The 69053-nt window shown below is 38.8% G+C and overlaps 4 protein-coding genes across 4 annotated transcripts; all 4 read right to left on the bottom strand.

Moving 5' to 3' along the window:
• Positions 1-8341: 8341 nt before the first annotated feature.
• Positions 8342-12956, bottom strand: LOC100438019 (olfactory receptor 2A1/2A42). Its single transcript, XM_054559948.1, has one exon. The coding sequence runs from the start codon at positions 12950-12952 to the stop codon at positions 12020-12022; it is 933 nt and encodes a 310-aa protein (XP_054415923.1). The 5' UTR covers positions 12953-12956; the 3' UTR covers positions 8342-12019.
• Positions 12957-30619: 17663 nt separating this feature from the next.
• LOC100437401 (olfactory receptor 2A1/2A42-like) lies at positions 30620-31798 on the bottom strand. The gene has a single exon (XM_024249807.2). It carries the CDS (start codon positions 31796-31798, stop codon positions 30866-30868), a length of 933 nt encoding a protein of 310 aa, XP_024105575.2. The 3' UTR covers positions 30620-30865.
• Positions 31799-38723: 6925 nt separating this feature from the next.
• LOC100440466 (olfactory receptor 2A7) lies at positions 38724-40674 on the bottom strand. Its single transcript, XM_002818621.3, is given in 2 exon segments — positions 38724-39660; positions 40589-40674. Coding segments are annotated over 2 exon segments (1023 nt in total).
• Positions 40675-47824: 7150 nt separating this feature from the next.
• On the bottom strand, positions 47825-50470 carry LOC100440099 (cTAGE family member 9). Its single transcript, XM_024249804.3, is given in 2 exon segments — positions 47825-48083; positions 48085-50470. Coding segments are annotated over 2 exon segments (2412 nt in total). The 5' UTR covers positions 50400-50470; the 3' UTR covers positions 47825-47986.
• Between the last annotated feature and the right edge of the window lie 18583 nt (positions 50471-69053).

Here is a 69053-nt window from a genome sequence, read left to right as displayed (position 1 = left end):
AGTTCCTGGAAAAGGTTTTATTTAGAATCACGAAATCATTGAATCATTTAATAAATAATGAGTCTTTTTAATGTAAGTAGTACACCCTCCAGTGGAGGGGAAAAAATGCCCACTGTTCTCAACCTTTCTTATCCCTAGTTTGTTCTGCATCAAACGTGGAATTGATGTGAAGCTTTGGGGCGTCACTAGGCTCCCCTCTGAACAGTCTCAGGCTTGATTAGAATTTAAGGCTGGTGTGAATTTTGCAAATTTTAAAGATCTGTGTTTATCTTCAAGACATATTTTGAAAAAGTTACACATTGACATCCTTCAAAACAGCTAAAAGCACAGGAGTAAATGTCTGCCTCCACATGTTTCCCAGCTATCCAATTATCTTCTCTCAAGGCACCAATATTACAAGTTGTTTGTGAAATGCTTCCAAAAATATTTTGCACTTACAGGAAATATATTACATCAATGATAGTCCACAAAATATTTCAAAACTTGCATTTTTCATTTAAAAATATAGGTTGAAGATTGTTCTATATTAGCACATAGTTTCCTTATTTATTTTTCAGCTGTGCAAGATTTTATTGAATGGGTGTAGTCTCCTGTTGAGGTTTTTCCCAGTAGTTTGGCAGTACAAACAATGCTGCAGCGAATAACCTTTACGTCTGTTGCGTAGCACACATGCTAGTCTACCTATGGGATATATTCCTGGCAGTAGAATTGCTGTGTCAAATGGTGCATTTGTTATTGTGGGAGACTTTGGCAAACTTTTCTCCATGGAGGTCATTTATACCAAATTACAGCAATGTATGACACTCCATGCCTCACTAACTTTTTAAAACTTCTTTTTTTTTTTTTCTGAGACAGGGTCTCACTCTGTTGCCCAGGCTGGAGTGCAATGGCATGATTACAGCTCACTGCAGCCTCGACTTCCCAGGCTCAAATAATCCTCCCACCTCAGCCTCCCACAGGAATGCACCACTATGCATGGCTAATTTTTTACTTTTTGTAGACAGAGTCTCCCTATGTTGCCCAAGGTAGTCTTGAACTCCTGGGCTCAAGTGATCCTCCCACCTCAGCCTCCCAAAGTGCTGAGATTACAGGCATGAGCCACCACACCCAGCCTTTAAAACTTTTTGACTTTGCTAATGTAATAGGTGAAATATTATATTTCAGTGGTTACTGTTGTCATTTTTGCAATGTTCCTTTTATGAATTTGGTTATAGGAACCCAAATTTTTCATGAGGCCTGGTCACCTGCTCAGTTCTCTTTCTCCAGAGCTATTTTGGCAAATACATTGATTTTTTTAAAATTAAATTTTGTGAATAGATATAAATGACTCAGATTTCGATCAGCTTTCAAAAATTTTTTTTATATATTCTCCCTTTCCTACTTGTCCCCAGTAGTGGATTTACCATGAAGCTAGCAAAGCTTAAGCTTAGAACCCCTTCCAAGAGTCCCTTCCAAGAGTCCCTTCCAAAGCTCTGAACTAATTTTGTATTCATACATTCACATTCTTTTTCTTAAAGAAGCTGCCCCAAATTGTATAAGCTTCAGGCCTAGATATGCCCCTGCTTGTCACTGTCTTCCCTGTTTTCAACCTGTCTCTTCTTAGTTTCTTCTGTATTCCTCTAGAATGACTTTATGCATATGTAAGCACATCCAGATAGGGTTTATCCACCCCCTTCCTTTTTTCCTGCTTTTCTGAATGGGTCTTGGAGATTTTTCAATGTAAGATCTAGAGACCATCCATATTGTTTACTGTTTGTTGATAATTTTATGGTATTCCATTGTATGAAGATACTGGTCTTTACTTAATCAGTCCTGTATTGGTGGAACTTAGTGGGCATTTGTTTTGTTTGTTTTTTGCATTAAGAAAAGCTCCTGGCAGGTTTCAGAGACTTAAATGGCAGCTAAAAATCTGGTATGATTACAGGTTTCAGAAATGATAAGGTTTAAAATAGATGAAATTGTTGGGGGACCCTAGCCTCCCTTCCTCCACACCCTCTTCAGGTATCTAGGACTCGAAGTCTTATCAAAACAGGACACTTATTACCTGCTAGTCACAACCTATCTATATGAACATATACGTCGGCGTGGGAAGTTTATCTGTGATTGTGAAACAAGATTGTCTTGCTAAAGACATTCTGAATATCTGAAGGCAGGAGGGAGAGATGATTGTAAGACTTTGAGTGCCTCTAAAATCCTACTGGATAGTTGTTGGTTTCAAAAAAGGGCAAATAGCTTCTGAGGTCATAGTATTCTATCAGTGGCATTGCTACAGCCTGCTAACTGACTTTTCACTGCCCACATGCTAACATTTTGTTCTGCTGTATCTGATGGGGAAGGGTTGAGCCACCCAGGCATGGAGTGCTAGATGTCTTCTGCATGCCAGAAGAGTTCATTACTTCGTATTTTAACCCTTCATTTACCTAATTTTATTTATTTATTTATTTTTGAGACGGAGTCTCCCTCTGCCACCCAGGAGTGCAGTGCAGTGCAATGGTGCAATCTCGGCTCACTGCAAACTCGGCTCACATGCCTCCCGGGTTCAAGCGATAATTCTGCCTCAGCCTCCCGAGTAGCTGGTATTACAGGCATGTGCCACGATGCCCAGCTAATTTTTATATTTTTAGTAGAGATGGGGTTTCACCATGTTGGCAAGGCTGGTCTCGAAGTCCTGCCCTCAAGTGATCCACCCGCCTCGTCCTCTCAAAGTGCTGGGATTGCAGGCATGAGCCACAGCACCTGGCCTTTCATCCACCTTAGTCATCACTTCCTTTTGTCTCTTCCAGTTCAATGCAAACACCATGGGAACCACATTTTGGATAGCTGGAAATTCAGCCTTTTTATTCTCTCTGCCCCCTTAAAGCATGGAATGGCTGATCTCCTATCACAACCCACTTTTTGAGAAGAAAGGATCATACACCCGTCTGATTTGGTTACCTCAAATCCAGTCCTATTGCCCAGTATTACCTTTTGTTCATACTTCAAATCCAGTCCTATTGCCCATTATTACCTTTTGTTCAAATCCAGTCCTATTGCCCAGTATTACCTTTTGAGAAGAAAGGATCATACACCTGTCTGATTTGGTTACCTCAAATCCAGTCCTATTGCCCAGTATTACCTTTTGTTCATATGTCCTTGTTTGGCTCTTCCCTAGAACTGTCTTCCCTGGGACTAAATTGTAGTGGGTTTTAGTTTAAGATACCACATTAAGTTTTTTAAAACATTTTTAATATTTGTGGGTACATAGTAGGTGTATATCCTTTACCTCTTTTATAAGGGATCAGGTAAATAATACATGGAAAAAGTAAGGAAGGAGAAAACAAAGGTGAGAGAAGAGAATAGATGGATCTCAATGCTTCATGATTAAGAATAATGTTTAGTACTTCTTTTCAGCTTGAAAAGTGCTGTGTATATTACCTTTTGTGAAGCTCACATTTCCTTGAAATAGATGGGGTGGTGTCTTATCACCATTTTATAGACAGGGAAGCAAAATAAGGATAAGGCTGATCATGGCACACCTGAATCCAGGTTTATAAGATTTCCCAACATCTTGAGACTTGATGGTTCAGGGTTGACTTTGTCTGGGTCCCTCAGAAGGTAATCAGGGCAGTAGCAGTTTCAGAATTTTTGTACCGAAATGGGGGCTATGGGATTTGTCTTGAAGCTCTATTTGGATTGTATTTCAGATAAAATTGAAAAAAAATCTGTTGTCTGACAAAATTGAAAAAAATTCAGATAAAATTGAATTCAGGTAAAATTGAAATATTCAAGTAAAATTGAAATATTCAGATAAAATTGAAAAAAAATTCTAGGGAGGTGCTGATGATGGAGATCTGTGGAGGAGGCTCAAGTCTCTTGGTCTCTCCACTTCTTTTGAGTTTTACTATTGTCCTGAAGAGGCAGAGAGCTAGAAACTCAGAACCTCTGATTCCCTGTGGGACAGGCTGCTAGATGTTTATCAAAATTGTTCCTCTTATGCCTGGGTACATGGACCACATTTCTCAGAATCACTTGCATTTTTTATCGCCATGGTGACCAAATTTTAGCCAATGAGATGTGAGCAGAAATGAAGAGTCCACTTTTGGGCCAGGTCACTGAAACTTTCGTGCTTTTTCTTCCTCCAACACACATAACGATCATGGGAACCATGTGGAAATGATGGCAGATCCATGAGGTATAAGGACCCTGGGTCCCTGAATCACCAATTGATAGCGTGATGTCTGCTGTCAGGAAAACCTCCTCTGAACAAGGAATGAACATTGGTTTACTGTAAAATTTTCAAATAATGCAATATTCTTTCCCATGGTTCAGTCTACATTTTGAGAGGTCTCTTCTTTAAGTCTTCAATGTGTATTATTTTAAACATTTTCCCATGCTTTAGTATATGTCTCTCTCTATATATATTCTCACACATACTCATATCTATAGGTTTTTAAGTGAATGAGAAAGCACAGTATCAATATACTTTGTTTCCTCACTTCACATTTTATGAAAATTTTGCTTATGGTAATATTAGTTTATATGTTAACTGTACATTAATATCTAATTAGATGTTAATTAATATACTAATAAAACTTATTTATATTAAGAGTTGCATAATATTTCATTGTATATATTTGCAATGTTTTATTTAATAACCTCACTATTGATATTAGGTTATCAATTTACAAATATTGCTTCTGCTTAAAATATATTTACATGTATATATTTATACATATGGGAATATTTCTGTAGGATATGTTCTTAGAATTGAAATTGCTGCATCAAAAGGTATGCACATTTTATTTTTTGAGGCCGAGCACAGTGGCTCATGCCTGTAATCCCAGCACTTTGGGAGACTGAGGAGGGAGGATCGCTTGAGCCCAGGAATTCAATACCAGCCTGAGCAATATACTGAGACCCCATCTCTACCAAACAACAACAACAAAATTAGCCAGGCATGGTGGCTTGCACTTGTAGTTCTAGCTACTCGGGAGGCTGAGGTCGGAGGCTGTTTTCAGCTCAGGAGTCCGAGGCTGCAGTGAGCTATGATTGTGTCACTGTACTCCAGCCTGGGCAACAGAGTGAAACCCTGTCTCTGAAAAATCAAAACTAACAATTTAGTTTTTGAAGAGACATGACCAAATTTCCCCCAAATCTATTAAGACTGTGGGGAAGTATCCACTTGCCTACCTGCTTAGTGATGCTAGAAAGTATCCATCTTTTAATTTTTGTCCATCTAATGGGTGAAAAATGGTAGCTTGTGCTTTAAAATTTGTTGCTTACTAGAGGAACTATACATCTTTCATTATATTTATTATTGTCTGTCACTTGTTCTACTGTAAATAGTTTATCTGTCTCTACTTGTATCTATGTGTTTTTTCCCAATAAAAAACTGGTTTGTATATTACTATTTTGCTTGTTATATATATTGGGGACTACGTTAGCTATATTTTAATCGTTTTCTTCAAGCTGATTTTCTTTTCTTTGTGTGTGGTAAAGATGGTGGACTTTTTAAACGTTTTATTTTTTTCTGCCGGGTGCAGTGGCTCATGCCTATAATCCCAGCACTTTGGGAGGCTAAGGCGGGTGGATCACCTGAGGTCAGGCATTCAAGACCAGCCTGGACAACATGGTGAAACCCTGTCTCTATTAAAAATGCAAAAAATTAGCCGGGCATGGTGGTGGCCGCCTGTAATTTCAGCTACTCAGGAGCCTGAGGCAGGAGAAGCGCTTGAATCGGGAGGTGGAGGTTGCAGTGAGCCGAGATTGTGCCGTTGCACTCCAGCCTGGGCGACAAGAGCAAAACTCCATCTCAAAAATAAATAAATAAATAAAATTAAGTAAAATAAGTGTTTTTTTTTTAATTGACAAAATTGTATAGATTTACCATGTATAAAATGATATTTTGAAATGTATGTACATTGTGGAATGACTAAATTGGGCAAATTACCATATGAATTATCTAACATACTTGTCATTTTTATGGTGAGAACACTTAAAATCTACTCTCTCAACATTTTTCACAATAAATATATTGTTATTAGCTATCATCACCAAGTTGTACAACAGATCTCAAGGCTGATTTTCTTGATCCTTACGTAACTGTTCACAGAAAAAGATTCCGTAAGTCCAGGATAGAGGGAGGCCATATGGCCCAGTGGTTATGGAGTCAGGCTCACCTGGATTAGAGTCCAGGTTATGTCAGATACTTGCTGTGTGACCATAGAAAAGTTTCTTACTATCTCTGTACCTCTATCTCTTCTTTTGTAATAATAATAATAAAAGTACTAACTCATAGAATTGTTATGAAGTTGAGACATGATAATGATGCATGTACCTTAGCACAATGCCTATCATTTCATAAGCTCTCAGCAAATACTAGCTCTTAAAAGTATATCTACAATGTGGGTAATATGGGTACAAAACTAGATATTTATGTTTTAGTCTAGTTCCTAGAACCATTCCCAATAAAAGTTATTCCTAGTAATATTCTTTCCTTAAGGTGGGCATTTTGTGTTAACTTTTAGCTAGTCTTGTGAAATTTCTATTCCCAGAGCACTAAAATAGTCAACTAATTAATTACTTAAGTATGTACTTTTTTTTTTTCCTTTTTTGAAACAGGGTCTCCCTCTGTCACCCAGGCTGGAGTGCAGTGGCATGATCCCGGCTCACTGCAACCTCTGCCCTCCAGGATCAAGCGATTCTCATGCCCCAGCCTCCCAAGTAGCTGGAATTACAGGCGCATGCCACCATGCCTGGCTGGTTTTTGTATTTTTAGTAGAGAAAAGGCTCATCATATTCGCCAGGCTGGTCTCAAACTCCTGGCCTTAAGTGATACTCCCGCCTCGGCCTCCCAAAGTGCTTGGATTACAGGCATGAGCCATTGTGCCTGGCCAGTACATATTTTTGGGGTTCTACTGTATTTAAGGTCTGAGAGATTCAGTTAGCCTCAGAAGTCCATTTCATTTTCTCTGTATGGAATTTATTTTATACTCCTTTGACAAAAATGAAAATCCAAATTAATATGAAATGTGAAGAAACTAATAAAGACAGGGAATTAGAAAACAAGAGGGGACCTTAAAGTTTTTCTAGTTCAATTCTTTATTTTATATGTGTGGAAATGGAAGTCCAGAGGAGTTAAGCAACTTTTCTAAGGTCACACAGTGAGTAAGTGGGGCAATTGTCGTGAGAGCCCAGACATTCTCATGCTGAGCCAGTATTCTGTTGACTAAATCATACTGTGTTCAAGGATTCACTTCTTCTTTTGGCACAACATGATTTCAAAAATTAAAAACAGAGAAACACAGCTTTGAAAAACACAGATAAAAATGAGCCAATGCTATTTAAAATTTATGAAGAAAGCAAGGGATTTAAGACACTTCTCTGCTGGCTGCGAAAACATGAGAGCTGTGAAGTCCAGTGAGACGGCATTCCAAATGTCTTTCCTTTTCGTCTGTTCTCAAGAACCTGTGTTTAACAGTGATACTATACACTCACAGCAAACAGTAAACACCAGTCCTGCAGGTCGGCAGTTGGCAATCCCTGATCCACATGCCAAAGATGCCGCAGGTGCCAATCTCAGGCAGCAAGGAAACTGGCTAAAACACACAAATTCCCATCCCTTTCATTCTCAGTAGTTATTGCCTACAATTGTCTCCACCCTCTTGCCAGAGTTTTCAAGATCAACACCCTGACATGACTTCCTGTGTAGCACCAGTACCATCCTGGCCTTCTGGAATCACAGTTTCAGTCATTTGGCACACTTCTGTGAGAAGACAATGGCCATGGACTCCTATGATAAAACATAAATAAGTATTCCCAGAATTTTTAATAGTAAGTGCTAAATTTCAACCCTAAATTGTTTCTTTTCTTCTCTGTGATCCTAGAGCAATAGGATATTCTTGATTATTAATATCTACTGCATAAGAATATGCTAAAAGGATGAATTGGACAAATCAAATGCACAAGATATCCAACCTTAAAAGAATAGGCCAGGCGCAGTGGCTCGCGCGTGTAATCCCAGCACTTTGGGAGGCCGAGGCGGGTGGATCACCTGAGGTCAGGAGTTTGAAACCATCCTGGCCAACACGGTGAAACCCCCTCTCTACTAAAAATACAAAATTAGCCAGGCATGGTGGCCCACGCCTGTAGTCCCAGCTACTCGGGAGGCTGAGGCAGGGGAATCACTTAAACCTGGGAGACAGAAGTTGCAGAGAGCCGAGATCGTGCCACTGCACTCCAAATTGGGCAACAGAGGAAGACTCCATCTCACATAAATAAATAAATAAATAAAAAGAATAAAGGGTAACACATCCCTAGGCCTATATGATGTGAGTAGAAATTTGAACACAATGACCACTCATTTGTTCATTTAGTCAAAGTTTATTGAGTGTCTACTACGAACAGGCCTGTTGCCAACCGTTCAGGAGTTGAATATCAGGAGGTCCTCTACAAGAGAGTGGCTCAGAGTTTATTTACAGTCAGACTGCCTGGTCTTGAGTCATGTTTCTACCACTGAATGATTTGGTGACCTTGAATCAATTAATTAATTTCACTAAACTTTATTTTCCCCCCTTTAATGTTAGGATAGTATTAGTACCTACTCCACATATTTGATGTAAGAATTTTTCTAAAGCATTTTATGTAGTGCCGACCACATAGTAAGTGCTCAATAATTATCAGCTACGGTTAAATTTCTACTGTAGTATAACCTAAAATTAGAGGGATTTAAAGAAGTTTAGAAATCAGAAGATGGCTCAACACTGAAAACTTGGAAATGGGGTCAACAGATAGTTAAAGTGTCCTCTATGTATTCCACATGTTTTTTGTGAGTACTCACTCTGTGCTAGGAATGTATAGGTGTAAAGAGATGAACCAATTCTTGTCCTTCCCTTTGTGAAGAGATGAATGAAACATAATTGAGACATGTACTGTAAATCCCAGGTTGAGGATTACAAAAAGTTGGAAACCAAAACCAAAATCTGAATTCCTTGACCTTGGGAGAAGTCTCCTGTTTTTTTCCAAGTGAACGGGCTAGGACCAGATTCAAAGAGAGAGAGGCTCCCCGGGAGCCTTTGCCAGCTGACTCACAGAGATTCCCTGAGTCTGGGCCGCAGCTGGTGCTCCTGGTCTGGCTGTGCCCTCCAAGAGTGAGTGGCCTCCTGTGCCTCTAGGGGGGACATGGGGAAGCCATGAGGGCAAAGGCATAGGTGACCTACCAGCACCAATGCTCTTCCTGTTTGAAGAGCAATTTTGGTTCCAGATCAGAAAGTTTAGCAATCCTGACAGAATTAAAATAACTTCTGACAGCATGGTAATAATAACAGTTTATCTTATGTTCACATAGCACTTTTAAGTCTTCAAAAAAAAGATGTGTCCATTTGCATCTTGCTTTTGGTTTTCAGTGGCACTCTGGGGTGTCCTAAACAGCTTCCATATGCATAATTTTCAGATGAAGGACTGAAGCTTAAGCAGTTTAAGGACTTCTCTGCAAAAAACACAGCTAGCAAATGGTACACCTGGAACTAGAACCAGGGCCTCTGGTACGCACTTTGTGTATTTAAGGGGTAGGCAGCATCGTGGGCTTCCTGGATGCCTGGGCCAAGCCTAAGAGAGGACTGCACACACAGAATTTAGTGTCCACACAAGCAACTGCCTGAGCATGGTTTCTGCACACCATGATTTCCTGCTGCTCCTCTGGTACCAGGGGAGCATTCATCCCTTGAAACCTACCCCTGGTATTAGAGTTCCTCACCTTTGTCCTGCCACTTGAATGTATCCCTTCCCAGTGTTAGTTGCAATGCAGTATGCAGTATCTGCCATGAAACTAAACAACCATTTAAAAACTGTTCGGCAGCAATGGAATTACAAATTGTATATCCAATTTGTAATTTGGGTAATTTTAAAAAATTTAATTAATTATTTTATTATTATTATTATTGGAGACAAGGTCTCACTCTCACCCAGGCTGGAATGCAGTGGTGCGATCATGGCTCACTGCAGCCTCAAAATCCCGGGCTCAAGTGATCCTCTTACCACAGTCTCCCAAACAGCTTGGACTATAGGTACATGTTGCCATGCCCGGCTAGATAATTTACAAAAACACTATCTAATGTTTTTCAATTGATGAGCCATCAACTTAAAACTTTTATCCATTGCTTTTGGTTTCACCATCCTGCCCGTCAAGAGGCTCCTCCTCCATCTCTGACCCGTGGGGTCACAGTCCCTTCTTGCTACCACCTCATCTCATTTCATGCACCAGTATAAAAAAAACTGGGTTTTTGTTTTTTTTCCCCCCAGCTTTAAGTACTTTTCTGTCTGGATCCCAATGCCTGTCTTTGGCTAGAGATTGAAAATTGCTTTTCATCTCTCCTCCTCTTCATCTTTGGAACTTTCATGATCTCTTTGATTTTTATATAATGGTTACGATTATGGTTTCAGTAGTCATATTGCCTAAGTTTGATTCTGGACTAGGTACTTATTAGCTGGGAACATTGGTTAAATTATACAATCTGTCTATAGTTCTGTTTTCTCACCTAAAAATAGTAGTAATAGTCTCTACCTCATAGGGTTTTTATGAGGACTTAAAGAGCTCTTACTTGTAAGGTTCTTGGAATAGTGCTTCACCAAGCTCTGTGTATATGTGTGTGTGTGTGTGTGTGCGCGCGCACATGTACATGAGCATGTGAGTGTTGTATGTGAACTAGAGATGTCTTTGTTCTGGATCTTACCACCCAGAACCAAGTACAGTTCTAAACTTACTCTCTAATCTCATTGAGAACAGCCTCCACTCCCACTCTCTCTGTGTTCTGTGTTCCTCTGAATCTCTTAACCTCCTTTGCAGCCATGCCCATAGAACTCGTCAAACAGGATAAGAAGCCTTCCATAAATAATCTCTGACTCTCCTGGCCTCATCATGGCGCATTCTAGATGGTGAAGAAACCCACATTCACTTAACATATCTTACATTAGGATTGGTTAGACTTATTCTTAATTTGAAATGTTGCTAATAAAGTCCCACATTGTCCTGGTTAAGTAAAGAAGGCTTGGGGGCCAGATTGTTTGGGTATGAGTCTAACATTTTCCATCTGCTTAAAGTTTGCATCTATAAAATGGGATAATAATGGGAAATGAATTGACTATAATGATAAACTGAGGTTATCTCTATAAAGTACCTGTCAATGTGCAGTGGATGGCACAGAGTAATTTATAATATTGCTAACTATTAACATTATTATTAAAACCCTTTTTTCCATTGAATTGTCTCTGTGTGGGGCTTTCCATTCATCCCCAGCAGTAAAAAGTTGTGTGGTGGTACTTACTAACTTCCTCTAAGTGAAGAGCATGTGCTTATTCAGAGAGAATCATAGACAGTCCCCTGGAGGAGGTGAGAAGAGTAGAAACAAATGACCATCACAATCTCAGGGCAGGTTGGAAAGTGGATTTTGTTGTGTAATTTCTTCGGATTGCCAGCTGAATGTTTATGGATTTACTCTCTCTGACAACAGAAATTGTCAGACAGTTTGTAGGATTTTATAAAAATCAATTTCCCTCCAAGCTGAAGTAGGCACTTAGGTACATTAACTGCTTATAAGGGAGGAAGTACAATTGAGGGGAAACATCCAAATGAGGATGAAAATGGATAGAGGTATCAATGGGTTCTGGAGTCTCTGCCTGTGGCTGTATTTTTAAAAACTTTTTATAGATATGACTCTATCTGGTAATAACTGCTGTTCCTCTACTACTGAGCATACCTGACTAAGACACAGGTGGAGTGTCTGTTTTAAACTTCTGGACTCACAGCAGCATACAAAATAAATCTTTCCCCGACATTCTCAACTCAATAAGTGGTTAAATTAAAAAATGTTAAGTATAACAAATGCACCAAAAACTAAATTCTTCCCAGGCAGGAAAAAGGAATGCTTTGCAGAGTCTCTTGGTTCATTCAGTCTCAGATAGAAAGAGGGTAGTGAACTTAGGTGGTATTTAGTACCAAGATTCCAGGAGATGACTGAGGAGGGAGAGTCAAATGTCACACCAGTTAGGAATGAGTTTCCTTGCATAGTGCTCTCCTCAGGGCACCCTTGACCTCTGCGTTCCTCAGGCTGTAAATCAGGGGGTTCAGTGTTGGGTTGAAAAAACTGTAAAATAGAAAAAAGACCTTCTGCTGCGCCTCAGGATGGTGGGACTTGGGGGCCATGTACATGATGATGGCACTGCCAAAGAAAAGCCCCACCACGCAAAGGTGGGAGGAGCAGGTGGAGAAGGCCTTTCTGCGGCCCTCCCCAGACTGGATCCTCAAGATGGCCTCCAGGATGCGCGAATAGGAGACCAGCACCAGACTGGGCGGCCCCACCAGGAAGAACACGCAGCCTGCAAAGATGACCACCTGGTTAAGCCAGGTGTCAGCACAGGCCAGCCTGAGGACAGACAGGATTTCACAGAAGAAGTGGTTGATTTCATGAGGCCCACAGAAGGGCAGTCTTAGGATGAGAACCACATGGACCAGAGCCAGGAGGGAGCCACACGTCCAGGAAGTGACGGCCAGGGTGATGCAGACTCTCCAGGTCATGATGACGGAATATCGGAGAGGGTGGCAGATGGCCACGTACCGATCGTAGGACATCACCACCAGCAGGAGACATTCACTATGTCCAAAACTCAAACAGAGAAAGGTCTGCATCATGCAGCCTGCAAAGGAGATGGGCTTGGCTGGATGCAGGAGGTTCACCAGCATCTGGGGCACCGTGTTGCAAGCATAGGCAATGTCGACGACGGCCAGGTGTGAGAGGAAGAAGTACATGGGGGTGTGCAGTCTAAAGTCCAGTGAGATGAGCCCCAGGATGGTCCCGTTCCCCAGCAGGGTGAAGGCATAGAACAGGGAGAAGAGCCCAAAGAGGAGCATCTGAATCCTTGGGCCCAGGAGAAATCCCAGTAGGAGGAACTCTGTGACCATTGTCTGATTTTCCCCCATTTCTCTGTGAAAAAGAAAAAGATCACTTAGGGCCAGATTGTCAAAAAACACCTAGACATTATTTTATGAATTTAGTCATTTTTAAAAGATAAACTTTTAACATTAGTGATTGAGCTACACATTAAGTTAATTACTGATTTTAAGTATCCAGTGTTATAGAAGGGATTGTGTCACCAACGATAGGATACATAGAGCCATTGACACATATGGGAAGAAAGAATGTCGTACCAAAAGTGGAAGTAAAATGACCATCTAATAAGGATTGTCTTGCAGCTGCACATATAAAAATTACTAAGAGAATTCCTGAAGTGTAGAAATAATCAGTAATGGAAGAACTCCAAATATGGGAATTAGAGTAGTCCTAGAAGAAAAGATGATGTAATCCCAATTTCTCAGTAGAAATATCAACTATTTTGCTTTCAACATCTGAAATCAACCTTTGCACTGTGGAGCAGTTCATATAATAATAGAAGAAGTAGAAAGACAAAAAGCAACTTTAATGACATTGTGATTGTTTGGGTTCCTAAGAAGGAACTAATGGGTGTGCTACAAATGGGTTCTAATTGCAATCTGTATTTTACAATGGGTCATAAATAGGAACCAATAATTGTTGATTTGGCAGTTAATCTACTGATTGATGCACAGTTACTGATTTACCAAAAACTGGTTTTGAATAACAACTCATACAATTTGTAGAAATTAGATTTTTCTGGGCTAGTTTGTACATACATATCATTTAAAACATTCACAATGCCTGAATGTTATGTTTACCACTGGGTTATATATCATTTCTTTTCTAGTCTCTCCTTTCACTTTTGCCAACCCTTTGGTAAATTTAATCCCTTTGAGTTTAAGTAAGATGTTCTTTTTACATGTAGAATGAAAGAAACTATGGAGAAAAAATTTAAATGAAGTATCTTTCAAAAACACCAGAAATGACCATTCATAAAAAATTAGTTGTGCTTCAGCAACATAAGAATTGCTAAACACTTTACAGGTGGCTAATTAAAACATTGTTTTGCAAAGAGCTAGTTTAGTGACTTCCTTATTTTGCAGATTATTATAGCAATAAATTGTCAGTCAGGTAATTGGTATTTGTGAATTGGTGATGTGCCAAATAATATTTGGGTTTTTGTCCTTAAGTCCTAGATAACATTTTCCTCAATATACCATGTAGAAATCCAGTATTTTGCCAGTGCAAATGTTTTTGTTAGTGCCTTTGCTAGGCAAAAATAACCTGAGGCTGAGCCATTGAACCTGCTTATCTCTGAAGAAAAAGCTTCTGTGGATTAAGGAGAACTTCTCTGGATTAAGGAAATGTGCTGCTTTTGATAAGTCCCTGGTCCAGCTGTCATTGGAGCAAAGACATGGAATCAACCTAAATGTCCACCAAAGATAGACTGGATAAAGAAAATGTGGTACATATACACCATGGAATACTATGCAGCCATAAAAAAGAATGAGATCTTGTCCTTTGATGGACATGGATGGAGCTGGAGACCATTATCCTTAGCAAACTAATGCAGGAACAGAGAACTAAATACCTAATGTTCTCACATATAAGCAGGAGCTAAATGATGAGAACACATGGACACATAGAGGGGAGCAACACAGTACTGGGGCCTATCAGAGGGTAAAGGGTGGGGGGAGGAAGAGGATCACAAAAAATAACTAATGGGTACTAGGCTTAATATCTGGGTGATAAGATAATTTGTACAACAAACCCCCAAGACACAAGTTTACCTATGTAACAAACCTGCATTTGTACCCCTGAACTTAAAAGTTAGAAAAGAAAAAGTTAAAACACTAATCTAATTGGAACCCTAAAGAACATTCCCACTGGATCCTTTTCCAGTGGTAACAAATGATTGTATACTTATAAGCATAATCAATAAATTGTTGATCATTATCAGCAAGACACAAATAAATTCTAGTGAATATTGTAACTTCATAACACATGACCAAGGCTTATATTTTTTTTTTCAGGATTCTATTAAAAAAATACTCTGCTAGGCCAATCTTCTACATTTAATTGGAAAACACACAAAGCATATGAAATATTTGGTTGTGAAATGCATTTGAATTTACACCTTATAAAAATCTTTATTTATTTATTTATTTATTTTTTTGAGACAGGGTCTCCCTGTGAAACCTGCTCTGGAACGCAGTGGTGTGATTACGGCTCACTGTAGTTTTGACATATCAGGTTCAAGCGATCCTCCCCCTTCAGCCTCCCAAATAGCTGGGATTACAGGTGCATGCCACCATACCTAGCTAATTTTTTAAAAATAAATATTTTTTGTACAGACAATGTATTATTATGTCACCCAGGCTGGTTTCAAACTCTTGGGTTCAAGTGCTCCTCCCACCTCAGCCTCCCAAAGTGCTGGGATTGTAGGCATGAACCATGTACCCAGTCTACATCTCATAAAAAACTTCATTTCTGTATTTAGTCCTTCATTATTTCCTTTTGTAACTTCCCAAATGATTATACAAAGAAAAAAAATCCACTATGCACAAGTATGAATTTCTTTGAAAGCTAGATAGAGAGTCAAGAAGAAAGGAGAGCTTAGTGAAGACACTCAGATTCTTTAAGGACAATTGCCACGTGGGTTGAAACCCTGATTTCTTTTACAGGACTGGGTTGTTAACACACTCCTTGTGAACAAGGAAAAGGTGCTCTCACTTTTGTATCCTGACAGTAAATACTACTGTGTGAACAAATTAATCAATAAATACAAATGAATAAATGAATGAATGCATAGGTTTTTTTTTAACCGTCCTTGGACTGAATCTGGAATGTCTGCTATAATCTGAATACTTGAAAGACACTTTAATTTTCTTTTTCTCCCCCGTAGTTTCTTTCATTCTACATGATACAAGGAACATCTTACTTAACTCAATGGATTAAATTTACCAAAGGGTTGGCAAAAGTGATAGGAGAGACAAAAAAAAAAAAATTAAATATAACCCAGTTGCAAATATAACATTCAGGCATTGTGTATACTTTCAGGGGTGCCCAATCTTTTGGCTTCCCTGGACCATGTTGAAAGAAGAAGAATTGTCTCGAGCCACACATAAAATCCACTAACACTAACGATCGCTGACGAACTTAAAAAAAAAAAAATCACATTTATAAATTTACAAATTTGTGTTGGTCCACATTCAAAGCTGTCCTGGGCCACCTGCAATTTGGACAAACTTGCTTTAAATGATATATATGTACAAGTTAGCCATTTAAAAATGTGGCAAATTATTTGATGACTAATAAATTAACCAGTGTCTCCATGGCTTCTAAGTAAATATGTAAGACTGAAATCATTTCTTTACACATGACCAAACCTGTCTGCTTCAAAAGGTAAAACTTAAGATCTGATGAGCTGACAGACTCCTTTCTAATGAGTCACACAACATTCTTAAAATGAAAGCTATTTTTAAATCCTCAGGTCAAGTAAAGTATTAGATGATTTATTTCCAAGAATCAGAAATATTTGAGGCTGGGTGTGGTGGCTTATGCCTGTAATCCCAGCACTTTGGGAGGCTGAGGCAGGAGGATTGCTTGATGCCAGTAGTTTAATACCAGCCTGGGCAACATAGTGAAACCCTGTCTCTAAAAAAAAAAGTAAAACAGAAACAAAAAAAGTAGCTGGGCATGGTGGCACATGCCTGTAGTTCTAGCCGCTTGGGAGGCTGAGTCAGGAGGGTTGCTTGAGCCCAGGAGTTTGAGGTTGTGGTGAGCTATGATAGAGCCATTGCACTTCAGCCTGGGCAATAGAGTGAGACCCTGACTCAACAAAAAGAAAAAGAAAAAAAGAATATTTGTTACAACTAATACAGTCATAACACTCCTTTGTCTTTTTTTTTTTTTTTTTCGAGACAGGGTCTCATTCCTTCACTTAGGCTGGAGTGCAATCATGGTTCATTGCAACGTCAACCTCCCTAGGCTCAGGTGATCCTCCCACCTAGCCTCCCCAGTAGCTGGGATTACACGTGTGCTCTACCATGTCTGGCTACCTTTTTTTAAAAAACTTTTTTTTAGAGATAGGGTCTCACTGTGTTGTCCAGGCTGGTCTCAAACTACTGGCCTCAAGCAATCCTTCTGCCTCAGCCTCCCAAAGTGCTGAGATTACAGACATGAGCCACTGCACCTGGCCTCCAATATTCTTATTACTTGGAAGTAAACCATCTAATACTTTATTTGACCTGATGATTTAAAAATAGCTTTTATTTAGAGAATATGATGTGACTCATTAGGACTTTGTTGGCTCATCAGATCTTAAGTTTTACTTTTTGAAGTAGACAGGTTTGGTCATGTGCAAAGAAATGATTTCAGTCTTACATATTTACTTAGAAATCATGGAGATGTTGGATAATTTATTAGTCATAAAATAATTTGCCAAATTTTTAAATGGCTAACTTGTACATATATATCATTTAAAACATACACAATGCCTGAACATTATGTTTGCAACTGGGTTATATTTAATTTTATTTTTAGTATCTTCTTTCAGGTTTTCCAATCCTTTGATGAATTTAATCCATTTGCGTTTAAATGAGATTTTCTTTGTATCACATAGAATGAAAGAAACTATGGGGTGGGGGTGGGTGGAGAAATAGTAGTGTCTTTCAAGTATACCGATTATAGTAGGCAAGATTTAAGCAAGCCAGAAATTCCAGATTCAGTCCAAGGATGGTAAAAAACAAACAAACAAACAAACAACAAGAAGAAAAAAGATATTTAGGCATTCATTCATTCATTTGATTTATTGATCTAGTAAGTGACTAAAAAGGTGAAATACATTTGACTATATATTGTGCCTGGAATATGGTAGGTGTTCAATAATTATTTATTGACGAACTCGATATCAATTTGATTAAATATGAGAAAGCAAAACATTAATGTGCTCTCCACATTCTACTATGAATCAGGTTCTCAGGCAGAGTAAACACTGAAAGAAACAAAAAAGTAGCAATTAAAGAGCCATGGGCTTAGCGGTCAGATGCACATTTATTAGTTATATGACCTTGAGTGTATATCTTAGCCTCTCCAAGCTCATTTCCTCTTTTTTAAAAAGGAGAAAAGTGATAGTACCTATTTTATGAGGTAGTTGTGAAGATTAATTGAGATGATCTGTGTTACACATTGAACACATTCCCGGTATGCAGTGAACACTTAATAGCTGAGATCAGTTATTATCAGTCTTTAACAATTTCTTGAGTAGCCCTGAAGATTGTATGAACCTGACAAGCATTGCCTCTTCAAGGTTCACAATAGTCCCTTAAAACCATGATCCTCTAAAGCTGATTTTGTAGTCTTGATTATAGCAGTGGAAGTCAACATGTTAATTTTATGGATGATGTATTCTTTATTTATTTAAATCTGGCATTGATGTTTATAGCTTTGTTGCTTTCATGCAGTTACTTCTCCATCATATAAAAAAAATTAGCTTAATTCTCTACGTACTTACATTATTTGTGGTAATATGTTCAAAGAAGTTAGCATGAACTTTCCCTCAAACTATCCCCATTGCAGAAAAATAATCAGCACATATTTAGAGAGGAGTGAATTTCCTTACCAATGTTTGTAGTGGATGTGAAAGTTAACGAAGACCAGGAGCTACAACATGTCTAGGAGGAATTCATGGTAAAGTAAAAAAAGCAACCTGGTTAGCTCCCACATTTGGACTCAAGGATCTCAGAAGAGTGAAGCACCTGAAGATTTCTGGGAGTTTCTGTGGGAGCTGCAGAATCTTTGCTTCTGTTTCTGATTGAAAATGTATCAGAATCCTCAGAAAAGGAGGTGTTATTCTCTGATGCGCTCAGCCTGGTTGACAGCTGAGGGATCACTGGAGGAGCTGGGCCATGAAACCTCCTGCATGCTCATCTCCTTGGGGAAGGAGAGACAAGACAATTGGCTTTTTCTATTTCTGTTCTTAACCCCAGCAGGATGCACAATTAAGAAACACAGACAGCTACAGAGCACACCTCTGAGACAACATCTTTCATTACAGTCCTGGAATGCTTGGAATTCCTGAATCCCAGCACTGCCCTTGTTCTCCAATCTCCAGATGGTTCAAGTGAACCTGTCAGGAAGCAGGACCAGTGTGACAATGAATAAGCTCCTGGCAGGAACCTCTGTAGCTCAGCCTCTCCCTGATGTAATCTGGGTTACTTGTGTTGCAGCAGAACTGGGAAGAAAGGACCCTGAAAAGTTAGCTGGTTCCAAGTGACCCTCCAAGGTATGGAGATGCTTTGGGGAGCTGGTGAGGGAGGCATGGAGCAGACTGGGGAGTCCACGGAGGGGCCAAGGTGTCCCGGTGGGGCTTATTAGAACCTGCCTGAAGGGAGGGTCTCCTAAGACACAAACCACCACTGTAGATCATGTATTAGAATTATTCTCTAATCTTTACTCTGAAAGGGGAAGAGTGCTGGATTCAGAGCCCACCTCTGGGGAAGACAGGACCCTCTCCAAGGTGGCTTCCCTAGAAGCTACTACTTCTCCCTGGAGGGTGGAGATATTTGCTGGTCAAAGGTATTCTCATGTTTATTTCTAGTTCTTTCTTCTACTGGACATAGGAGGATTATGAATTTTATATTAAGCAATTATGCAATTTACAAACTAATGAGTTTATTACAATGTGGTCTTTCACCTGCTGGGGTTATGGTATAAACCCAAGGAAAATCTTGCCCAGGTAATCAGGGTGTGAGAACACGCTCACCTGTGTTTCAGCTGTATATGTCCACAGTGAATTGCTTTGGGGACACACAAAAATGCTCCTGATCATATGAAAAGTCTAGTGCCTAATAGGCCATCCATAAACATTAGAATCTTTTCTTTATTTTTCTTTCCACATCCTGGTGAAGTGCAACAGATATAAATGACAACAAGCCTGTGAAAACAACAATTTTAGAACTTTTTTCCATATTCCTCATCATATGAACATCAGTTAGAAAAAGTCATTTTAAGGTAGAAAACAGAAAATGTGAGCTAAAGCAAGTTAAATATAAGGTTTTTATGACGCCAAACAAACTAATTTAGGAAATGCAACACCTCAAATTACATGTTTTATCACACATCAAGTTGAAGAAGCTTAAGCTTCTAAAGTGGTCAGAATAAACACATACAAAACGTAAAAGTATATGAAGGAAAATAACACAGACAGAACAGTCCGATCTTAGTAGAAATGGATATGCTTACAGATGTTTGCATGATACGCCAGTATGCAGAAATCAGGAAACTGTCTTTTGGGAGCAGGTAGTCAACTGAAAGATCTGTGAATAATGGATTTAGAGAATTCATTTCTATATAACCAACACCTTAGGGATATTGGTTATAAACACACATTTGAGGGTATAAAAATTAAAAAGATAGAAAATAATTAGTAAGGAAGTATAACATTTGGGAATGTCACACAAGCAAAAACTTAGCAAAAACCCTTTAGGAACATGAATATCAATAGCTATAACTCAAAATTGTCAATATTCTGTTAAAATTAAATTGAAATAACTTATGTTGATGAGAGTAAAAATGACACAAAAGTATATGAAAGAACTCAGCACACAAATGACACAGCCAATATTAATTGAAATGAGAAATATTTACATGATCTGCGAGCACTGGGCATTTGATTTCATTGAACATTTATAACTTCTATGCTTAAAGTACTTGTAGAATTTGACCACAGAGTTCATTTGAGCGTAACACAGACAAAAGCTAACATAAGATGGGTGGATTTAGCCACCTTACAGAGTAAATTATCATAAGAGATATTTTATAAAAAAGCAGCTAATAATGTTGGGAGAAACAGCCAAGACATAGGTAAATATATCTTCAGGATGGCATGACAGAAATGAAATGAGAAAAGAGTGAAAATACTAATGTTCTTAATTATATTTCATGAATAATTATGAGTTAAAAGGGGAGAAGTTCATCTGAAACCCTTTGAAACAGAGAACAAAAGAGAAATAATTGTAAGGTCTTACTTTTAGGGTTTATTTGTTTCAGCTGCTAGTGTTACCTTAACTAAGACAAATTCCTTAAAAGATGTGGGGTCATCTTCCCTTGCACAATTGTCTCTGGACTTAACTGCCAGTATGGGATTGCATTTCTCAGCCCTTTTATATTTAGGTGGGGTCATGTTCTTACAAAAAGTATACAAGCAGAAGAGACTTGTGCAGCTTCCAGCGCTGCAGTGGAAGGAGGGCATGCGTGGAGGAGGAGGGTATGCCTCCTCCATGTTTGGCCTTCCCATCACTGGCTGGAAGTGAAGGCCTACAGGGCTCTAGGATGGTGGGACCATGTGATGGAAGGTGCCTGGGTCCCTGCATCACCACGTGGAAGGCTGTCTGTCATACCTGCCTAGGACTTTACATGAGCAAGATGTAAACTTTTATTTTGTTAAATCACTGCGATTTGGGAGTTTACCTGTTGCTGTTTATTCTACCTAATACATTATTTAACATTATTATGGTGATGAGAGGAATGAGGAAGGGCTAGTAACTCTAAAGCTAAAGTATTAGGAGCTCTCGAGATCAATTCATACTATAAAAAGCATCAACATATGGCATGAGATATTGACTTTTTGCTTATGTCATGCAGTTATCTTAGAGTCTGAGGAATCATGGTTTATTTTGTGTGCTATTTGGTTTCTCATGCAAATTATTTTAATTAATAATATAGGTTAACTTACTTAAACATAGCCTAATATTGAATAATAATGTAAGTGATACAAAATGGTATTTTTGAGGAAACAATTTGATACAATTTAGCACAATCCAACAACATTCTAAACTGCCTTTAATAATTGCTTAATTTTGGCTTTTACTAAAATATATGAGAAATGTGTACTGTTTTGAGAACTTAAGGGGCCAGAAGTTTTTTGAGAAAAGGCTTTTTAAAAATTCTAACATTAATACATGTTTCCTGTAATATTATTGAAAAACATAGAAGTGTTTATTTCTCTTAGCTCATTCCTCTGCCTAAAGTAACTTCTGTTGACTACTTAATATGCATCATTCCAGATCATGAAATTAAATACAGATATATGTAAACACACATGTGCATACATGTGTACTCACATACACATATACAGGTGTATGAATTTACGTATAGCTAGGAGATTTCCCTGCACAAATGAGAAAGTCTTATAAAAATGTTACTTGCTTTCTTCATTTAGCTATATTTGATGAGCTATTTTCATTGCAGCTCATTTTAGATAATACTTGTCCTATTTAATAGCTGTGTAACATATTTTTCATAATTTAGTAATTTCAAAATTAATTAACACTTGATCTTTTGAATTTTTGAAATCAATTTAATACCAAATCCATGTACACATTTCTTTGTGCAGTTACATATGTAAGTATTTCTGTAGAATGGGAGGCGGAGCTTGCAGTGAGCCAAGATTGAGCCACTGCACTCCAGCCTGGGCGACAGAGCGAAACTCCGTCTCAAAAAAAAAAAAAAAAAAAAAAAGAATGGATTCTTAGAATTAATATGCGTGTTTTAAATGTTGGGTAAATAATTTCAGTTTTTAAAATCCAAAATGTGTGCCAATTTATACCTCCACCAACAATGTGTGAGTGTCATCAACATCACATGTAACACCATTTTCCCCTCACAATCTACTGAGTAAAAATATGGTATCTCATTTTAAAGTAGATTTCCTGATTGAGATAGATGACATTGTCATATTTATTGGTATGTTGTGTTTATTCTGTTGTCTGTATCTACATATTTTTGTCCATTTTTCTCATGGATTTGTGTATTACCCTTTTGGTTTTTTCATATATGTTAAAATATATTAGCTGCATTACTATCCTCTTTCTTAAGGTGAAATTTCAGGCCAGTCAAAAATTCAGGCTCATTTTTCTCAAGCTTTTAATCATGGGTAGAAAAGACTCCATACGTCCAGGCTGGAGGAGATTGGTATAACTTAGTATAATAGTTACAGACATAGTCTCTGGCCTTTGGAACACCTAGAGAAAAGTCCTCCTGTGCCACCTACTAGCTGTCTGAGGTGTACTTAACATCTCTGTGCCTTGATTTTTTTCATGTATAAATTGCATATAATAGTAGTACTTCCCTCTGGCAATTGTTATGAAGATTAGATTAGACATAAATGCATATGTGTAAAACACTGTTTGATATGAAACAAGTACTCAATAAATGCCAGGAATTAATATTATTATATCACTTGTGCAATGTCAGCACAAATGTACAGATCTGGGAAACTCTGTGAATGAAAGTTATTCTTAATCTTTTTCAAATAGGGTAATGAAACTGTTTTTACTTCCTTAGAGAGGACAGTTAATGTGAAACTTCTTTTGCCTTGTTCTCCAAGTCTTATGCCATTCATAGTTCATACAGCATAAATATATTGAAATCAATAATTAATTTTGTGGTTACTCTTGAATTCCTACTATTTGTGAGGCTCAGGAGTTCGTTATATTCAATTATTCTCAAAAATTCCATTTAATTTTGTCTCCTATGTAAAAGAAAAACAACATACATTCTAGGAAGTTAATAAAAAGGCATAGAATTTGAGAACTAAAAGGAACTTAACAATCATCTAGTCCAACATTTCATTTTATATGTGGGGAAACCAATGTGCAGAGGAATTAAGTGACTTCTCTAAGGTCATGCAGTGAGTAGGTGGTAAATTGGGAAAGGAACCCGTAATTTTGTGAAATATATATTTGGTCTTTGTCCCCATTTCTTGGCATACAGTTTCTAAAATTCTAGGAATACCCAGAGTGATAAGAGTATCTTTTGTATGTTCTATGGTTTGAATGTGTCCCCCAAAGTTCATGAGTTGGAAACCTAATCCCCAATGTAACAGTGTTGAAAGGTGGGACCTCTAAGAGGTGATTAGGCCATGAAAACTCTGACTTAACGAATGGATTAATGGTGTTGTCTCAGGAGTGGATTTGTTATGTGGAGATTGGGTTAGTTACAAAAGCAAGTTTGTCCCTCTCTCATCCTCTCACCTTTCACCGTGCAGCAAGAAGGCCCTCTGCAGATGCTGACAACTTGATATTGGATTTCCCAGATTCCAGAACTCTGAGAAATAAATTTCTATTTTAAATAAATTACCCAGTCTGTGATATTCTGTTATAGCAACACAAAATGGACTTAGATGGTATGCTAATGAGATGACAGCTGGCAGGGAGCTCCGAAATAACTTTAGGATAGGGGCTGGTTACCACAAAAACAAAGGCATGTTTAGTGGGTTGGGACTTTCAGGCTATACCCCAACCTCTGGGGAGGGGAGAGGGCCTGAAGTTTGAGTTGATCACTAATGGCCAATGATGTAATCAATCATGCCTGTGTAATGAAGGCTTTACAGAAAACCAAACAGGGTTTGCAGACTTTCTTGACTGCTGAACACATGGAGGTTCCTGGAGGGTGGTGTGCCCAGAGAGGTCATGGAAGCTCCATGCCCCTTCTCCAATACCTCACCAGATGCATCTCTCTCATCTAGATGTTCATCTGTATCCTTTGTAATATCCTTTGTAGTAAATGGTCAAACTTAAGTAAAGTGTTTTGCTGAGTTCTGTGAGCCACTTTAGCAAATTAATTGAGCCTAAGGAGGGGGGTCATGAGAATCCCAATGTATAGCCAGTTGATCAGAAGCACAGGTCGCAACCTGAGGCTTGCAACTGCCATCTGTAGTGTTGGGTGGGGGGAACAGGCTTGTGGGATCTGGCACTGTCTCCCAGTAGATAGTGTCAGAATTGAATTGATTTTTAGGGCATGCAGTCGGTGTCCATTGCAGATTGCTAGGTGTGTGGGGAAAAACCTCAACATATCTGTTGTTAGAAGTAAATTGTTGAGTGACTGTGTGAGTATAAGCAAAGGAGTAGGAAAAGCACCTTTGGTTTTTTCAATATTTTAGAGAATCCAGATGTCCTGGCTCTGAGCCAGTCATCTGAGGACCAAACCAGGCTGTGCCTAGTAGTGAATCTCTTCTCTTGACCCAACAAGATTACAAAAATTAAAAACAAACAAATAAACAGAGACAGGTTAAAAAAAGTAAACAAAAACCAAAACAGCAAGTCAGATGAAAGCAGGGCTGTTAATCAGAGTTCATCAAGAAGGTAAGAAAAATTGATATGGTCTGGGAAAACATCAGAGCTGTGAGACAGCATTCCAACTCTTGTTTTTCTCCCACTTTTTCTTTTTTCATTTCTTTTTTTTTCCCCCCTGTTGAGACAGGGTCTTGCTCTGTCACCTAGGGTGGAATGCAGTGGTGCAACCATGGCTCACTGCGAACTCAGCAACTCAAGCTCCTAGGCTCAAGCAAGTTTCCCATCTCAGCTTTTCAAGCAGCTGGAACCACAGGCATGTGCCACCTCACCTGGCTAATTTTTTCATGTTTGAAGTTTTTTGTAGAGACAGAGTTTCACTATGTTGCCCAGGCTGGTCTCAAACTCCTGGGCTCAAGCAATCCTCCTGCTTCAGCCTCCCAAAGTGCTGGACTACAGATGTAAGCCATTGTGCCTGGCCTTCATTTTTCTTGGGAACCATAGATTTAACAATGAGTCTCTATATGATTAAAATTCAAAGTGTGGTCTGTGGATCCGCAGCATCAGTAAGGTATGAGAGATGATAAGAAATGCAAATCTCTGCCTATTTCCTTTAGACCTGTTGAATCAGAACCTGTAGTTTTGCAAGATCCCTGAATGATTAATATACACATGGACATGTGAGAAGCACTGGTCTACATTACCTAGCAAAGAGTAAAGAATAGTCCTACAGGTCAGTGTTGGCAGTGCTCACTCTACATACCAAGGACATCATGGGGGCCAATTTAAGGTTGGCGCATGCACTGACTTCCACTCCCAGAGTGTCATCCGTATCATTTTCAGTAATTACAGTGCCTAATACTCTACTCTTTTGCAAGACAGAGGAGGAGAACACTCTCTCCATGGCTACTCTGCCAGCACAATCATGTTGTGTCATATTGTAACCATAGGGTTTGGCAATTTGGGACAGTCTTTTTGAAAGACCTATAACCTTTGTTCTATATGATAGGAACAAATATATATCATCCTAGTTTTCTTTTATATTAGTCTCGAAATATCCTCTCTGAATGTGTTTACAATTTCTCTGTGGCCACTGACAGATGAGATATAGTTTATTAATATTCATCTCAGAAGAAACTTTTGCAAAAACGGAATATATCTGGAGCTAAACCTGATTAAATTGACTGCCACTGTATTTAATTACATATTTTATGGAGATCCTTTTTTAAAAATATAGAAGTGTGGACTACATGATTACTCATTTATTTATTTAGTCAACATTTATTGAGTAACTACTATGAAACTGGCCTGGTCTAGCCACTGAAGATACAAATATCAATAGGCCCTTTCCAAAAGAATGGTTCTCAGTTAATGTAGAGTAGATTGACTGGACTACAGTTTTATTTCTACCACTTGATATTTTGGTGACATTGAGTAAATTAATTAATTCTCTAAACCTCAATTTCCCCTCTATAAATGAGGATATTATTAGTACTTAATTCACAGTGTTGATGTGAGGATTGTACCAAAAACATTTAACATATTGTCTTGTACACAAGTGCTAAATAATTTTTAAGCTACAATTACTTTCTACTATTCTGGTTATTCAAATAAAATGAATTCCATTTTTATTTTTATTTTATTTTATTTTATTTTTTTCCGAGATGGAATCTTGCTCTGTCGCCCAGGCTGGAGGGCAGTGGCGTGATCTCGGCTCACTGCAAACTCCGCCTTCCAGGTTCAAGCAATTCTCCTGCCTCAGCCCCCCAAGTAGCTGGAATTACAGGTATGTGCCACCATGCCTGGCTAATTTTTGTATTCTTAGTAGAGACGGGGTTTCTCTATGTTGGTCAGGCCGGTCTCGAACTCTTGACCTCGTGATCTGCCCGCCTTGGCCTCCCAAAGTGCTGGGATTACAGGCATGAGACACCACGCCAAGCCCAAGGATTTTTAAGATACAGAAATCAGAAGATAGTTTAACACTGACGATTGTGTCTAAGTACTCAGCAGATAGTTAAAGGTGCATGAATTGGTGCAACCAGTGCTTAGTGAGTACCTACTAGGTGCTAGGCAACATGCTCCTGTTACTGATAAATGAATGAATGGATTCCAGTTCCTACTGTTGCGGAGATCCCCATCTTAGATGTCAAATTTGATACCTACCTGAGCAATGTTCTCAGGTAAACTTTCAGGTAAATACCACCTGAAAGATTATAACCATTTTTAATATCAATAATGAAACTGAATTCTTTTGTCTTGGGGCTGTTTTTAGATAAAATGCTATAAAACATCCATTTTAATTCTCATCAATTGGTAAGGCACTGTTGTAACACTGCATTGTCGGTCTTCTCTTTCAGTGTTGTCTGTTTCACTCTCCAGCTCAACCCCAGAGTCCTCACGGCAATGCATCCTTGACCCTTGGAGTCAAGTTCTTTCCTGTGACCACTCCCCCACTTTTTTCACATCTCTGTTTAGAGTCAAGCTGCTTCCTTTAGAAGATGTATACCCCTTTCTATCTAAAGCTGAACATCCATAGTTTGGTCTTAATTATGTGTTTTGTTTCACTGTCACGAGTTCTCTGATCTTTATCCACAGATATGCTCTATAGAGGCCATGCTGTGTAGTGGTTATGGCTATAGGGTCAGGGATCAGATTGTCTTAGTTCAATCCTGGACTGGGTAATTGTTAGCTGTGGGGTACCGGGCAAGTTGCTTAATCTCTCCGTGCCTCAGTTTCTTTATATGTAGGGTAGGATATTGATTATCTTCTGACTCAAAGTGTTATTTTGAGGATTAATTGAGGTAATACATGTAAAATTCTTAGAGCAGTGACTGGCACAAAGTAAATAAGCTCTGTGTGTTTGTGTGTGTGTGTGTGAGAGAGAGAGAGAGAGAGAAAGAGAGAGAGAGACTGACTATGGGTGTGTTCGTTCTGGGTCTTAGCTGAACTAAATAGCTAGTCTCAGTGAGAACTACCTTTATTCTCATCTTCTTCATGTTCTGCATTTGTCTGGAAGTCCAGTGCTTTCATGTGACTCAGCACATAAGAGTCACCATCCAGGAAAACCAGCCTCTCATACATGATCTCTGGTCCTCCACACCTTAGAGAGAACAGATCAGCTCCCTGTGTCATACATCAGACTATAAAGAAACCTTCCTTCTTTTGACAGTTCTGCCTTGGGATACATTTACCTTATCCTTTATTTGATAACATAGATATTAAAATTCTACATTGATGTGCTATGTACAGAGGCTGGGAGCCAGACTGTCTAGGGATAAGTCTGACACTTGCTGCTTTCTGGTTTGTGCATACATAAAATAGTGACAATAGGACCTTCTTCCTGGATTTGTTATGACTAAATGAAATGGCCCGTGTAAAGTGCTGTTAATATGTAGCATATGCCATTGATTGGTGAGTCAAAATGTTAGCTATTGTTACAAAAACTCATTTTGTTTTTACATTTAATAAGTTCTGCCTGGGTATCTTCTCCCACAGGGAATAATAATGAGTTGGGTGGAGTACTTGTTAACCCCTAAGTGAAAGGCATACACCTATTTTGCTGAAAAAGTATCGACATGCTCTCTTATAATAAAATTGAGAAAGACTCTGGAAGCAAGTGGCATCCTAATCTTAGGGAAGGTTAGAAAGTAGAATTTATAGGTAACACTCTGGGAAGCCACCTAAAATGCATGGGGACTCATCTCTAACCATTAGATTTGTAGTGAAGATTAGTTAAAGAAAATTAAAATGGAAACCAGACATGGAGAATCACTTAGATGATTCAGGCTGGGTTAGGTCACTTATGGAATCACTTTTCCCGGAGCAGGGAAAGCCAGTTAGGCCTCATAAGTGACCTAACCCAGATTGATTTGCAAACACAAGCGAAAATTAACTTGAACTATTTCTTATAAATACTTGTATTAAAGCAAAATGAAATTTAAGATTAAGCACTCAGAAGCTGCCAACTAAGTTATATAACTAAAGACTTTCCAGCAGTATAGGCCAAATAAGGCAATTGTATAAAGGTAACCAATCAAATATTTTCTTTGCTTTAGTTCCGTGGTTGTCCTGTAAAAGCCCTCCCCTTGCATTCCCTTGGTGGAGCCCATGAACCACTTATAGTTTGGAGCTGTCTGATTCATGAATTGCTATTTGCTCAAGTAAATTCTTTAAAATTTTATTGTGCCTCAGTTCACCTTTTAACAGGGTAATAGATTGGATCAGCAAAAATAACTTCACCACCATGGTTGAAGAGCTAGCTAGATACCTACACTGTCTAGTAAAATTTCTTTTTTCAGGGGTAAGACATTCTAATGAGGGAAATGATCCACAACTGGACTAACCAAGGTGGAAGAGCTGATGAAAAGACACTGGAGAATCACACTTAGAGATAGATGTGCATATGTACAATACACAGCTCAACACTCAGTGTTTTCTGAAGAAGCCATAAACAACCCAAATAGTTTCTTGGATACTCATTTTCAGCCTTTTCAACAGGGAATGCCCAGTTTTGCCTCTTTGCCAGCTACTAGCTACTGAGTTTACCCTGAACTTTGTAAACACTGTTCACTGTTCCCACACGATCTGTAGCGTTCTTTTGCTTCTCTTCTCTCTTGTCCCCTATATATGTTCTTTTTCTTTTCCTTTTTTGTTTTCTTTTTTGAGACAGTGTCTCCCCCTGTCTCCCAGGCTGGAGTGCAGTGGCGCAATCTTGGCTCACTGCAACCTCTGCCTCCCAGGTTCAAGCAATTCTCATTCCTCAGTCACCAGAATAGCTGAGATTACAGGCGTGCACCACCACACCCAGCCAATTTTTGTATTTTTAGTAGAGATGCAGTTTTGCCACATTGTCCAGGCTGGTCTCGAACTCCTGGCCTCAAGTGATCCACCCACCTCAGCCTCCCAAAGTGCTGGGGTTACGGACATGAGCCACCATGCCTGACTTATCTCTTCTTTTAAGTTTGTTCCTTCACTCAGCCTACTAGTTAACTCCTGTACACGAGTTAATAATTTTTACACAAAATTTCTCAGCGCATGCAACACAACTAACTAAATACCTCTGAGTTGTTATTTAACAGGGAAAGTGCAATTGTGTGAGAATGGACAAGTGTGCTGCTGGGTTTTGGGAATCACTTCTTTGGCTGAACCTTTTTATTTTCTTTTAAATCTTGTGACATATGCCGTTAGTGAGTTTATATAGTTCGGTGTATTAGTCTGCTTTCACACTGCCATAAAGAACTACCCGAGACTGGATAATTTCTAAAGAAAAGAGGTTTAATTGGCTCACAGTTCCACGTGGCTGGAGAGGCCTCAGGAAACTTACAATCATGGTGGAAGCCAAAGGGGAAGCAAGGCATGTTTTACCATGGCAGAGCAGGAGAGAGAGAGCAAAGGGAGAAGTGCTGCACTTTTATAACATCAGATTTCGTGAGAACTCATTCACTGTCAGCAGAACAGCAAGGGGGAAATCCCTCCCCATGATGCAATCACCTCCCACCAGGCCCCTCCCCTGACATGCGGGGATTACAATTTGACATGAGATTTGGGTGGGGACACAGAGTGAAACTATATCATTTGGTTAAAGAAGTAAGTGGCCTATATTTAACTTTTGGGACTGGGAAAATGAATTAAAATAATTCTTTATTTTACAGATATTAAAGTAATTGTGAAATAAAAGAAAAAATCATCTGATAAAACCACATCTCATAGAAACCCAATGAATGCAACACATCTAAAATTTTATCTGCAAGAAACGAGAGAAGGCTTGCCCTTCTGTCAGTAAAGCACAGATAAAGAGAAAATAATAAACTTTTCTGAATTGAGGCAATAATTGGGCATCAAGAGTCCAGGTGACAACTGAGGCTGGCAGTTCAAATGTCACATCTGTTAGGAATGACTTTCCTTGCACAGTGCTCTCCTCAGGGCACCCTTGACCTCTACGTTCCTCAGGCTGTAAATCAGGGGGTTCAACATCGGGTTGAAAAAACTGTAAACTAGAAAAAGGACCTTTTGCTGCTCCTCAGGATGGCGGGACTTGGGGGCCATGTACAGGATGATGGCGCTGCCAAAGAAGAGTCCCATCATGCAGAGGTGGGAGGAGCAGGTAGAGAAGGTCTTTCTGTGGCCCTCCCCAAACTGGATCCTCAGGATGGCCGCCAGCATGTGTGAGTAGGAGACCAGCATCAGGCAGAGTGGTCCCACCAGGATGAACACGCAGGCTGCAAAGATGAACACCTGGTTGAGCCAGGTATCAGCACAGGCCAGCCTGAGGACAGACAGGATTTCACAGAAGAAGTGGTTGATTTCATGAGGCCCACAGAAGGGCAGTCTTAGGATGAGGCTCACATGGACCAGAGCCAGGAGGGAGCCACACGTCCAGGAAGTGACGGCCAGGGTGATGCAGACTCTCCAGGTCATGATGACGGAATATCGGAGAGGGTGGCAGATAGCCACGTACCGATCGTAGGACATCAGCACCAACAGGAGGCATTCAGTATGTGGAAAACTCAAAAAGAGAAAGGTCTGTGTCATGCAGCCAGCAAAGGAGATGGGCTTGGCTGGATGCAGGAGGTTCATCAGCATCTGGGGCACTGTGTTGCAGGCGTAGGTGATGTCGATGATGGCCAGGTATGAGAGGAAGAAGTACATGGGGGTGCGGAGTCTGGAGTCCAGTGAGATGAGCCCCAGGATGGCCCCGTTCCCCAGCAGGGTGAAGACATAGAACAGGGAGAAGAGCCCAAAGAGGAGCATCTGAATCCTTGGGCCCAGGAGAAATCCCAGTAGGAGGAACTCTGTGACCATTGTCTGATTTTTCAGCATTTCACTACTAAAAAAAAAACAAACAAACATACAACAACAACAAAAAACAAGCAGCTATGTGACACACTTTTTTTAAAGTCTATTTTATTTATTGTTTTATAAATTTTTAGTTTGTGGAAAATTGTTAGTAAATGTCTTTAAGAACTCATTCAGTTATACATAAGTAAAGTTTTACTTGAAAACTTGCTGTTAATTCAAGTCCTTCATATTTGTAACAATCACTATACCTGAAATCCCAAATGCAAGAAATTATTTTTCAAATAGAAAAAGTGTAGCTGACTTCAGCAACAAGAATTGCAATATACTATATAAGTAACCAACAGAAAGAAATTATTGACAAATCAATAATTCAGTTTGGCGCTTGACAAATGGCAGCATTGATGAATTAGCAGTAAGATGCTTAGCCTGTGAGTTGGTGGTGTGCTGAATTGATGAATTTGTCTTTTTGACCTTGGATCTTGGATCACAGTTTCCTTAATGAACTTCAACATGGTTTTTGGTGTAAACATTTGTCAGTGCCATTGCAAGAACAAAATAACTTGAGTCTTATCTACTTTAGTGAGATTAAAGTGAGGAAAGGCACTGTTTTTGGCCAGTCCCTAGTTTAATTGTTGTCAATACCAACTGGGATATAAAGGTGTGTTTCCCGAGGATATAAGAGACAGACTTGCATTCTGATAAATAAATTTGTGAAACCCACATGTAACTGATGAGAATAACAATCTAGAGGTGAGACACACGACACCTTCAGGAAACATTGGAGAGTTTGAGGAGCCTCCAGAAGGCCCCTGCAGGTGCTTTGATGAAATCTCTGGGAGGCACAGCAGAAGAATGTGATTCATTCAGTGAGCCCAAGTGTAGTCGGTTGTGTGAGAAAGACTATAGGAAAAAGAAGGCAGGTGACCAATACAGAGTGTAGTCATCAGGCCAGAGGGGCAGCATTTGGCAATGCATCCTTAATGACATTCAGGATAAGAAAAAGGGGAACCAGCTGCACCAGCATCCTAGTCACCTGGTGATTCTATGTCTACAGTCTGGATAGTTGGTTTGGGTAAATAGCCCTAGCTAGTAAAATCTCTAATTAGCCCCTCTTGCTCTGATTTCATATTCATCAATCAACTGTTAGGTAATAATTTATCTTGTTGAGCAGTTATTTCTACAAAGCAGAAATGTGTTGAGTAGTAAAGTTCTTGACTCCTTTTGCAGTCACATTTTGAACTTTAAATACAGGAACATTTAGGTATCCTGACTTACTCATTTTCCTCTTTTGCTTTTGGGTCATATGATGCAGTTCCTGAACAAAATTCCCAAAGCTGGATCTAAAATGTGAGGACCAGACTCTGGGTCAAGGAAACTTCATTGAAGCAAGAACTGGGGAAAGAGACAGATTCCTTTCTAACGGCAACAGATGAGATATCTATTTTCTTATAAGCATTATTGATAGGTGATCAAGTTACCTTGACACAAAAATAATCTAAATGACAGATTAAAAATTCCTCACTTATGACCAGGACTTATTAAATTTTAGGTTGAAAAATTTAGGTAAAAATTTTTCAGCAGGTGCTGTCATATGCACCTGTTGTTCCAGCTACTTGGGAGGCTGAAAGCAGGAGGATAGCTTGAGCCCAGGAGTTCCAGTACAGCCTGGATAACATAGCAAGCCCTCGTCTCACAAAATAACATAAAATAAAAAATTTCTGTGTTTATCAAACTTCCTAAATTTATTTTTTAAGCTTATAAGGCATAGAAAAATATTAGACTGTGAAAGATGTATTCAAACCCACCCACTTATAAAATAATAATGTCCTTTCTCAATTTTTCATTTCCCTCAAAAGGAAGATATAAAGGAAAAAAGAAACACAGTAAAAACCATGATTTTTTGAAGCCAACTGGAAAACATGTGTAAAAGAAGGAAAATAAGGTACCTCATAGTCTGAGTATTCTTTCAGAACAGTAGTCCTGTTTGATTCAGTCTTGATTTCTTTTAAAGAAATGGAGGGGGCATGTTCATTTTTATATCCGTTTAATTGTGTATATTTATACACATTTTCAAATGACATATAAATAAATATAAGCAAATGAATTAATAACTAAGTATTAATGTCCTTATATTAGATCTGGTTTCTTTTGTAGTATAGTCTAGTATAATTATGCCAAGTTCAGCCCCTTCTTCCCAAAGGAAATAAAATGCTACAATTCAGAAGAATTTCATCCCGAATGATCTGAATTAAAATGAAATTTTAAAAATGTGTCAAGAACAACAGGAGGATTCATAAAGTGTTTAAACACTTGAATTTTGAATCACTTCTCTTTTATCTATTTTTTTCTTATTTTATTTGATACCTATGTGACATACTTATTGTTAATTAAAGACAATCAAGAGGAAACCAAACAGAGTAAATTTCTAGGGGGTTGGAAGGAGTGGACTAGGTGATTTTGCTCTACCTTGACACACATTCTAATTCCAAATGTAGCTTTCAGGCATAGAGATGTACATTAATTTATATATGTACAATTTCAGAATTTAAAAAATGACAGATTATCTAGTTAACACATGGTAAGGAAACTAGAATTTTAAAGTAAATATCGAAAAAGGCATTTGTTTCTTTATATATAAGCAAAACAGCATAACTTTATGGAACCTGCATTTTAAAAAGCAAATCTGAAAATTTAATGATCTGTCAGGTTGTTTTCTAAAATCTTGGGCATGGGTAAAGCAGAATCGCTAAAGTGATTACCTATAGTTAATCTGTAGCTCAGCTGAGCTTCAGGGCTGTTTACTTGTAAGTAACAAGTGAGAAATGAAAACTAATTTATCTTATTGCTTACATAGTTATGAGCCAAGACTTTGCAAAGTTGTCTTATGGAGTCAGAGTTGATAATGTAAGTAAGTTTTCTGGATATAAGAACTATCGTGGACCATGAAGAACTGAGTGTCAGTTTCATGTAACGACCGTCTATTCAATAATCTGCTAAAGGTTGATAACAATTGATCCTACTCTTGAGTGCTTCCTGTGAACTGGGCACTGGAGGAACACAGTATAGCAAGTTAATGGTTCTGAGCTTGTGAAGATTTCATTGTGAAGATGTGCCTCGAGAGGAAAAGCAGAAATAAATAAAAAGGTATACACATTAAACAAAAATCCTATAAAAAGAAAATTTAAAGTATTATTAATTATTACATCGTTTTCCTACTTTGTTACACCACCACCTACCACCTCAGTTCTTTTTTTGTAGTCTTTCCATGTGCACCACAAAAACTTATCCTCCAGTCTATGGAAAATCTAATATTTATACATATTTATCTAGTACATTGCAGGTGCCTTATGCCCTCTTTAGTGCCATGCTTAATGAAAGATAAGACATAGATTTAGCATCCATTTGGGTTTATATTCTATTGCATTAAATATATTCTCATAGATTAGCATGTATTGTGACTGTACTGGCAATAATTAAATGCATAATTTATAAAACAGCTGACATGTATTAATTTTCCTGAGATGTAACATCTCTCCATAATATACTGTGCTATACTTTCCTTTGACTGGGAAAATTATTTCACACATTTTATCAAAATCTATAAAACATAAATTTCTGGCTTTTTTTGTGAGTGTCATCTTTCCCAAAGATATCTCTATCACACAGATATTTCTCCACCAAAGAAACATATATAGCCAAGTCCTAAACACTTTCACATAATTTTCACATCAAATGTGCATCTATTTTTCCCCTGGAACCATTGATATATAATATGAATGATGAGCATATATGTTTAGCCGTAAAATAAATAATTTACTTCCCTTCCCAATACTTAATAAAAAGTGTTAGTAACAGAGTGAGAGTTAACCAAAGCCTAGGTGCTACCACGAGTCTAGGAGGAATTCATGGTAAGTAAAGAAAGGCAACCTGGTTAGCTCCCACATTTGGACTCAAGGATCTCGAAGGGTGGAGCACCGCAAGGTTTCTGGGAGTTTCTGTGGGAGCTGCAGAATCTTTGCTTCTGTTTCTGATTGAAAATGTATCAGAATCCTCAGAAAATGAGATGTTATTCTCTGATGGGCTCAGTCTGGTTGGCAGTTCAGGGTTCTCAGGAGGGGCTGGGCCATGAAACTTCCTACATGCTCACCTCCTCAGGGAAGGAGAGATAAAACAACTGTCTTTCTCAATTTCTGTTCTCAACTCCAGCAGGATGCACAATTAAGAAACACAGACAGCCACAGAGCACACCTCTGAGACAACAATTACCATCCCGGAATACTTGGCATGATTTGAATTTCATGAATACGCACATTGCCCTTGTTCCCCAGTCTCCAGATGGTTCAAGTGAACCTGTCAGGAAGCAGGAACACTGTGACAATGAATAAGCTCCTGGTGTGAACCTCTGGAGCTCAGCCTCTCCCTGATGTAATCTGGGTTCCTTTTGTGGCAGCAGAAATGGGAAGAAAGGACCTGAAATATTAGTTGATTCCAAGTGACCCTCTAACGTTAGAGAGGCAGAGAGCAGACAAGGGAGTCCAAAGTATCCCAGTGGGGCTTATTAGAACCTACCTGAAGGGAACGTTTTTCTAGGGTACAAAACACCAGTGCAAATCCACTGTTGGAAATGTTCTCTAATGTCTATTGAGAAATGGAGAGATTTTAAGTTCAGCTCCTCTCGGGAGGGGAGGAAAGAATCCTCTCCAAGGCAGCTTCCTCTAGCAGTTTCCTGCCTCTTGTGGGATGAGAAGATTTGCTGTCTAAGATATTATCATATGTATTTGTATTTTGCTGAGTTCTTTTACCGGATGTAAGGCAGTCCAAATGTTATTTGGCAATCTCCTATCAATCAATCATGCAATTTAGAAAGAAGTTAGTTCCATACAGTGTGATCTCTGACTTGCTAAGGTTTAGAATAAACTCAGAGGGCAATCTGGCAGAGTTATTAAGGTTTGAGAGTATGCCCATCTGTGCTCTGACTCTACACATCCACCGCGAGAAGAAACATCCATATAAGAACACCAAAAACACTACATGAAAATCTTGTTGCGCAGTAGGCCACCCATCAATATTACAGCTTTTCTTTTTCTTTTGATGTTCCAGGTGACCTGCAGAAAATGTAGAAATCAGGAAACCGACATACAAAAGAAAATGTTAGTAGCAAATGGAAACAACAGTTATAAAAATATAATATGGTATATAGTATAAAAATTATATTATAGTATACTTTTTATAAAATAAAAAATATAGTTTTAAAATTATTTTTATACTATATAAATAGTATAAGAAGTATAAAATAGGCCGGGCAGGATGGCTCATGCCTGTAATCCCAGCACTTTGGGAGGCTGAGGCGGGTGAATCAACTGAGGCCAGGAGTTCGAGACCAGCCTGGCCAACATGGTGAAACCCTGTCTCTACTAAAAATACAAAAATTAGCTCTGCGTGGTGGCACATGCCTGTAGTCCCAGCTACTAAGGAGGCAGAGGCAGGAGAATCGCTTGAACCCAGGAGGCAGAGGTTGCAGTGAGCTGAGATCTCACCACTGCACTTCAGCCTGGGCGATAGAGCAAGACTCCGTCTCAAAAAAAAAAATTATAAAATAGTTTTAGGACACAGTTTTATATCTAACATGATATGACACTCAGTTATTGTGTAAAAAGTTACTTTAAGATATAAAAGTAAATTCTTTGAACTAAGACAATAAGAAATTAAATATAAATGTTTAAGACCAAACTCCAAACTTAAACCTAGAAAAAACATCATCTCGAAATGACATGTTTCCCATGGCATAGGAAGCTGCTACAACTTTTAAGTGTGTAGGTGGTGGATTTTGAAATCTTTCTACATTTTTCTTTTTGGAGAAATTTGGGTTTATCTTGAAAACCCTGAGTTAGAATAATTAGATTGATTTCATTCAGTGGCAAACACAGGAAGATGTATACTGAATCATATTTTTTAAAATCTCAAATTTAGAAGATTGTGAGGTTGAATGAGGTCATCTCCTGAAGCTTCTATAGTAGGAATGCCGATCCATGATGGAGGACAGGGTTGGATTTATTTTCTTTAGATGATCTACCATTGAACATTAGAGACAGGGTCCCTCACGGTCTGTATCCAAACAGACCCCGGATTTTTACAGACTGATCGAGGCATAATGCTCAGAACTACATCTCTTTAGAGGCTCACTTTGCAAGGAAAACAAAAATCATTCTGCCCTAGAAGGGGGCTGTAGGAAGTATTTACAATGAGCCAATTAATATCAAGATCTCCTGTTCCAGGAAACTGTTACTAAGTATTACCAAGGAAATTTTTTATTTATTTATTTATTTTTTATTATTATTATACTTTAAGTTTTAGGGTACATGTGCACAATGTGTAGGTTAGTTACATATGTATACATGTGCCTGCTGGTGTGCTGCACCCATTAACTTGCCATTTAGCATTAGAAATTTTATGTGCTCACATAAGTTTAGAAAACACTGGCTTAAAGCTGGAATAGAATTCTTTCCTAGAGAAATTTTTACAGCGTTCACTATGCTAATATGAATTGTGATCCCTAGACAGAGGCATGTGATGTGAAGTAAGTCTCAAACTTATTTGACTACAGAACTTATTTTTAAAGTCCTCTGAAGGGACCAGTGTTTTGAGGAAAACATTATGGGAGGCATGGGACTGGCTTAAAAGCTAATGAGGATATTGTAAGGGGTATTGTCCTGCTGTGGAGTAGCTGCAGCACAATTTGAAGAGATAAATTTCTAGAATTTCATCCCACATGTGCTGAAATCAGTCATTTAAAGGTAGGGCAGGAGATAGCTCCATTTTAAATAAATGTCTCAGATAATTCTCATGTCCATTGAGGGCAGAGGTCCCACCAGTACATAGTTGGGTTAAGAACCGCTCAACGATGTAACTTCCTAGGTCACTGTCAGTCACAACGCCATAATCCTTTTCATAAAGCCCTTTCTACTCCCAGCAATCTCTTCAAAGTATTCTTCACTTCTGAGTTCCTAAGACTATAGATAAGGGGATTGAGCATGGGATTAAAGAGGCTGTGAAACAGCAAGAGATATTTCTTCTGCTCCTTGGGGTTCCCATGTCTGGGTCCAACATACATGATAATGGCTGTGCCATAAAAGAGTCCAACCACACAGAGGTGGGAGAAGCAGGTGGAGAAGGCTTTCCTCTGACCTTCCCTTGATTGGATCTGAAGGATAGAACAGAGGATGCACATATATGAAACTACAATTGTGGACAAGGGTCCCAGCAGCCCAGAAATTGCTCTGGCCAAGACCATGTTCTCATTGATGTGGGTATCTGCACAGGCAAGTTTGAGAACAGCCAAGATTTCACAAAAAAAGTGATAAATTTTCTGGGGCCTACAGAAGGGTAAAGGTAGAAGTAACACAAGATGAATCAAGGATAAAAGGACTCCAATGGTCCAGGAAGTCACCACGAGGGTGATGCAGGCTCTCCACGTCATGATGGCCAAATATCGGAGGGGGTGGCAGATGGCCACGTACCGATCCTAGGACATCACCACCAGGAGGAGACATTTTGTGACAGCAAAAGTGGAAAAGAGAAAGGTCTGCGTCATGCAGCCCGCAAAGGAGATGGGCTTGGCTGGATGCAGGAGGTTCACCAGCATCTGGGGCACCGTGTTGCAGGCGTAGGCGATGTCAACGACCGCCAGGTGTGAGAGGAAGAAGTACATGGGGGTGTGCAGTCTGGAGTCCAGTGAGATGAGCCCCAGGATGGTCCCGTTCCCCAGCAGTGTGAAGACATAGAACAGGGAGAAGATCCCAAAGAGGAGCATCTGAATCCTTGGGCCAACGGGAAATCCCAGTAGGAGGAACTCTGTGATGCATGTTATATTGTCTCCGATATCCCTACGACAGAGGAAATCAAGTTAATGCTCATGGTTTAGGAGAAGTGTTTAAAAACAGATTCATTTTAACTTGTTCGGCATTCTTTGGTGAAGTAGAAAAGTGTTCAGACAGCTGCAGTGAGTTTTTGTGTTTTTAAATGAATGCTTCAAGACCATTTGGTAACGCTAAAATAAATGTTTAAAAAATATATGCAGGCCGGGCGCGGTAGCTCACGCCTGTAATCCCAGCACTTTGGGAGGCCAAGGTAGGCAGATTGCCTGAGTTCAGGAGTTCGAGACCAGCATTGACAAACAGTGAAACCCCATTTCTACTAAAAACACAAAAAATTAGCCGGGCTTGGCGGCATGCACCTGTAGTCCCAGCTACTCGGGAGGCTGAGGCAGGAGAATTGCTTGATCCCAGGAGGCAGAGCTTGCAGTGAGCCGAGATTGCACCACTGCACTCCAGCCTGGGCAACGGAGCGAGACTCCGTCTCCAAAATAAAAGCAAAAACAAAAACAAACAAACAAACAAAGAAAAAATGTGTGCACACATATACATAGGTTTCTTTTTTATTTTGTTAATTTTTTAATAAAGGCTAAAATTTCATTTATTTAGAATGTGGTCACATGTTAATATATTCTTTTGGTCTTTTTTTAAAAAAAAATTTGGCTCAGGCCTCTCAGGGATGAATGTCACATGTTAATCTAATACACAGTTTTTGTTTGATTCAGCGAGCTATCTCATATCCTTCAAATAAATTCTTTTCCTTGGTCATATTATTCAGAGTTTTTCTCTGCTATGTTTCAGAAATAATGAACACTAACTGATACACATGTCAAAGTCTAAAAACCGCATTAAGTTTAATCTTAAAGTGGAAGGTTTAATTAAGGGCAGGCTATACTAAGGTTAGACATACCATCAGCCAAATACATCCGTGGTCATTCACCTCTTAAACTTTCCACTCTTGCACTGATCGTCACCCTCCACAGCAAATATCTCACAAAATCTTTTCTTATCCAAGTGTAAAGACATATTTTTTAACTCAGAATCTTATTTTTTGTTATTTAGTTTTCCACAATATTTAGATGAGCATTTATGTGAATGACTGAATAGATTTTCACTGTGTCATTATCTAAACACGAAAACAGGATCACTAGCTTTTGTTGGATTTGGGCTTACTATTGATAAACACTCTAGAATACATAGTTTTAAGCATTGTCTATGCAGGTGATTGGCAATAGTTCGATGAATTTATGAGGAAAGCTGCAGAAAGAGTCTCTGAATTCTCTGATTGAACTCAGGCCTCCTTGATCCCACAATTAAAATGTTAGCATAAGCATGATATTGTCATTTTTGCTTAAATCTTATTCTCATTTTTTATGTAAAATTATATTGTCTTGGAGATAGCAAGGATGAGCAATAATCCTCCATTTAAATGTTCATAAAATTATAAATTTAATCCTGCAAAACTGACTAAAAAGTTTTTCATTTGCATTGAACTTTTCCTACCACCGTTCCAAGGATAAGTGTCATACTCATGCTGAAGAAAATAAAATAATTTGCAGTTATTTATTGATTTCTTATCATTTATTTCATGTTGTCCTGAGATTGGATCTAAACTTTGAGCTCCTAATCATTGCTGAGATTGTGTAGCCTCATAAGATTGTGTATAATAAGTAAACAAGCGTCTGTACACTTGTTAACTTGACGGGCTTCTGTATGTGATACTTTAAGCCGTTTTAAAAATAATGTGCCTGGCTATGCTTGGTGGCTCGTGCCTGTAATCGAAGCACTTTGGGAGGCTGAGGAAGGAGGTTCGCTGGAATCCAGGAGTTTGAAACCAGCCTGGGAAACATAGAGACCTCATCTATTCCAAAAAATTTTTAAAATAGTAATTATGTGAAAAAAAAATTTTAAAGAAAAAAAGTGCTGGTCTTTTTTGTTAACGTTAAACATTTACCAGAGTCACTTGCACACAGATATTTCTTGAACTTAAAAAAAGCTACCAGCCAAAATAACCATTAACGTATTGATTGCTTTAATATATTAATATACTGATAGATAATATGCTGATATCTATTAATATATTTTACTCATATTATCCTATTATCTAAAACTATTGGTGAGCAAAATTTGAGCATTAAGAGAGTAGAAATGTACCTTTGCATGATATTAAAGTGTGACGGTAAAAGCAAACAAACAATGAAAATGACCTTAAATTATATTTGACCAGAACTCACAAAGTCAGTTAGGAAATCCAGGTGTCTAGAGATGATTGCTGTGTAAGAACCTAGATAATCTTCATATAGAAAAGGCAAACATTTCTACAGTGTGGCTGAGTTTACTGATGGTGCTGGGAACTCTGTTGCCCATCTGAGAACTGCCAAGGAAGGATCTTGCCTCTTCAAGTGCTTTTGAGAAGGGAAGGTGTTATTAAGTCATCACCTCCGCAGAGTACCTTCCCATTGTCATGAGAGCTTTGTGTAACGCATGAGAAAACAGGCTTCACTTGCACCAGCATGATTTCCCTAGAGACATGAAGAACCCGACCACTGTTATTCTTCTAGGGGCAGAGACCTGAGCCTCTGTCTCATTCTGTCTCTGAGGAAGCCACAGTGATAAAGAGAATGAGATTAAGGCAAGAACAAAAAATGCCTTTGTAACTGAGAGGATGCATATATTATCTAAAGTAATATCCTGGGACCATGTGGCTATCGCAGCTACCAAAATATGTGAATTGGTTAGAGTTTCATGAATATTTATGCTATTCCTTCCCCAGACATTCAGAAAGCACTTGGGAGATGCAAAGATCCATGCCTAGGTTTGTTTGGCGGTAAAATAAAACCTTGACATTAATTCCTGCTGTCATTTCTTTTAGTGTAGTCTGCTTTCCCAAATACCCAGAAGCTGGTGGGAGAATAAATTTGAATTCCAAGGTCATAATCATTAGAACATTTTAGATAGAAACTCAGACCCTTTATTTTTGAGCACCAATCTGTAGATGTTGGAGATTCATTTTAAATAATCTGTGGGGCTCATTGACCTGTCTAGAAGAAGAATGGATAAGGCATAATGATTGAGCAAAATTTACTTTTGGAAATTTTCCTTTTTTTTGATAATATCTGGTCCTGCCCTTATGGGAAGGATAAAGCTCTGTAAAAGCACGGGGCCAGCTCCTGTTTTCTGAACCCTTTCTGTGGATGGGGATGAATCTATGTATTCTACTTGTCAGAGTAGGTTTACCCTCACAGATTACATTTGAGGTCCCACATCTGAGTGGTTGACATATTGTGCCAATATAGCTAGCCAAAGTGTCCTTGCATTACGCCTGGCTTGTTTTCTAAGGTATCAGCTGGTTGGAAGGACCCAGGAGACTATATATATAAGCTGAGAGAGATGCATCAGTGATACAGGGATCTGGGCCAACTGTTAATTCAGTCTTCTTCTGTCTTTTGCATTTTCCCTTGCCCTAAAACATATTGCATCCATTATAGGATAGATGGTTGCTGTGACCATTCAGTCTTATGACTTGATAGGTCTAATAGCACTTCAGCTCAAGTTGGACAACTCTGGATTTATACTTACTTGGCATGCCTTTCTCACTAAGCTTAATAATTTCTAGCTTTTAATTTAATGACGTTCACTTGAACATTTAGAGGACATTGTAGGGTGGTTAATTGGCTCAGTTTCAACATTGTTGTGTCTCAAGGACTAGGGAGGCCAGAAGAGGAAGAGACAGACGGAAAGGACCTGTCAGTGGAGCAGTCAGAACACACACAACATTTATCAATTAAGTTTGCTGTCTTCTGTGGACGGGCTTATGCTGCCCTAAAACAATTACAATAGTAACATCAAAGATCACCTGTCACAGATCATCATAACAGACATAATAATAATAAACCCATTTAAAATACTGTGCAGATTATTAAAATTTGACCTAGGACACAAAATGAGAACATGCTGTTGGAAAAATTTTCTAGCTAACTTGCTTGAGGCAGATTAGCTAGAAAATTTTAACACAATGGAAATGCAATATCTGTGAAGCACAATAAATTGCAGAATGATAAAATGAGTTATGTCTGTATATAGAAATAGAATTAATTTGATTGCGTTTATCTTAAATTCTGTGATCTTAATGGACTCACTTCTTAATTTAAGGAGGTTTGTGAAATAGATTTGTTTGGATTTCTATGTAGAAAGTCATGTCTGTTGTAAGTAGGGACTGTTCTATTTTTTCCATTCTGATCTGTATGTTCTTTAATTATTTTCTTGTCTTATTGCATAGTGTATAACTTTCAGCACTGTTTTGCATAAGGGTGATAAAAGCAGATACAGTTCCTTTATTCTTGAGTTTAGAGAGAAACTATTCAGTTTTTCACCACTAAATAGGTTGTTAGTATAGTATAGCTGTCTCCTACATAACACTTTGGTCAGTTATGGACTGCATATATGAGAGTGGTCCCACAAGATTATAACGGGGGTGAAAAAATCATATTGCCAACTGATGTCATAGCCGTAATCATGTTGTAGCACAATGCATTACTTACATGTCTGTAGGATTGCTGCTGTAAACAATCCTACCGCACTCCCAGTGTGGTATTAAAGCAAACAACTATGCATTTTACTATGCATTTACCACACTCTACTAAACTTTTTGTCATTATTTTATTTTATTTTATTTTGGAGATGGAGTGTTGCTCTGTTGCCCAGGCTGGAGTGCAGTGGTGCAATCTCAGCTCACTGCAACCTCTGCCTCCTGGGTTCAAGTGATTCTTGTGTCTCAGCCTCCCTAGCAGCTGAGATTACAGGTGTGCGGCATCATGCTTGGCTAATTTTTTATATTTTTGGTGGAGATGGAGTTTCACCATGTTGGTCCGGGTTTTCTTCAACTCCTGACTGGAGATGATCTGCCTACCTCAGCCTCCCAAAGTACTGAGATTACAGGTGTGAGCCACTGTGCCTGGCCTTTGTCATTATTTTAGAGTGTACTCCTTTTACTTATAAGATTTTTTTTTTTTTTTTGAGACGGAGTCTCACTCTGTCACTCAGGCTGGAGTGCAGTGGGACCATGTTGGCTCACTGCAACTTCCATCTCCTGGGTTCAAGCAATTCTCCTGCCTCAGCTTCCTGAGTAGCTGGGATTCCAGGCGCCCACTACCATGCCTGGCTAATTTTTTATATTTTTAGTGAGACAGGATTTCACCATATTGCCCAGGCTGGTCTCGAACTCCTGACTTCAGATGATCCACCCACCTCAGCCTCCCAAAGTGCTGATATTACAGGCGTGAGCCACCGCGCCTGGCCTCCTTCCTTTTACTTATAAAAAAAGTTAACTGCTAAACAGTCTCAGGCAAGTCCATCAAGAGGCATTCCAGAAGAAGGCATTGCTATCGTAGGAGACGACAGCCTCATGCAGCTCTTACCCGTGAAGACATTTCAGTGGGACAAGATGTGGAGGTGGAAGACTTATATCGATGATCTTGATACTAGGTAGACTTAGGCTGATGTGTGTACTTGTGTCTTAGTTTTTAATAAAAAATTTTAAAAGCAAACAATAAAATTAAAAAATTTCACAAGTAGAAAAATGTTTGTAGAACAAAGATATAAAAAAGGAAAATCTTTTGTACAGCTTCATAATACTTGTGTTTTAAGTTGTGTTATTACAAAGTAGAATCAAATTGCTATTAAAGATTAAAAAGTTTATAAAGTAAAATTATAGTAAGCTAAGGTTAATTTATTGTGGAAGAAAGAAAAATGTTTTAATAAATTCAGTGTAGCCTAAGTGTACAGTGTTTATAAAGTCTACAGTATCGTACAGTAATGTCCTAGGCCTTCATATACACTCACCACTCACTCTCTCACTTGCCTAGGCAACTTCCAGTCCTGCAAACTCCATTTATGGTAAGTGCCCTATACAGCTGTGCCATTTAAAAAATCTTTTATGTTATATTTTTTACTGTACATTTTATGCATTTAGATATGCTTAGATACATAAATACCATAGTTGGTGAGTATTACCAAATTGTTACCATAAATGTTAACACTTACTGTGTTATAAATGCCTATAGTATTCAGTACAGTAATATGCTGCACAGTTTGTCTCCTAGGAGTGATGAGCTATTCCATATAGCTTAGGTGTATAGTGGCTACTATATATACCATCTAGGTTTGTGTAAGTACACTCTACGATGTTTGCACAATGTCAAAATCACTTGACCACACATTTCTCAGAACGTATCCGCATCGTTAAACAACATGTGATTGTATAATGTTAGCTTTTTGTAGATGCTTTTTATCAAGTGCATGAAGTTTCCTCTATTCCTGCTTTATAGAGAGCTTTTTATCATGAATGGATATAGAAATGTGTTAAATGTTTATTATGCATCAACTGATATAACGTAACTTTCCTTCTTTTGTTTGTTAACACAATGGATTATTTTGATGGACTTTTTGAGATTTAATCAGGTTTGTTTTTCTGGAAACAATCCCCCTCTGGACATGGGTAAATTTTGAAAAATATACTGTAGAACTCTATTTATTAAGTAAGTTATACACATCTTTATATATATATATATATATATGTATATATGTGTGTATGTGTGTATACCCACACACACACACACACACACACACACACTCTCTCTCTCTCTCTCACTCCTGGTTTTGGTATCACTGTAATAATAGCTTCAAAAAATAAATTGTGAAATGCTCTCTCTTTTACTGTTTTCTGGAAAAGATTGTGTAGAATTGGTGTTAACTTTTTAAAAACATGTTAGAATTCTTCAGTGAAACCATCTAAACATAAATATTTCTTTTTTGGTAGTTTTAAAATTATGAATTCTATTTTCTTAATGGTTATAGAGTTATTCAAATGATCTATTCATGCCTGTTGAGTTGAGTTAGTTTGTGTTGCAGGAGGAACACTGCATTTTGTCCATTTTGTCTAAGTTGTCTAATTTATGTGTGTGGAGTTGTTTGTAATATTCCTTGATTGTCCTTTGTTATGTGGGGTGTCTGTAGTGATATCGCCTGTTTCATTATGATATTTAAAATTTGTGATTTTTCCTTTTAATTTCTGCTTGAGTTTGCTAAATTGTATTAATCTTTTAACAGAGCTATCTCTTTGTTTCATTGATTTAACTATTTTTTTTCTCTTTTAAATGTAAGTGTTTTCTGTTCTTATCTTCATTAATCCCCACCCTCTACTTGCTTTGAGTTTATTCTGCTCTTCTTTTTCTAGGTTCCTGAGGTAGGAATCTATTGCTCACTCGAGACTTTTCCTCTTTACTAATGCATGCATTTATTGCTATAAGTTTCCTTCTCAGTAATTTGATATATCACAATTTCATGTTTATCCAGTTCAATGTATTTTTAAATTTTTTCCTTGAGACTTCTTTGACTGATAGATTATTTAGAAGTGTGTTTTGAAATTTCTAAGTGTTTGGGAATTTTCATATCTCTCTTATGCTGATTTCCAATTGGATTCCCTACAATGGTTTCTGGTTTTCACCTGCTCTGGATGATTACTATCTCTTTTAAATTTGTTCTGGTGAGTTTTAGGGCCTAGGATAGCTCTATCTCACCATGTGTTTCATCAGCACTCAAAAAATATGTGTATTCTGCTGTTGTTGTGTGGAATATTCTGTAAATGCCAAATAGATTCTTTTGGTTAATGGCATTTTGAGTTGTTTCATATTCTTATTGATTTTCTTTTTTTTCCTCTTTTTAAAAATATGAAATGCTTCACAAAATTTTGTGTAATCTATATGCAAGAACTGTTTTAATCTTGTCTGCCTCATTCTGATTTTAGAAAGTGCTGCCAAAGCCAACACTCCTTGCTGATTTTCTGTCTAGTTCCATCAGTTATTGAAAAAGGCATGAGGAAATTTCTAACTATAATTGTGGATTCATCTATATCTCCTTTCAGTTCTGGCAGTTTTTTTAAAAAATCAACTAAAGTTTATTTAATTAAGCATGAAGTTACTTTCACATTTATCTACAACCACAGTGAATACAGTTCTTGGCATGAAGACACCACAACCTTTAGAATTTAAAGCCTCCCCACCTGCAAGATTACATATATAAAACTCCCACTATTGTTTCTCTAAGAGTGGATTAGTTCACCAAATTAAAAGTTATATGATCTAGAATATAATAAAATAGAAATGATTTACTCATAAGATTCATATTTAAAACATCTTTATTTACAAAATACTATCCTGAGAACTATAATTCACTTAAACTTCAATTTGAGAAAGGTGTAATCATTTAAGTAACAGCAGTTACTTAAACTGAAAATGAGATCAGTCAAAATTACTTTTGAAGAAAGCAAAAATATTGTCAGTCAGGTTTCTTGCTGTGGTTCTGGATGTTCAGTAGCAGGCTCCTTTGAAGGCGGAATCAACCCTGAAGGGAACACGCTTCTACCTTCAGAATGTGGGGTTGGGGTAAAATCCAGGTGTCGGACGAAGGTAAGGAGGTAAACCCCTCGGTGGATAGATGTTTCTCATTGCAAATGGAGCATGTGGTGGACCTGGAAAATCCCTTGGTGGAAAATAACCTCGAAAAGCTCCAAACATGGTTCCTGGAGGAGGTGGGGGGAAAGGAGGTCCTCTTCTCATGAACGGGCCCCTTGTATCCACTGGAAACAATGGACCGCTGATCGGAGCAAGAGGTGGAGGAATAAAGCTGGGGCCAGTTGCTTCATTGTCAGCAGGGAGAGATGAATCAGGCACATTTAAATTACTAAGATCATCTTTGGCATCATTTCTACTGGATTCCATTTCTGAAGGCATTGACCCATCCGTTTTATCCAAAGCAGTCATTTTAAAACTTCTGGGTTCTTCTGGTCCAGACAGTCTATCAGAATTAGAATAAAATCTGTCTTCCCTTTGTGGAGGAAGAGCTGAATCAGGATATGATTGCCCTGGTGGAGGAAACATCATCCTACAGTCCTGTTCCACCGGAGATGACAGGGACCCAGTGTCAGAAGGAGCCCTGTGAGGATCCATTAACCTGTCACAGCTTGGTTCTCCTCTTTCATTGGTAATCTGATGGTCCAGGGGATTCCCTTGGCTGCTTGGACCTCTTCCTCCTCCCCCTGGAAGCACAGGTGAGAGTCTGAGTGGATCCTCCAGCAAAGTTTGAGGAGAGGGAAAAGCTCTCGATTCAGATGAAGGCCGACCCAATGGTGAGGGACTACATGGGGAATGCTCTCTGCCAAATGCTGTATTTGAAACATCGAGTGCATTAGGATCTTTTTCTAAAAGTTCAAATTTCAACTCTGTTTCAGTTAATTTTTGTTTGTTGTGAGCATTTTCTTTCCTTAAATCATTGAGGTTTCTTTCAGCAGTCCGAGCTGCCAACCAATTATCATGTGCTCTTTTCTCGTAGGAAATAACCTGCTTCTGATAAAAATGAACAGTTCTCTCCAACTCTTCTTCAAGATCTTTGGCTAGCTTTCTATAGGTCTCCAGCTCTTCGGTGGCATGGCTGATCTTTTCTTCCACTTTAGAAAGCTTCTTTTCTTCCTCTATTCGGTAATTTTCCTCTACTGTTAAGTTCCTGTGGATTGTCATTTCATTTTCTTGATATAATTCAGTCATTATTTTAAGTTTCTCTTGAAGCTTCTGATTCTCACTTTCAAAATATATGTTTTCTGATTGCAAAGATGCTTGTTGAGTCCGAAGATTTTTAATATGCTCTGTAAGTTCTTCGTTTGTTTTGTCCACTTCAGATAACTGAATAATAACGTGGTTTCTTTTTCCTTCTAAGGTTTTTAAAGAAACATTTAACTTAGCAGCATGAGTCAGTTTCTTCAAAGCTCCTTTTGGAGGATCATCTAAGTAAGCACCATTTTCCGATTGACTGTTCACTTCTAATTCCAAGTTATCATCATCCGTTGTGTCTTCTTCAAGCACAGCAGCCTGATCTTTCATCTTTAGCAAGTGTCCAGTCAGAGTCTTGATGTGATTTTCTTTATCATTCAGAACTTGTTCTGCGTGTACTTTGGAGTCTTCAAATGTTATTTTCTGTTTATTAAGTTCACTCACTTGTTCTTTCCATACTTCAGCTTCTTGCAAAAGCTGTTTCTGGCTTTCCTGAAGTTGAGAATTTTCATTCAAAGCATCTTTTATTGCTATCGCCCGTCGTTCTTCGCTCATTTTAAACATCTCGCAGATGATTTTGGCTTCAGCTATTTGTGATTTGAGGGATTTTGACTCATCTTCTAGAGACTGTATCCTTTTTGAAATATCTGCCATCAATTCATCTTGTTGAGAATGTTTCGATTTCTCTTCTTTTAAGTCTTTTTCTAGACAGAGGATTTCATCCTCAAGTTCAGAATTGGACCTGTTCAGCTTTTCACAGGTTGCCTCCAAACTTCGTGCTTCTGCTGCCGCCTTCTCAAAGCTGGCATCCTCTAAAGATGACTCTACTTCATAGCCTTCATACTCTTTTTGAATAAGGCTAAACTTTTCAAGTAGTTTACATTTTTCTTCAATTAGTCCAGAAAGCGTTGCACCAAGTTTTTGCTCTCTTCCCACATAAAGCCGACTTCTAACCGATCTAAAACTTCTCCACAGAAAAAGGAGAACAACAAAAAATCCAATAACAGCTGCACATACCACCAATTCCGATGGGAAACCATAAGGATTCGAATCTGGTCTCATACTCTCAGGTAGTGCTGCCACAACTCTGCGTAGCTCCTCTAGGACCAGCCCCAAGTAGGGCTGAGGGGTAGCACCGGGCTCCTCCATAGCGCCGAGGCTGCTCTGGCGGTCACCGCAGTAACACTGGCCACAACAAGCGGTGGAGAACACGCAGCCTTGGGTCTGGAACCCGAATCTGCACGCGGCAACCAACCGGAGCGGACCACTGCGGAGCCGGCTGCGGGGGGGAGCTGCGGAACGCGGGCACCCACAGGCCTCACAGGCCCATGCTGCGCCCCACCACCTCCCCCGGCCCCCTTGTTACACTTTACATCCTGAGGCAGCGCTGGTCTGAGCCCGACCCGCCTCAGTTCTGGCAGTTTTCACATCACGTATTTTGAAGCTCTATTTTTTGGTGAATACACTTTTAAAATTGCTGTCTTCTTCATGGATTAAACCTTTGATCATTTTATAATCTCTCTGTTTCTGGTAATTTTCTTTGCTTTATCTGATATACATACAGGCACTCTTGCTTTCCTTTCATTAATGTTTGTGTAATATATCTTTTTTCATCCTTTTAATTTGGCCTGCCCTGTATTGGTAAAATTCAAGCGAGTTTCTTGTACACAGCATACAAGAAACATATAAGAAAGGGTCATACTTTTAAATACACTCTTCTATTATCTGTCTCTTGGTAGACCATTCATAATTAAATGAATTATTGATACTTTAATGCATAAGCCTGACATTTTTTGTTTTCTCTCTCAACTCTTGTTTCTCTGCTTATTTTTCATGACTTCCTGTGGGTTACTTGAACATTTGTTTTAGAATCCCATTTTGTTATTCATAGTGTTTATAGTGTATCTTCTTTTTTATGGTTTTTTTGGTTGCATTTTATAACTTAGTGGTTGCATTTTATACCTTAGTGTATATTCGTTTATATAAACATTATCACAGTCAATTGGTATCATCTTTATTCCAGTCTGAGTGAAGTATAGCAACCCTCTGTCATATTATATCTCTTTACCCTATCAAATTTGTGGTATAATTGTCTTACATACGTTTAGAATAACGCTAGACAATGCTATGATTTTTGCTTGAAACATCAAACATAATTTAGGAAATTGGAATCTATGACAATAAAGTGAGCATTTTAAAGCTTCCAGAAAGAAATCTGACACAATCTGTTTTGTCTTTCACTTTTTCTTTCTTTCCTTTATATTGATCATAGATGTTATGATGCCATATCTATTAACTCCAATACCTGGATTATCTATGAGTTTGTTTTTAATAACTGATTTATTTCTTATCAGTCTGTTTTACTTGCTTTTTTGTATATTTGGTATTTTTTTAAGCATGCTGAATTTATGAATAATATGATATAGAAATACTCAAGAATTTTGAATTTTTTTCTGGGCAGAATTTGTAATTCCTTGTAGATTATCTTGCTGCTCTCAAGACCTAGTTTTAAGCTGTGTTATGGTAATTATATTTTATTTTCGTCTTAGAACATATGTCTCACTCCTGGGATACCAATTGACTTAGGAGAGGGATACACCTCTCCTAAGAGAATTTTTAGGTCCCACTGAGTTTCTCAGTTGTTTACCAACATTTCCCCATCTGGCTGGATCTGAACCCCAGTAGCTTTCCAGGAAGTTCAGTCCCTGATGATCTCTTCTGCTTTCTGTATCCCAGCAGTTGCTTTCTCCTAGGTCTCCCCTCTTCTTAGCCAACTCTCACATAGCTAAGGAGTCACAGAAGGACCAAAATGGCATTTACACACCCATTTCTAGGTTCTTTCTCTTTCCCATATGGTACATTGACCCCCAATTCCCAACCAATTTAGCAGCTTTGAACTCTATTCATTGCTTCTTTTGGTTCCCAAGACCACTAACCCCTGGTTGGGTCCATTTTCCTGTACCAAGGTCAGGAAGATGCCTTTCTGGAAAATCCTGGCAAATGTGGTACTAACCTCATGTGCCTCACCTTCCTTAAAGATCTCATACCTGACTTGCTACAACAATGTTCTTCAATCCTGCTGATAAGGTTTGGCTGTGTCCCTACCCAGATCCCATCTTGAATTGTAGCTCCCATAATTCCCACGTGTAGCCTTGCCCACTTGAACTATGCTCAGGATCTGGTGAGAGGTAATTGAATCATGGGGGTGGGTCTTTCCCGTGCTGTTCTTGTGATAGTGAATAAGTCTCACGAGATCTTATGGTTTCGCAAAGGGGAGCTCCTCTGCACATGCCCTGTCTCATCTGCCATGTAAGATGTGCCTTTACTTTTCCTTTGCCTTCCATCATGATTGTGAGGTCTCTGCAGCCATGTGGAACTGTGAGTCCACTAAACCTCTTTCTTTTATAAATTACCCAGTCTTGGGTATGTCTTTATTAGCAGCATGAGAACAGACTAATACACCTGCCAAGAATTTTTTTCTATGTTTTGGCCAGATTGTATAGTTTTTTATGGTGGGAAGGTGAATCTGACACAAGCTATTTGGTGTCAAGTAGCAAGTCACATACTAATTTATTTTTAATGTAAGGCTATACAACCTTCTCTCTATACCTAAATTTTTAATTAAAATACAATAATTAAAATATTACTAAAAATTTATTAATGATTTTATTTTATGGCGAAAGAAACTCAGTCTGGAATGTAAAGTATGCCTTACAAGTATTTCTCATTTTGCAGGACATTGTCTGGGTGTCCCTCTCCCATGGATGATCATTAGTGTGGTTTACCTTTATGCTTTGAGAAAATAAGTCTGTAGTATGTTACTATATTCTACTATATCTTCAACTTATGATAGGATTATGTTCCAATAAATGCATCGTAAGTTGATAATATTGTAAGTTGATGATGCTTTTTTTAAAAAAAATATAGACTGTTGTGCTGTTGCCCAGGCTGGAGTGCAGTGGCTATTCTCAGGTGTGGTCATAGTACACTATATTCTCAAAGTCTTTGAGCTCAAACAATCCTCCTGCCTCAGCTTCCTGAGGAGCTGGGACTGACTATAGGCACACACCACTATACCTGGCTTGAAGATATGTTTAATAAACCTAACCTACCAAACATCATAGCTTAGCCTAGCCCACCTGAACCATGCTTAGAACACTAACATTAGCCTATAGTTGGGCAAAGTCGTCTTACACAAAGCCTATATTATAGTAAGCTATTGAATATTTCATGTAATTTATTGAATACTGTACTGAAAAGGAAAAACATAATGGTAGCATGAGTACTTGAAATATGGTTTCTACTGAATGCATATCACTTTCCCACCATTGTACAGTTGAAAATCTTAAGTGAAACTATTGTAAGTTGGTGACTCTCTGCATTTATTTATTTTACTACTTTCCTTTTTTCTTTTAATAGTTGAAAGGCATCATAAGGTAAAATATTATTGCCTAAAATTACTCTGCTGTTCTGGAAAATAAAAAAGGCAGAAGTTTCAAAGAAATCTTTCAAGAGATATAAAAATCATATGAAAATGAAATAATTAAAGAATAAATCTGTAATTATGCATGTTGTAAAATACAAATGGGAGGCTGGAAGAGAGACTGTAGATGCACCGTGAAAATGAAAGCAGAAATAAAGTAGGAATGGAAACATTTATATAGGAGTTGTGAGATACAGTATCATATTTTTGTTCAACACTAAATAGTTTTCATGTCTAGCAGAGGACTTGGAAATTATAAGCTACTCAACAGTGAATCTCAGAACTTTCTCCATTCATCTCACAGTTAGTCTTATATAAATATACAGTTCTGTAATGATTATATGTATCAATTTTTTTCCAGTCAAGGACTTTTCCTCCTCATGTTCATTTCCGTGAAAAATATCACTTGGTACTAGATTATGTGAATGGCTATGATTGAACTGATTACTTAGGGTAATAGGCTGACATCTTGTTTCAGTAATTAAACAATAAAAAAGATGTTCTTTATTAAGATATGGATCCATTTCTTAAAGAAATGGGTTCCATAGATTTCCATAGCATTAAGCATGTTGATAATTCAAATGCCTCATCACTGAACAAAAATGCTCAACCTCAGAGACTATCCTTGCACATAAAAATTTTTCTTATTTTCAGTTGAGTATGGGCCAACTCATATCAAACACTGTTGAAAGAGATTGGAGCACCTGCTCTGGATCAGGGTAGGGTCCTCCACAGCTAGAACTGTGGAAAACATCTCAACAGTAGGCACTGGAATTGTGTTTTCCCCAGTCACAGGCCTTGGGCAAGAGGAGAGCTGCTATGGCTGTGGTTTCTCCTGGGCAATCAGACTTTCAGCCAGGGCCAGCCTGATGAACTAGAACTGGTCTGTGTGTGTTATTGTTGGGTGTCCCAGCCTACTTTCTTGAGGCTGTGGTGTAGCAGGGCCTTCTCCATTCTACACATAAGCAGATCGCCAAGCATTTAAAGCACTTGCTCGCATGTGCTGGCAGCCTGGGTTGCCCCTTCCTTCCTGTGCAGAGATCCTTGTGCAAGGGGACCATCTCCACTTCATGCCCAGGTAGATATCCAGGGATTCAGAGTGCTCATTAGCGTGAATCAGCAATCTGAGCTGCTCCATTCTTCTGGTGCAGAGATTGCGGTGCAGTGGGACCCTCTCTGCTCCACAGATTTCCAGGTATTTGGAGCATCTGCTCGCCTGGAGCGGTACCCTGAGCCACCCCATCCTTCCTATGCAGGGATATGGGTGTAAGGAGACCCTCTCCACTCCACAACCAGGCAGATCTCCAGGCATTTGGAGTAGCCACTCTCCTGGATTAAGAGATTAGGCTGCCTCTGGCACCGTTATGCAGAGAATTTGGGGCCAACTTCCATGCCGAGGCACGCCGCTGGACACTTGGTGGCTGCCCATTGGACTTTCCCTCAGAGCTGGTGCTAGTGCTTATTATTGGGGGACCTGTAGATGGACTTGCCGGGTCCAGACCCACCCAGTGTTTTCCCGGTAAACAAGAATGAAGTATATACCCAGCCCCACTGGCTCCAATCTGCTGTTACCCATAAGCGCCATCTACTGGCTTGTAGGTCAAAGTACCCAGCCCACTATAAAACCTGCGGACAGAAGTGCGTACGGTTATGGAAGCAAAGTCAAAAGACCCTACCCAGCATTATCCTCAGTCACATCCTCTAGGGAGAGGAGGAAAGGGAAAGGGAAACAAAAAGAAAAATATAGAGAGAGAAAGGAAGAAAAAGAAAAAATCCTACCTACTCAAAAATAATTATAAAAATTAGAACTTTAGCATCTTCAGATAAGAAGCAACCAGTCTAAGAATGCTGGCATCATGAAAGATCTGAATCTACATTCACATTACGCTAGCTCTCCATCAATGGTCCTTAACCAAAATGGAAACTCGTAATTGACAGATAAGGAATTCAAGGCGTGGACTGCAAAGAAGTTCAATGAGATCCAAGAAAAGATTGGAAATCGATGCAAAGAAACTTCTAAAGCAATCTAGAAAATGAAGAAGCAGATAATAATGTTAAAAAGAAATCAATCAGAGCTTCTGAAATTGAAAAACTCAAGGAATTTCAAAATACAATTGAAAGCATTATTAATAGCTGGGGCAAGCAGGAGAAAGAATTTCAGAGCTTGAAGATGAGTCTTTTGAACTAATCCAGAGAAACATAAATCTAAAATAATTTTTAAAAATGAACAAAATTTTTGAGAAATATGGGATTATGTTAAGTGACCAAAACTATGAATTGTTGGCATTCCTTAGAGAGAGGAAGAAAAAGTAAACAACCTGAAAAACTTATTTGATAGAATAATTCAAGAAAATTTTCCTAATCTTACCAGAAACTTAGACACCAAGATACAAAAAATCCAGAAAACACCTGCGAGCTACTATACAAAGTGAACCTCACCAACACATATAGTCATGAGAGTGTCCAACGTCAATGCTAAAGAAAAAAATCTTAAAGGCAACTACAGGAAAAGGTCAGATTACATACAAAGGCAACCCCATCAGGCTGACAGCAAACTTCTCAGCAGAAACTCTACAAGCCAGGAGAGATTAGATAACTATTTTCAGCATTCTTAAAGAAAAGAAATTCTAACCAAGAATTTCATATCCTGTCAAACTAAGCTTCATAAATGAAGGAAAAATAAAATCTTTCCCAGACAAGCAAGTGCTAAGGGAAAGTGTTACCACTAGACCCGGTTTACAAGAGACCCTTAAGGGATCTCTAAACATGGAAACAAAAGAATTATGTCTTCTACCACAAAAATACACTTAAGTACATAGCCCACAGATTCTATAAAGCAACTACACAATAGAAACCACAAAGCAACCAGTTAACATCTTCATGATAGGATCAAATCCTTACATACCAATATTAACTGTGGATGTAAATAGTCTAAATGCCTACTTAAACGGCACAGAGTGATAAGTTGGATTAAAAAAATAAGACCCATCTGTCTACCATCTTCAAGAGATTCATCTCACACATAACAATACCCATAGGCTCAAAGTAAAGGGTTGGAGAAAGATCTAGCAGATTGCCACATATCTATTACAGGACATCATTGCCTAAATTAGGCACTCTGTGCGAGCAAAAGCCAAATACAAAAATATCTGCTTTATCCATAGAACAAAGTTTTTTTTTTTCTGGTTCATTTAGTTCACCTGCCTCTTTGGAACATTGTTGGAAGCATAGTACATGTCATTGATGGCCAGGTGTGAGAGGAAAATGTATATGAGGGTGTGTAGTCTGTCGTCTCTGTCATCCAGATAGGTGAGCCCCATGTTCATGCCATTCCTCAGTAGACTGAAGGCATAAAATCGCGAGAAGATGCAAGAGAAAAAGACCTCCATCTCTGCACAGAACTGGAATCCCACCAAGATGAATTCTGTGACCCAAGGCTGGTTGCCTCCCATTCCTTAATAACAGTTTGTCAAGGACTGAAGTATGAATGAAAAGGTCCCAACTGGAGAATCAATAAAAATGGAAGTTATTTAATTCAAAATAATTTAGAGGAAACATATGGTAGTCTCTATTATGCTTATGTTATTCTCAGTCCTAATCTGGCAATTATTTAAAAACCACATTTAGAAAGGATGGTCATCCTACTTAGCATATAATTAAAATAGTATCATGGGATAATAGATTCCTAAAATCAGTTTTATTCTAGAATATCTACATCGATTTCTAACTCTTCTAAAGACTCTAATATATTTCACTAATTTAACAGTATTTACATTATCTGGTTTATTTTTAAGGTAAACAACTTATAATTCCTAGACCTTTATGTTAGTTATTAATTTAATACCTTTATTTACTTTTCTTTCCATATGAGGAATTTTCTGACACCTGACAATTTTAGATCACAGGTCAAAATTTCAAAAAGCTTATTCATAGTGGGACTAAAAAGGTTCATGTCTTACCTGAGAATATGACATTCATTTTCCTTCTTTTTAAAAATCAAAAAAATGAAATATTGTGTAAATGACTAAGAAACTAAAAGCTAAAGGTAAGCATTTTAATTATGTTAATACGTGAATAGCCATTTTCATATTCATATGTTGACCTACAATATATTAGAAATAAAAAATGATAAGAAACAAACATTACACCTACCCATGATTTTCATTTGGCGATAATAGTCATGAATATTTCCCATGTCAAAAATCTTCTTCTAAGACATTTATTTGACCGTTGAGTGTTTTTTTCATTGTATAGATGTATTTAAACCTCATTTCTGATAATTAGATAATCTCATTTTCTGATAATTAGATTATGGATCATATCCATTTTATTTACTATGGTGTATAGTTGGGCTGTATATGTACTTTCATATATGTAATATGTATGTAATTGTATATCTATATAAGTACATATACATTATCTATATATATACGTAAAAAATACACACAGACGCACACATAAAATCAGATATTTTAAATTAAAAGCTTCGGATGTATTCTTAGGTGTGGAATTTCTAAGTGAAAGAGCACTCTTCATTTGCTTGTTAAATAAGAAATAAAGCCATGTGAAAACAGTTGATCTTTTTTCTTTCTTTCTTTTTTTTCCCCAGACAGAGTCTCACTCTGTCACCCAGGCTGGAGTGCAATGGTGCGATCTTGGCTCACTGCAACCTCTGCCTCCCAGGTTCAAGAGATTTTCGTGCCTCAGCCTCTTGAGTAGCTGGGATTACAGGTACGTGCCACCACGCTTGGCTAATTTTTGTATTTTTAGTAGAGATGGGGTTTCACCATGTTGGCCAGGCTGGTCTCAAACTGCTGTGATTACAGGTGTGAGCCACTGCACCTGGCCCAGTTTATTTTTATTTATTTATTTATTTATTTTTTGAGACGGAGTCCCACTCTTGTTGTCCAGCTGGAGTGCAGTGGTGCGATTTTGGCTCACTGCAACCTCTGCCTCTCAGGTTCAAGTGATTCTCATACCTCAGCCTCCCAAGTAGCTGGGATTACAGGTGCTTGCCACCACGCCTGGCTAATTTTTGTACTTTTAGTAGAGACAGGGTTTTGCAATGTTGGCCAGGCTGTCTGGAACTCCTGACCTCAGGTGATCCACCAGTCCCGGCCTCCCAAAGTGCTGAGATTACAGGTGTAAGCCACCGCGCCCTGCCCGTTTGATCTTTTAAACCTCATCTTGGGGAAGAAACCTTCAGTGGGAAAGGGTGGCTGACTCAGCAGTTTCGCCCTTGTGAACCTGTGTTCCTTTGTATTTGTCCTACCTTGATGGTACTTCTATTATTCTGGTTCCTGAGAGGTTTCCTCTTTAAATCTCTGCTTCAAATTGGAAGTAATCTGCTACGTTTTGCTTCTTCTTACCATTACTTAATAAGTGGTAAATGAGAAAACAACAACAAAAAAGAAAAACACAGGCTACTTAGACTTGAATTCAACCTGTGACTTCAGGGAGCTGTGACTTCAGGGAGGTCTGCTTTGCCCCAGCTGCTAGCAGCCAGCCTCCAGCTATCAGCTCCCTCAGGGTTGCCTCAGGCTCAGAGAAGCCTCATCTTAGTGCATGTGCTTCTGGTGGGGCCCACATCCAAAGACTGATTGGGGGGGATATAAAGGCCCAGGCATTTTGGCTCAATGTGGGAAAACTGATGGACCATAGGTGTTTCAGAGCTGCCTGCGGGTTTGAATGAGTCTTTGTTGCACTTACATTGTAGGTTTTCTGTCTCCTCCTCCCTTCCAGAAGTGTTTATCCCTTATAAACATCCTGCCTGCCAGACCCCACCTTGGTGGCCACTTCTGGAGGATTCAACCTGGGACAGCCTGAGAGACCTTGATCTTTCCATAATTACCAGCCTGTGAACAATGCTGCAATAAACATACGTGTGCATGTGTCTTTATAGCAGCATGATTTATAGTCCTTTGGGTATATACCCAGTAATGGGATGGCTGGGTCAAATTGTATTTCTAGTTCTAGATCCCTGGGGAATCGCCACACTGACTTCCACAATGGTTGAACTAGTTTACAGTCCCACCAACAGTGTAAAACTGTTCCTATTTCTCCACATCCTCTCCACCACCTGTTGTTTCCTGACTTTTTAATGATTGTCATTCTAACTGGTGTGAGATGGTATCTCATTGTGGTTTTGATTTGCATTTCTCTGATGGCCAGTGATGGTGAGCATTTTTTCATGTGTTTTTTGGCTGCATAAATGTCTTCTTTTGAGAAGTGTCTGTTCATGTCCTTCGCCCACTTTTTGATGGGGTTGTTTGTTTTTTTCTTGTAAATTTGTTTGAGTTCATTGTAGATTCTGGATATTAGCCCTTTGTCAGATGAGTAGGTTGCGAAAATTTTCTCCCATTTTGTAGGTTGCCTGTTCACTCTGATGGTAGTTTCTTTTGCTGTGCAGAAGCTCTTTAGTTTAATTAGATCCCATTTGTCAATTTTGGCTTTTGTTGCCATTGCTTTTGGTGTTTTAGACACCAGCCTGAAGAATTTACCTCATTCTACTCTCTGGAGATCACATACCTCACTCTTAGAATCTCCTCCCTGATACTCATCTGCCACAAGAGACACACTCTGGGCCTTAGTGCATTTATACTGCAATGATTTATTTAAATTCACATAAAGTCAGATGTGAGATAAGCACCCCTCTCTCATCTTGTAGCTATGTCTTATGAACACAAATTCTTAGTGGATCACAGTAGTGAGACTGACACTTATTTCTCACAGTGCTGGAGGCTGGAAGTCCAAGATCAAGAAGCTGGCAGATTCAGTGTGTGGTGAGGGCCAACTTTCTGGTTCATAGATGGTACTTTCTAATAGTATCTTCCCATGGTGTCTTAGTCCGTTTTTTCACTGCTATAAATAAATAACCAAGACTGCGTAATTTATAAAGGAAAGAGGTTTAATTGACTCACAGTTCCGTGTGGCTGGGGAGGCTTCAGGAAACACAATCATGGCAGAAGGGGAAGCAGGCACCTTCTTCACAAAGCAGCAGGAGCGAGAGGAGCAAGCAAAGGAGGGGCTTGCCAAACACTTATAAAATAATCAGATCTTGTGAGAACTCACTCACTATCATGAGAACAGCATGGGGGAAACTGCCGCCATGATCTAATCAGCTTCCACTAGGTTCCTCCCTCAATACCTGGGGATTACAATTCGAGATGAGATAATGGTTCCAGATTGCAAAGCCAAATTATATCACGTGGCACAGGAGTAAGGAACCTTTCTGGTATCCGTTTATAAGAACACTAATCCCACTCATGAGGGCTCTACTTTTTGACCTAATCACATCCTAAAAGCCCCACTTCCTCCTACTATCACATTGGCGATTAGGTTTCAATGAATTTTGGGGGGGACACAAACATTCACACCATTGTTATAATATTAAATTTAGCTCCAAAAAATTGACAAGAGTTCAGAACTGGGAAGAAACATCAATAACACATACATCCTTTTAGACCTTGCTAGAAACAGTCAGCAATAATGAAAACATATTTCATATCTAAACAGAAAGGTTAACAATGTATGTGATGATAACTTATTTCCATAAAGTAGGAATATTTACATCTTAGACATTATCTTGCTTCCCAGATTATCTCACTTTTAATTGTGGTTATTTCTCATTTTAAATTAAGAAATACTTTGATTCTCATCTCAGCTGCCATGGTATACATTTTGTATCTAAAAACTGAGCAAATAGCCGGGCGCAGTGGTGCGCATCTGTTATCTAAGCTACTCAGGAAGCTGAGGCAGGACTATCTCTTGAACCCAGGAGGTGGAGGTTGCAGTGAGCCAAGATCACACCATTGCACTCCAGCCTGGGCGACAGAGCGAGACTCTGTCTTAAAAAAAAATAAAAAAGAAAACTGAGCAAAATCTAAAAATAGAAGTTAAGATGTCACAGAATAGTGATAAGCTATTACAGCACTGGAACAGAGAAGAAAACATGAAGTTAATTGATGGTTGAATGACAACCTCAACTTGTTGAAAGAAATGATGAAAGTGAGCATCAGTTCATTGAAATAAATAGTATAACCAGTATGAACATTTCTTTGGGCAGTGGTTTCCATTGAACATACAATATAAAAATCTCTGAAAAGTATTTTTTGAGCTATTTTTATTTATCTGTTTTTTGAGACGGGGTCTCACTCTGACACCCAGGCTGGAGTGCAGTGGCACAATCATGGCTTACTGCAGCCCCAACTTCCTGGTCTCAAGGGATCCTTCCACCTCAGCTGCCTGAGTAGCTGGAATCACAGGCATGAAACATCAAGCTCAGCTAATTTTTAATATTTTTGTGGAAACGGGATCTCACTATGTTGCCCAGGCTGGTTTCAAATTCTTGGGCTCAGGTGATCCTTCTGCCTGGGCTTCCCAAAGTGCTGGGATTCCAGGCATGAGCCACTGCACCTGGCCTGTTTCTTCAGCTAAAGAAGATACTATATTTCTTCATCTCAATGGTATTTTCAGAAAACAGCCAGCAGCATTGACATTCATCCTACCAACTCTAGGACCAGATTTATTTTTCCTAAAAGACAGACCTAGCAAGGTATAATATCTATCAACACTGATAGATAAAATGGGAGACTATCAAACAGAAATAACTATAAGTCAACATCAACCTGACTGTTTCAGAAAAGTCAATGCAAGATCATTGAGAGACACTGACACTAGGACTTTTTGCTTGTTTTGAGGGCTATTGATGCTTGCTCAGTAATAGCAAGATTAGTAGCAAGTGTTACGGTGAAAATTTTACTGGAGAAGTTATCCAGAAACACATATTCTTATCCTTATCCTGCCATTATGTGATTTTCAATAAGTCAGCTAACATCTCTGGACATCAGTACTTTCATGCAGGGGTGTGAAATCCTTTCATCTCTGTGACAGCCACTTGCAGAGACCATGATGCACAAGGAGTATCTTATTTTTTTCCTCTCCTACTCATTTTTACACTTGTGCCAGTTTTTTCTTTTTGCCTTTGTATCTGATCACTTTCACTGGGAGTGACATGGAGAATGATACCAAGGGGAGTCAGGAGACCCACACTCCTGCTCCATCTAGGATAAGCTTCTTGTGGGAACACCTTTTTCTGCCAGCCCAGCTAGCTGCCTCAATCACAAACTGACTCAGTAAGACTATGTTATTTAATCCTGTGAATTGGTCAGTACCATTAACCCACCCTACATGCATGGATTATGAAGTTAGGGAAATGAAAAAAAATTTCCACAGTCTAAAGATCACCAGCACAATGAATGATTTATATACACAGACACTACGTTTTCTGTTTCTAACTACTGAACTCATTTTCAAATGATCTTAAAGTGCTCTCTCAGAAAGGCTTCACGTGCATTCCACAATGCTTACCAACTCTCACCAGTCCTCTGTAGCCCTCTAAAATTTCTGCTCATGTTCCCCTGGATACGATTCATCACGCCAGAAGAGAAGAACTTCTCTTTCTGTCTCTTGCTCTAAGATTTTTTAGATTACAGCATATGACTCTAATCTCAATAATTTCTTCAAAATGTCTTTACTGTCTAGTAGTTTTAAAATTGATGCTCATGCTACCCCATTGGACAGATGACATAAGAAGGCATTGACATTATTTTTCATTTGTCCTAGCACATTTAAATCAATCTAAAGCTTACACATTAATATTTAAGACATGCAAATTAGTTCTTTCAAATATACTTTACCAGTGGAAAGCAGAAGCGGTAAATTAAGTGACATGATAGCTGATGTGAAATGGATGAACCAGATGTATAGAATTACTATGAAACTCTAGCACATTACCTTCTGGAAATTATTTTGTAATGATAACCAAATGAGATAACGTATTATATAATTTATCCTTTTCTTCATACATTCCCTAATTCAGTCTCTAGCAGTATTCAGTCCTTATTAGTTTCTTATTCAATTCAATATGCATATATTAGTTTTCTATTCTTAATATTCTCTGTTAGAATAATAAATATATTCATGCTTATGTTCTCATTTGATGACCCTACAATCCCAGTGGTCATATAAAATTTACAAGCATTACCTAGTTGAGAAGAAATATAAAGCAATGATTAAATGCTAAAATAATGAGTAAAAATTAGAAATGGGATGTGATTTCATGGAGAGGGAAATCAGTATAAGCAGATTGGAAGAGCATGCTAGAATTTCATAAGGAAAGATGAGTGAAATTTGCATGGAAAATCTACACCCCTCTTTCCCCAACATAGACCCAAGTGATAATGTCTTATGAATGTTTTTCCTCTTTTGACAATCAGGAGGTATCTGTTTTCCTGTCATTTTTTGCTCCTTATTTTCAATTACAGATTTTTATTTCTTCACATATGGATTGTCAAACCTGCTATGTTCTTCTGAATCATGCGTCTTACTTGCTGTAGCAAGACCCTGTGTACTGCCAATAGTATAATTTTCCTTACATGCCGTATTAGTTCACTTTCACACTGCTGATAAAGACATACCTGAGACTGGGCAATTTACAAAAAAAAAGAGGTTTATTGGGCTTACAGTTCCACATGGCTGGGGAGGCCTCACAATCATGGCAGAAGGTGAGAGGCATGACTCACATGGCAGCAGACAAGAGAAGAGACAGCTTGTGCAGGGAAACTCCCCTTTATAGAACCATGAGATCACATGAGACTTATTCACTATCACAAGAACAGCACACGAAAGGCCTGCCCCCATGATTCAATTACCTCCCACTGGGTCCCTCCGACAACATGTAGGAATTCAAGATGAGATTTGGGTGGGGACACAGACAACCCATATTATTCTGCCTCTGACTTCTCCCGAATCTCATCCTCACATTTCAAAACCAATCATGCCCTCCCAACAGTCCCCCAAAGTCTTATCTTAGCATTAACTCAAAAGTCCATGGTCCAAAGTCTCATCTGAGACAAGGCAAGTTCCTTCTGCGTATGAGCCTGTTTAATCAAAAGCAAGTCAGTCACTTCCTAGATACAATGAGGTACAGGCATTGGGTAAATACAGCTGTTCCAAATGGGAGAAACTGGTCAAAACAAAGGGGCTGCAGGCCCCGTGCAAGTCCGAAATCCATCAGGGCAGTCAAATCTTGAAGCTCAAAAATGATCTCCAGGTAATGCTGATGCAAGAGATGGGTTCTAATGGTCTTGGGCAGCTCCACTCCTGTGGTTTTACAGGGTACAGCCTCCCTCCGGCTGCATTCATGGGCTGATGTTGAGTGTCTGTGGCTTTTCCAGGTGCACAGTGCAAGCTGTCAGTGGATCTACCATTCTATGGTCTGGAGGATGGTGGCCCTCTTCTCACAGCTCCACTAGGTGGTGCCCCAGTAGAGACTCTGTGGGGGCTCCAACCCCACATTTCCCTTCTGCACCACCCTAGCAGAGGTTCTCCATGAGAGCTCCACCCCTGCAGCAAGCTTCTGCCTGGACATTCAGGAGTTTTCATACATCCTTTGAAATCTAGGCAGAGGCTCCCAAACCCCAATTCTTGACTTCTGTGCACTGGCAGGCTTAACACCACATGGAAGTTGCCAATGCTTGAGGGTTGCACCCTCTGAAGCCATGGCCTGAGCTGTACATTGGCCCCTTTCAGCTACAGCTGGAGTGACTGGGATGCAGGGCACCAAGGCCCTAGGCTGCACACAGCATGGGAACCCTGGGACCAGCCCATAAAACCACTTTTTCCTCCTAGGCCACCAGACCTGTGATGGGAGGGGCTGCCATGAAGACCTCTGTCATGCCCTGGAGACATTTTCCCCATTGTCTTGGTGATTAACATTCAGCTCCTCATTACTTATGCAAATTTCTGCAGCTGGCTTGGATTTCTCAGAAAATGGGATTTTCTTTTCTATTGCATTGCCAGGCTGCACATTTTCCAAACTTTTATGCTTTACTTCCCTTATAAACTGAATGCCTTTAACAGCACCCAAGTCACCTCTTGAATGCTTTGCTGCTTAGAAATTTCTTCCACCATATACTCTAAGTCATCTCTCTCAAGTTCACAGTTCCACAAATCTCTATGGCAGGGGCAAAATGCCACCAGTCTCTTTGCTAAAACATAACAAGAGTCATCTTTGCTCCAGCTCCCAATAAGTTCCTCATCTCCATCTGAGACCACCTCAGCCTGGATTTCACTGTTCATATCATTATCAGCATTTTGGTCAAAGCCATTCAACAAGTCTCTATGGAGTTTCCAACTTTCCCACATTTTCCTGACTTCTTCTGAGCCCTTCAAACTGTTCCAACCTCTGCCTGTTACCCGGTTCCAAAGTTGCTTCCACATTTTCGGGTATCTTTTCAGCAGTGCCCCACTCGCGCTACCAACTTCATGCTGCTGATGAAGACATACCTGAGACTGGGCAATTTAAAAGAGAAAGGTTTATTGGACTTACAGTTCCATGTGGTTGGGGAGGCCTCATAATCATGGTGGAAGGTGAAAGGCACATCTCACATGGTGGCAGACAAGAGAAGAGAAATCTTATGCAGGGAAACTCCCCCTTATAGAACCCTCAGATCTTGTGAGACTTATTCACTATCACAAGAATAGCACAGGAAAGACCTGCCCGCATGATTCAATTACCTCCCACTGGATCCCTCCCACAACATATGGGAATTCAAATGAGATTTGGGTGGGGACACAGCCAAACCATATCATATGCTATTATTTATTTATATTTACTTATTTTTTATCTTCCTACTTTTATTTTAGATTCAGGGAATACATGTGCAGGTTTGCTACCTGGGTATATTACGTGATGCTGAGGTTTGATATATGAATGATCTTGTCACCCAGCTATGAGCATAGTATCCAATAGTTAAATTCTCCCCCCAGCAGTCCCCAGCTTCTATTGTTGCCATCTTTATGTCCATGTGTATCCATTGTTTAGCTCCTACTTATAAGTGAGAATATGTGGTATTTGGTTTTCTGTTACTTCATTAATTTGCCTAGGATTAGGGCTCCAGTTGCATCTGTATTGCTGCAAAGGACACAATTTCATTCTTTTTATGAATACATAATATTCCATGGTGTATTTGTACACTTGCTTTATCCTATCCACTGTCAATGGGCACTCAGGTTGATTCCATTTCTTTGCTATCATGAATAGTGCTCATGCTACCTTTTGTAATTTATCTTGTTAGAGACCTTTCAACAGTACCTATTTTCTCAAAAATGTCCAGACCCTCTTAAATGAAGTTATGCAAGATAAAGCTCATGTAAACCTCAAACAAACTTCAATATATGTATTACATTTGTGTTTCACAAATAAAGACAGTGAATACATGATTAGCAGAGAGTTTAGTATGATGGAGGACACAAGATCAAGATAGCTGAAGCATTCTTTATATCATATTACATCATATAAAGAGGTCATGTCAGCTCATGTAAAATATTCCAAAGAATGATGCAACTAATAAAAACTTAATATAAGGAATCAACAAAGCAGAATTACACAGGGAAATTGGCTCTCAGTTCAAATGAGAAAAATATGTTCACAACTTTGGCTCTAAGGAAATGATTCTGATTATGGGCTGAGGGAGAAGAATGAGACGAAGCAAACTTCAACACTCAGGACACAATTATTAACCTAAGACTTTTTGCCATGTTGCTAAACTACCAAAGACTAATTTCCCCAAGATTAACACACAGTTATCACAAAGGGGAAAAAAAGCAGATTAGGGAAGAATGGTGAGAAACTTCTAGAAAGGGAAAAATGTTTTTATCAGGCATACAAGATGGGTGGTGCTCTTCCCTTGCATAATATCCAGGCTGGTAGGATGTGCATAGGCAAGATGAGATAGTATTTTTGGGAGTTCTAAGCTTGCTTCTCCTGTGCTTTTAGGATCTTCTAGATCTGCCCCTCAGAAAATGCAGAGAATAGTGATACTACTTTAGTGTTCTTAAAAATAAAATCAAAGCATCTTAAAAAACTCTACAGGAATGATTATCTGAGGGAAACAGAAAAGAACCAACAATGGCCTTTGCAAAATCCTAGGCACATGTTATAGTCTAAGCAGATTGCTACATAACATTGCTTCAGTAAAATCTGTGAATCAAGAAATTTGTTGGCAATCTGAGAGTTGACAGATTATAGCTTTCAGTTCATGTGCTCTACACTGAGAGGTCATCGTCCTTTTCCTTTGCAAGCTCTTCAGGTGTGACGTAACACTAAAGTCTGGGCTTCAGCTGACCCACTAATGCACTGTACAGTCAGGTAACCATTAACCACACTGCATTATAAATTCTTAGACCAAGATGACCAGAGATCTACAAAAAATTTAAAAAGTAATTGTTTTATAAAAGGTCTATCTAAACAAATATTTTAATAGACTATCCTAAAAATGAAACAAAATAAATATACTAAATATCGTTTGTATTACTTCCATTTGATAATGGAGTGCTTCTTTGCATGCCCAAATTTATGTTTTAATGGATCTGATAATTTTAGTTCCTTCTGGGAATCACAGGCTGTATGGTCACTCAGAGCAGTGGTCCCCAACCTTTGTGGCACCAGGGTGTGGTTTTGTGGAGGACAATTTTTCCATGAATGGGAGTCAGGGCAAATGGTTTGGGGATGATTCAGGTGCATTACATTTATTGTGCACTTTATTTCTGTTATTATTACATTGTGATATATAATGAAATAATTATACAACTCACCATAATGTAGAATCAGTGGGAACCCTGAGCTTGTTTTCCCACAACCACATGGTGCCATATCAGGGTAATGGGAGACAGTGACAGATCATCAGGCATTAGATTCTCATAAGGAGCATGCAGTGTAGATCCCATGCATGTGCAGTTTGGGAGGGTTTGCACTTCTATGAGAATCTAATGCTGCCACTGATCTGACAGGAGGCTGAGCTCAGGAGGTAATGTGAGCAATGGAGAGTGACTGGAACTACAGATGAAGCTTCGCTCACTCACCTGCTGCTCACCTCTTGCTCTGCAGCCCAGTTCCTAACAGGTCGTAGACCAGTACTAGTCCATGGCCCAGGAGTTGGGGAGCCCCGACTTACAGTACCATGTTGGGGCACATGGTTTCTACCAGGGTTCGGTATTGAGCCAGAAGAGCTGTGTCTCAAAAGAGGAGTTATGTTTGCTAGAGACAATGATTTTGCTCCAAGAAAGGTGTTTGTTGTTTTTTTCATTTAGAGATTTTTAAACATAACCATACTGCATCTTTATTTTCCACACTCATACTGAGTTTCATTTGACCCATTTTGGCTAGGTGCAGAATCTTCTCTTGTTCTGGGCCCCATTCTAAATTGGAAGTCTATGGATTGTTCAATAATTTTATTAGAAATGAACATTAAAATATG

Source organism: Pongo abelii, chromosome 6 (genome assembly GCF_028885655.2).
Source record: "Pongo abelii isolate AG06213 chromosome 6, NHGRI_mPonAbe1-v2.0_pri, whole genome shotgun sequence".
Taxonomy (NCBI): domain Eukaryota; kingdom Metazoa; phylum Chordata; class Mammalia; order Primates; family Hominidae; genus Pongo; species Pongo abelii.
This window is presented reverse-complemented; position numbering and strand designations above follow the sequence as displayed.

What these genes read in the sequence shown, in the direction of transcription:
- LOC100438019 (XM_054559948.1), bottom strand. Translation starts at nt 12,952, where the DNA reads ATGGGGGAAAATCAGACAATGGTCACAGAGTTCCTCCTACTGGGATTT.
- LOC100437401 (XM_024249807.2), bottom strand. Translation starts at nt 31,798, where the DNA reads ATGCTGAAAAATCAGACAATGGTCACAGAGTTCCTCCTACTGGGATTT.